At 36.8% G+C, this 72089-nt stretch overlaps 1 protein-coding gene across 1 annotated transcript; it reads right to left on the reverse strand.

Moving 5' to 3' along the window:
- Positions 1 to 11011: 11011 nt before the first annotated feature.
- Positions 11012 to 49767, reverse strand: LOC126945885 (ubiquitin-conjugating enzyme E2 variant 1). The gene is made up of 3 exons (XM_050775879.1): positions 49684 to 49767; positions 11605 to 11743; positions 11012 to 11172 (listed from the first exon to the last, which is right to left on the reverse strand). The coding sequence occupies exons 1-3, from the start codon at positions 49765 to 49767 to the stop codon at positions 11012 to 11014; spliced, it is 384 nt and encodes a 127-aa protein (XP_050631836.1).
- Positions 49768 to 72089: the final 22322 nt, after the last annotated feature.

The raw sequence follows: 72089 nt of genomic DNA on the forward strand, positions 1-72089 counted from the left end.
AAGTTCATTTATGATTTGGCTCTCTGCTTGTCTATTGTTGATGTAAAGGAATGCTTGTTATTTTTGCACATTGATTTTGTATCCTGAGACTTTGCTGAAGTTGCTTATCAGTTTAAGGAGTTTTGGGGCTGAGATGATGGGATTTTCTAAATATAAAATCATGTCATCTGCAAACAGAGACAACTTGACCCTCTCTCTTCCTATTTGAATACCTTTATTTCTTTCTCTTGTCTGATTTCCCTGGCTAGAACTTCTGAAACTATGTTGAACAGGAGTGGTGAGAGAGGGCATCCTTGTTGCATGCCAATTTCAAAGGAAATGCTTCCAGCTTTTGCCTATTCAATATGATATTGGCTGTGGGTTTGCCATAAATAGTTCTTATTATTTTGAGATATGTTCCATCAGTACCTAGTTTATTGAGAGTTTTTAACATGAAGGGATGTTGAATTTTATCAAAGGCCTTTTCTGTATTTATTGAGATAATCATGTGGTTTTTGTCTTTGGTTCTGTTTATGTAATGTATTACATTTATTGATTTGCATATGTTGAACCAGCCTTGCATCCCAGGGATGAAGCCATCTTGTTCATTGTGGACAAGTTTTTTGATGTGCTGCTGGATTCAGTTTGCCAGTATTTTATTGAGGATTTTTGCATCGATGTTCATCAGGGATATTGGCCTGAAATTTTCTTTTTTTGTTGTATCTCTTCCCATTTTTGGTATCAGGATGATGCTGTCTTCATAAAATGAGTTAGGGAGGAGTCCCTCATTTACAGTTGTTTGGAATAGTTTCTGAAGGAATGGTACCAGCTCCTCTTTGTATTTCTGGTAGAATTCAACTGTGAATCCATCTGGCCCTGGACTTTGTTTCTTGTTGTTGGTAGCCTATTGATTACTGCCTGAATTTCAGAGCTGGTTATTGGTCTATTCAGGGATTCAACTTCTTCCTGGTTTAGCCTTGGTAGGGTGTATGCATCCAGGAATGTATCCATTTCTTCTAGATTTTCTAGTTTATTTGTGTAGAGGTGTTTATAGTATTCTCTGATGGTAGTTTGTATTTCGGTGGGGTCAGTGGTGATATTCCCTTTATCAATTTTTTTTTTTTTTTTTTTTTTGAGACAGAGTCTTGCTCTGTCACCCAGGCTGGAGTGCAGTGGCATGATCTCGGCTCACTGACAAGCATCTCCCAGGTTCAAGCGATTCTCCTGCCTCAGCCTCCCGAGTAGCTGGGACTAGAGGTGCGTGCCACCATGCCCGGCTTATTTTTTGTATTTTAAGTAGAGACAGGGTTTCACCGTGTTAGCCAGGATGGTCTCGATCTCCTGACCTCCTGATCCACCCGCCTCAGCCTCCCAAAATGCTGGGATTACAGGCATGAGCCACTGCACTCGGCCACCTTTATCATTTTTTATTGTGTCTATTTGGTTGTTCTCTCTATTTCTTCTTGATTAGTCTAGCTAGCGGTTTATCTATTTTGTTAATTTTTTCAAAAAAAAAAAAAAAAAACAGCACAGCTCCTGGATTCGTTGAGTTTTTGGAGGGATTTTCATGTCTCTATCTCCTCTATTTCTTCTCTGATCTTAGTTATTTCTCGTCTTCTGTCAACTTTTGGATTAGTTTGCTCTTGCATCTCTAGTTCTTTTAATTGTGATATTAGAGTGTTGATTTGAGACCTTTCTTGCTTTCTGATGTGGGCATTCAGTGTTGTAATTTTCCCTGTTAATAATGCTTTAGCTGTCTCCCAGAGATTCTGTTACGTTGTCTCTTTTTTCTCATTGGTTTCAAGGAACTTTTTGATTTTTGCCTTATTTTTTTTTTGTTTTCCCAGACATCATTCAGGGCAGGTTGTTCAATTTCCATGTAGCTGTGTGGTTTTGAGTGAGTTTCTTAATCCTGAGTTCTGACTTCGTTGCACTGTGGTCTGAGAGACTGTTACAATTTCAGTTCTATTGAATTTGCTGAGGAGTGTTTTACTTCCATTTATGTTGTTGATTTTAGAATAAGTGTCATGTGGCACTGAGAAGAATGTATATTCTGTTGATTTGGGGTATAGAGTTCTGTATATGTCTACCAGGTCCACTTGATCCAGAGCTGAGTTCAAGTCCTGAATATCCTTGTTAATTTTCTGTCTCATTGATAGGTCTAATACTGACGGTGGGGTGTTAAAGTCTCCTACTATTATTGTGTGGGAGTTTAAGTCTTTTTGTAGATCTCTAAGAACTTGTTTTAGGAATCTGAGTGCTCCTGTATTGGGTGCATATATATTCAGAATAATTAGGTTTTTTGTTGAATTGTTTCCTTACCATTATGTAATGCCCTTTGTATTTTTTTTTTTTTTTTTTTTTTTTTTATCTTACTTGGATTAAAGTCTGTTTTGTCAGAGACTAGGATTGCAGTCTCTGAGTTTTTTTTTTTTTTTTTTTTTTTTTTTTCCATTTGCTTGGTAAATTTTCCTCCCTTTATTTTGAGCCTGTGTGTGTCTTTGCATGTAAGTTGGTTTTCCTGAATACAGCACACCACTGGACCTTGACTCCTTATCCAATTTGCCAGTCTGTGTCTTTTACTTGGGGCATTTAGCCCATTTACATTTAAGATAAGTATTGTTTTGTGTGAATTTAATCCTGTCATCATGATGCTATTTGGTTATTTTGCACACTAGTTGATGTAGTTTTTTCATAGTGTCATTGGTCCTTATGTTTTTGTGTGTTTTTGCAGTGGCTGGTACCAGTTTTTCTTTTCCATGTTTAGTGCTTCTTTCAGGAGTTCTTGAAGGGCAGGCCTGGTGATAACAAAATCCTTCAGCATTTGCTTGTCTAGAAGGGATTTTATTTCTCCTTCACTTATGAAGCTTAGTTTGGCTGGATATGAAATTCTGGGCTGGAAATACTTTTCTTAAAGAATACTGAATATTGTTCTCCAATCTCTTCTGGCTTGTAGAGTTTCTGCTGAGAGATCTCCTGTTAGTCTAATGGGCTTCCCTTTGTAGGTAACTGATCTTTTTCTCTGGCTGCCCTTAACAGTTTTTCCTTCATTTTGACCTTGGAGAATCTGATGATTATGTGTCTTGGGGTTGATATTCTTGTGGAGTATCTATGCAGTATTCTCTGTATTTCCTGAATTTACATGTTGGCCTGTCTTGCTAGGTTGGGGAAGTTTTCCTGGATAGTATCCTGAAGTGTGTTTTCTAGCTTGTTTCCATTCTCCCCGTCTCCTCCTGGTACTCCAATCTATTGTAGGTTCTGTCTCATATTTTTTGAAGGCTTTTTCATTCTTTTTTTTTCCCCATTTTTGTCAGCATGTCTTATTTTAGTAATTTGGTCTTCAAACTCTGATATCTTTTCTTTCACTTGGTCGATTCGGATTTTGATACTTGTGTATGCTCCACAAAGTTCTCGTGGTGTGTTTTTCAGCTCCATTAGTCATTTAGGTTCATCTCTTAACTGGTTATTCTAGTTAGCAGTTCCTCTAACCTTTTGTGAGGGCTCTTAGCTTCTTTGCAGTGGATTAGAACATGCTCTTTTAGCTCATTGTAGTTTTTTATTACCCATATTGTAAAGCCTACTTCTGTCAATTTGTCCATCTGATCCTCTGTCCAGTTCTGCATCCTTGATGGAGAGATATTGTGAACATTTGGAGGAGAAGAGGCATGCTGGCCTTTTGGGTTTTCATCATTTTTTCATTGATTCTTTCTTACCTTTGCGAGTTTGTCTAGTTTTGGTCTTTGAGGCTGCTGACCCTTGGATGGGGTTTTTGTGGGGGCCTTTTTGTTGTTGTTTTTGTTGATGTTGTTGCTGTTGCTTTTTGCTTGTTTTTCTTTCAATAGTCAGGTCCCTCTTCTATAGGTCTGCTGCAGTTTGCTGGGGGTTCACTTCAGGCCCTATTAATCTGATTAGCAATATACTTATTTGTGCAGAAAAAAAAAGGAATGCCACCAGTTACAAACTGAAGTAGACTACTCTTTTCATGGTTTTATTCTGACAATATTTGTCACACACATTTGCATATGCATTTACCTGTGCAGACTTTACAGTATGGTTGAATTGAGAGTATAGATGCACTTGAGTGTACATGGGTGGGCTTAATGTATATATGCATTTATGGGAGGGAATATATGTGTACTCAGTACCAGCATTACATTGTACTTGGAAATGATTAAATGTTGTGTTGCATAGTTTTAATTTTCCTTATTCATTAAAATTTTTTTCAGTCTCTTTTCCTATACATCCAGATGCCATCTATTTGACCACTTCCACTCCTCTTCCTAATGCCCTTCCCAATATGCTAATATTCTTATCATTTTGTATAACACTAAAGCATTTGCCATAAAAGAGACTGCCTGTCCTATTTTCCATGTACTAAATTTTATAAACTTCTGAAAGTAGCTGGCTTCCTGGTTGATTATTCTCACCAGCACAATGTCTTTCTACTGTGCTGGACTGATGCATAGAAAATACAGACTTTTAATACCTCCTCCTGCCTGCTAATGTAGTTATTCATCAGACTTGAAGATACTTTCTCTGTTTATCAGGATGCCAAGTGGGGTCCAGACAGAAATCTAATAAGCATTTCCACTGTCTTGGAATTTATACATGACAATGAAACTCTAAGTCCAAATGAAAATTGAGGCATCCATGATAATTACATGTAAGATAGTTTCCCCTGACCCCATTAGTACAAAGATAACATGTCAAAGTTCCGCCAACCCAAGGAAACATCAGATTATTTTAAGCGACTTAAAACAAGGATAGAAATTTTCTTTTTACCTTGGCCGTTACTGACTTATTTAATCTGTATGTTTTGTTTTTTCTAAATAATGTAGCTACATTGTAACAGAGGGATTCAATGTTTTTGCTTGTTTTATTTGTTCCTAAGCCCTTCAAGATTCATGGGACCACGATGAACTGTTAGAGTTTCTTACCGCTCCCTCAAGTAATACCACTTAGGATTGGATACATCTAGGTGGAATAACAGTAGTAAAGTTTAGTGATAAAATGCCAAAAGTGAGTGTTAGGCATCTTGAGTTATTGTTTCATTAACATAAAGTCCTGTCATTCAAAGAAAAATACGTCCTTGTGTGCAAAATGTCAAGATTAGCCTAGACTAGAGACACCATGTATAGTTTTAGCATTCATATTTATATACATACATAATACATAAATATTTATATATATAAATATATATAAACAAGTATACCATATTTATATGTGTCATATTTGTATAAATATATAAAATGTGCTAACCAAGACACACTGCACTCAATCAATGAGTCTGCCCTATTAAACATCAAAATCAGCGAAGATAATGTAAATCATTATCCTTCTACATATTTCTTCCATTTTCCTCCCCCCAGTCTTCCTCCCATACTCCTTTAATCAAACATTTACACACCACTTTCTGTGTAACAGGCACTGCGCTAACTGCTACTTATAGGGGTTACTATGAAAAGTATATTCCTTGTACTCAAAGAGCTCACAGTCTACATCCATGCACCTCCTCACTACAGATGTTAACTGATTGTTGGGAAATTTTATTATAGCATCAAACACAGGTTGGTAAAAGGGTGCAGAGAAGTAACACTTAGCCCAAATTAAAAATATAACTGAAAAGTCAAAAAACAATTTGATCTTTTTTGTCTCTCTGTAAAGTTAAGCCATCACTCATAGTTGAGGTACTGATTTAAGCTTAATATAGTTAAGGACTTTCTCCTGCACAGTTTTCTGAAAACAGAATGAACTAACTTGTATGGCTGTGATTCTCTATCACTTTGTATAATCAAGCACTTTGTATGATCAGCCATCCCTGGGACTCACGACTGCCTAACAAGCTAAGCTCCCTGGGCAGGGGAAGGGCAGCATCCGTTTTTATAGCTCCAGACTGCACTTTGTCTTTGCTGGAGCCTGGGAGGATGGAAGGCTTGGTCCCAAGACTTGTCCCCACAGCCCAACACACCAGCTGTGGCAGTCTGCAGCCAAAGTGCCTCTTCAGGTCTAACCCTGACCCATCCTTCCCCAGTGGGCAGGGCTTCCCTGCAGGATTTCCAATAACTCCAGCCAGAGGCTCAGGGGCAGAATTTGGTTCTCCCTGGGCCTGAGCCCCTAGAGGGAGGGGTGGCCAGAGTCTCTTAAGACCAGCAGACTTAGCCTCTCCTCTTGGTAACTGTGAGGAATCCGGGCAGCCCAGATGTCTGGGTTTCCCCCCAGCAAAACACACCCTCTCCACCAAGGGACAAAGTGCTTCATTAAACGGGTCCTGACCCCTGTGCTATCCAACTGGGTGAGACCCTTCAACAGTGGTTGTCAGAAACAACATACGGGGGTGATTCTACCGGCATCAGGTTAGTGCCCCTTGAGGTCAGAGGTCCCAGAAGAAGGAGCAGGCACCCATCTCTGCTGCTGTCCAGCCTCCTTGAGTGACGTCTCAAGGCATGGGTGTATTCCAATAACACTTTCACATATTAACTCATTTTATCCTCACAGCAATCCTATGAAATAGGTACCATTATTCTGATTCTCCATTTAAGAGATGAGCAAACATCATCATCATCAACATCCTCATATTTCAGTTACTGTGATATCAGCTCTTGAGATATTTAGGATATGATTGGGATCTTCCCTGGGAAAGAGGCCTACTCAACAGAGAGAGAATGGATGGACCCAGCCATTAGCTGACCTTGTGTCTTCTTGCCTTTCACAGTTACTAGTTGATTTTTTATCAAGTATTCCCAAACCTCAACCTTCGCTTTTTCCTTTAGTAACATAAAACCTGCTTACTTTTAGCCTCTTCTTTTACTCCTTTCAGAGTTCAGAGTATATGGGAAAATGTTCTCTCTTCTATTTTCCTGTTGAGGTTGCTGTAGCATACTTTTATTTTCTTTTGCATATTGAAGCACCTAAATTAAGGAATTTCACAGCAGGTTAACCTATTCTTCTACTCGGCACATCACTGACTGTCACCTTAGCAAGCAGTCCTTGTTTGTAAAGTCCCATAGGTTTTAAGAAGGTAGTGAACCACCTTAACTACAATGACCTTATTAAGACAAAAGATGGCCTTTTAGATTTTGGACTGAAATAAGCCATTCATCCTATGTTACAGCTGAAACACTGTAGAGAAGGAAAGGTGCCTATAGCAGCCCAAATTTGAAAAAAGGCTGTATCTGATGCCTTTACCTTGACTTTAAGAACTGACAGATCATTGGAAAAAATAAGAAAACCCTTCCAAACTTGTGCAACCTGAAAATACTCAGTTTGAAATGCATAATAATGAAGTATATATGAATCATAGGGCTTGGTTGAACCAAAGCTTTTCTGGATTGAGAAGGAATTTGGAAATCATGCAGTCCAATGGCTTCCATTTCCTTACTTGTATAATAGAAGAAAGAAATGGACCATGTCTAGTTTATCTTTGTCACTTTAACAACACCTGACATAATGTCTGGCACAGTTGGTGTTCAATACATGTCTGTGGAATTGTTTTATACTGAGAATTATGAGTGACCTGTTCAAGAGTACACAGCTAGTAATGGAGGAGAAGACTGTATTAGAACCCTCCTCTGATATCTTCTACCTGTGCTTCTTGCAGTTTACAACAGGAAAGGGCCAATTATTATTATTTTGTTGTTGTTGTTGAAATGGGGTCTCACTATGTTTCCCAGGCTGGTCTTGAACTCCTAAGTTTGAGTAATCCTCCCACCTCAGCCTTCCGTGTAGCTGGGATTACAGGCACATGCCACCATGCCCGGCTAGGACAGGGACTATTTTGAAAGTCACATTTTGAACCCCTGGAACGTTAGCCTATACAAAAGCCTCCTCAACTCTAGATAGATGTTAAGGTGAACCTTAGTCATGCCCTTCGAAACCGCATGCTAATAGAATTTGGAGTATTTACTTCTTGGCACTCCTTTTAACCTTTGTTTGTTTTCAAAATGGAAAAGCCATGTGACTCTCCAATTCATAGCTGTGAAACTCAATTTATTTTTTTCAGGGATACACAGCTTAAAATTTTTTAAATATAAGCAAATTCATCCAGAGAGGGCAATGTCCTCATATTTCCATTTTCCAGTAGTTCAGGCTACAAAAATACAATTCTTCACTTTACCCATAATTAATTACTTTGAGAGCATTAACTATTTCACCTACGGGACCACAAAGAAAGCACAGAAAGCAGGCCAAGTTATAACAAAGCATCCTTCCCAGCATATTGCAAGCAGCAAGTGACATTTAAGGGAATAGCCACACAGCCTCAGTCAAACAGTGCATTCTCACAGGTTCATATTATTGGAATTATTAACCTCTGAAATGCTTCTAGGAGGATCTACTTTGCACATGACAGGACTCCTGTGGTTAATTGAAAAAAAACAAAAACAAAAACAGTAAATTACTTAGCAGCACACATAATTAAGGAGTAGAGTAGGAAAGGAAAAGGGTTGAGGTGTTTTTGAATGTGCAGTCACCACAGAGAAAAATTAAGCAATATAATAAGGTAACGAAAATCCAGGTATGCCAGTCTTTGTCTGCCCCAATCCCAGTCAGCTGCAGTTCTGAGAATTTTCCACCAATAACAGTATTAGAAGTGCCCAGTCCTTGAGCCAATTCTGACAAAAGCAGCCAGAAGGTCATTAATAACAGTGAGAGCCTTAGGTGCCAGGCATTGCTCAATACTCTTGAACAGATTATTTTAATTTTTAAAATAGCCCTATGAGGTAAGGATTATTAACCATTTTATAGGAGTAAACTGACACACAAAGATGTTAAATAACTTGCTCACATGTCTTAGTTAAGACGATTCTGCTATATGTCCCCCAAATTTCAGTGGTTTAACAGAATAGTTATTTCTTGCACACAAAATTTGACACAGCTTGTAAATGGCAAAGTACGTTGCTCAGTGTCACTTGCTTCATAATTAAAATTGAATTAATTTTCCAAGTCACCACTATTTATTTATTTATTTATTTATTTATTTATTTATTTATTTTTTTTAATTTATTTATTATTATTATACTTTAAGTTGTAGGGTACAGGTGCATAACGTGCAGGTTTGTTACATATGTATACTTGTGCCATGTTGCTGTGCTGCACCCATCAACTCGTCATTTACATCAGGTATAACTCCCAATGCAATCCCTCCCCCCTCCCCCCTCCCCATGATAGCCCCCGGCGTGTGATGTTCCCCTTCCTGAGTCCGAGTGATCTCATTGTTCAGTTCCCACCTATGAGTGAGAACATGCGGTGTTTGGTTTTCTGTTCTTGTGATAGTTTGCTAAGAATGATGGATTCCAGCTGCATCCAAGTCCCTACAAAGGACTCAAACTCATCCTTTTTTATGGCTGCATAGTATTCCATGGTGTATATGTGCCACATTTTCTTAATCCAATCTGTCACTGATGGACATTTGGGTTGATTCCAAGTCTTTGCTATTGTGAATAGTGCTGCAATAAACATACGTGTGCATGTGTCTTTATAGCAGCATAATTTATAATCCTTTGGGTATATACCCAGTAATGGGATGGCTGGGTCATATGGTACATCTAGTTCTAGATCCTTGAGGAATCGCCATACTGTTTTCCATAATGGTTGAACTAGTTTACAATCCCACCAACAGTGTAAAAGTGTTCCTATTTCTCCACATCCTCTCCCACAATGAATTACTTTTATTTCTGTACTCGTCCATATTTCAGCATTTAGTAGTCCTAAACAGCAAGTGGAGAAATACAACAATTTGCCAGGAAGTCAAACCTACCAACAGTGACCTGCTGTGCACACCAAGTTATTTGTTAAACCCCTGCTGAGGATTTCGTGAAGCAGCAGCACCCAAACCAAAGAAGTATGTACCAAATTTAAAGTTCTTTTTGTTCAAGTTGTCAGATTCCAGACTAGGCCACAATGGACTGCAAGGATGACCAAAAGAAAGCCCTGTTTAATACTTATTCAATTTTTAGAAGCAAAAACAATTACAGAAAAAGAAAATAATTAAGAGGGATCATGTGTGCTTACACATATCTTCATGTGGTCTTTTTCCAAGTTTAACCGCCAAGGACTCTGACAGCTGAGAGTTCTGAATAAACTTGGTGACTGTTATTTTCACCTTATCAAAACCTGAGCTAAAAAACCCATCAGCTGATGATGACAGCAGAGGGTGGTAGAGCTGAGGACCCAATATTCATTTCTTAGGCTGATGGAGAGTGAATAAATGCAGTTCCAAAACTTAACCAGAACAGTTAAAGAGTCTTTCCATCATTTTCTGATGGCTTCTGGTCAAAGCAAGGAAGTGTCATAGAAAGCAATGGGTTGTGATGGTACAGGAAGGAACTTGAGGAAGTGGGAGAAAAAAGCAGCAACCCTCCATAAAGGTGGGGAAGAGAAAATATGGGGAAAGCACTAAATTACTCACTGAAGGCCAATCTCAGAGGAGATCAGAGGGGTTACAATCTATGCTTTGGCCGAGAGTGGAAGTGAAGGAATGTAGGGACAGGACATGGAAGGGGCATTATTTAAGCCTTAAAGGAAGAAACCAGGGACATCTAAAGCACCCCACATACCCACCATTAGTCCCACAGGCTGTGACCTGAAATCTTCACATCTAATCTAACAAGGCCGCAGGCTAGAGGGCTGTTGCAGGGATGGTGAGGGCTAGCAAGAAAAGGCAGAGATCTCAGGTCATGTAATTAACAACAAAATGATTGTGTAATATGTCTTTTCACAGTTAAGTTAGATGTGTCCCGCTAGTTATGGCGGGAACAATTCAAATATATTGTATTCATTCCAGAAGTTCAACTACGTGGACAGTAGTTACACTTGACGAGATGATTTGTTATAGCACAACTTACGTATTTTAAATGGACAAAAATTTAGTGTCAGTTATAGTATCTTTAAGTAAATTTCCTTTGAATAGGAATTCCCTTTCATGAACTTTGAGGTCTACAAGACATATCTAGAAAATTTACTGCTGTGGAAAATGAAGACTTCTTTAATTGAATGGTGGGGTGAAGGAGGAAGGCCTGTGTTCTTTTACTTTTGATTAATTGCTATAACACTGACCTTCAGTCGGCTGAGGGAGTTTCATAATTTTTTTAGACATCATTAGGTGCCATGGCTCTTGCAGGAAAACTTTAATACGACATGAATTTTGCCATTTTGATAGCATTGATATGGCTCTTGGGTTCACTACTCCATTAGAACGATTGATTGTGATATATCTATCTATGTATCTATCTATGTATCTATCTATCTATCTATCTATCTATCTATCTATCTATATATCTCAGTCATGAAAAGAACAAAATAATAGCATTTGCAGCAACCTCGATGGAATTGGAGACCATTATTCTAAGTGAAGTGACTCAGAAATGGAAAATCAAACATCGTATGTTGTCACTCATAAGTGGGAGCTAAGCTATGAGGATCAAAGGCAAAAGAATAATACAATGGATTTTGGGGACTTCGATGAAAGGGTGGGAGCGAGGTGAGGGATAAAAGATTACATATTGGGTACAGTGTACACTGCTCAGGTGATGGGTGCACCAAAATCTCAGAAATCACCACTAAAGAACTTATTCATGTAACCAACCACCACCTGTTTTGCAAAAACCTATTGCAATTTAAAAAAAGAACTATTGACTCCATTCATATTAAATTTTGTTACAACTTTTACAAAAGGGAATGATTTAGGTCCATATTTTATTTTAAGGCTGTATATTTGGTTTTCATAAATAGTCTGAGCCCGTGGTGGCTGCCATCTTGCATTGCTGTCCTAATTCACCATTATTATCGCAAAATAGATACAGACATATGCTGCATAACGAGGCTTCAATGACAGATGGCATATACCACAGTGATCCCATTAGGATTATGATGGAGCTTAAAAATTCTTATTGCCTAGTGATGTCAGTCATAGTTGTCTTAAAGCTGTAGCACAACGCATTACTCACAAGTGGTGATGATGGTGTAAACAAACCTACCATGCTGCCAGTTGTATGAAAATAGAGCACATATTATACAAGTATGTATAGTACATAATATTAATACTTGATAATGATAATAAATAATTATGTTACTGGTTTATGTATTTACTATATTTTGTTTTTTTTGTTTTTTTTTTTGAGACAGAGTCTTGCTCTGTCACCCAGGCTGGAGTGCAGTGGTTCAATCTCTGCTCACTGAAAAGTTTGAACCTGTTCACCTCCCAGGTTCAAATGATTCTTCTGCCTCAGCCTCCGAAGTAGCTGGGACTACAGGTATTAGCTACCACGCCCAGCTAATTTTTGCACTTTTTGTAGAGATGGGGTTTTTCCATGTTGCCTAGGCTAGTCTCGAACTCCTGACCTCAAGTGATCCGCCTGCCTTGGCCTCCCAAAGTGCTGGGATTACAGGCGTCAGCCACAGTGCCCAGCCTGCATTTACTATAATTTTAAACATTATTTTAGAGTGTACTCCTTCTACTTATTAAAAAAAAAAAAAAAAAAAAAGAGTTAACTGTAAAACAGCCTCAGGCAGGCCCTTCAGGAGTTATTCCAGAAGAAAGCACTGCTGTCATAGGAGATGACAGCTCCATGTGTGTTATGGCCCTTGAAGACCTTCCAGTGGGACAAGATGTGGAGGTGGAAGACAGTAATACTGATGATCCTGACTCTGTATAGGCCTTGGCTAATGTGTGTTTATGTCTTACTTTTTAACAAAAATTTTAGAAAATTAAAAAAAAAAACTAAAAATAGAAAAAGCTTATAAAATAAGATTAATGAAAGAAAATATTTTGTACAGGTGTATAATGTGTTTGTATTTTGGTTAATTGTTAATATAAAAGAGTTTAAAAGTTTATAGGCTGGGCACAGTGGCTCATACCTCTTATCCCAGCATTTTGGGAGGCTGAGGCAGGCGAATGGCTTGAGTTCAGGAGTTCGAGACCAGCCTGGGAAACATAGTGAAACCTTGTCTCCACAAAAAAATTAAAAATTAGCTGATCATGGTGGTTTGGGACTGTAGTTTCAGCTACTCTTGTGGGTGAGGCAGGAGGATCACTTGAATCTGGGAAGTAGAGGCTGCTGTAAGCCACGATCACACTACTGCACTCCAGCCTGGATGACAGGGTAAACCTTGTCTCAAAAGTATGTTTATAAGGGGAAAAAGTTACAATTAACCTAAGATTGGAGGAAGAAAAATATTCTTTTATAGATTTAGTGTAGCCTAAGTGTACAGTGTAGGCCTTCACAAATTCACTAACCACTCAACGACTCACCTAGAGCAGCTACCAATCCTGCAAGCTCTATTATACAGTAAGTGCTCTATACAGGTGTACTTTTTAAAACTTTTATTGCATATTTTTCTGTACTTTTCTATGTTTAGATGTTTTTAAATACACAAACACTCAGTATTGCTTTATAATTGCCTACCATATTCAGAACAGTAACATGTACTCTTTTATAGCCTAGGAGCAATTGGCTATATTATATAGCCTAGGTATGGAGTAGGCTATACCATCTAGGTTGTAAAATTTATTCTGATATTTGCACAACAACCAAATTGCCTAAGGAAAGATATCTCAGAACATATCCCCATCATTAAGTGGTATATGACTGTACTTTAACAGTACATATTTTACCCATATTTGGGCAAAAGCTAGTCATGTCCCTATATAAGGATGAACGTATTACCTCTATGGTTGTGCTAATTATGAGGTAGCAAATGTGTTTAAATTGGTAATATAACTATCTATCGACTTAAGTATTAGTTTTGGAATAATAAATAAGATGTGCCGTAATAGTAGAATTTAAAAATAGAATTTTAAACATGCCAGTCATATCAAAGTGCTTTATATATACTCTCACTTAATTCTTACAACTTCCTCCCTTAAGGTAGTACCATTAATATTGCCACTTCAAAAATGTTGTGAATACATTTCTCTCTGTAAATAAGTTATTTGTAATATGTTATTGCAAAATGAAATGAATTATGAAAATGCACTGAAGGTATATATAGCATAGTGACTTATTATAAGTCAAACTCCTGTGTACTCAACCCAAGTTAGGAAACAGAATCATACCACCAACCCCATAAGTCCTTCCAATTTTGCTGTCCATTCAAAAACTCCCCTCTCTCTCTAGAATAACACGTATCTTAGTTTTATAGTAGTAGCTTCCTTTTATTTATTTAGAGTTATGAATTTTTATGAAACATTTTTATAAATTTTGTTTAATCAGTATGTTTTTCCTCTAAATCTTGGCTTTTATTAAAACTTATTTTGTGGAGAATCCAAAGAATATATTGTATACTCATGATGTAATTAAGCACATTTTTCTGTCTTCAGTCTTTTCTGCAAATTGGAGGCTGGACTTGAAGTGTAGCTCAGGTTAGACTCAGTTTTGATCTTCTTAGCAAAACCATAGGTGGTGTTGTGTTTTTAAATCATAAAGAACATGATATTTGGTTCTCTATTTGTGATGTTAACAGCTACTAATGCAGACTGTCTAGACTGAGTAATTCACTACGATTGAAAATGGCAAAAGTTCTAATTCTACTATCACTTGTTTACTTATAAATAGATGCATCAGTTCATCTCCTAATTGATTATGGAGGGGTAAAATTCATATAGAAGTGGCAGGATAAATGCTTCATCTTTTCCTTTATTTACCTATTTCAACATAAAATAAGAGTGAAGCTCCAAAGTTGAACAATTCACTTATCTTTGAATATAAATATGTACTCATGGATTTAATGCATGTAGTCATTTTAATTCATTGTAATATTTGTTTTAAATTTTCAGTTGTGACATCTTAAGTTATGTAATTTTAATCATTTTATGTGTACAATTCAATTCAGTGGCACTAATTATATTCACAATGCTGCATAACCATCATCACTACCCACATCCTAGTTTATGTGTGCTTTTTGTCTTGATAGTATATTGGATTGCATCAAATGCCTTTTGTGCACCAAGGAGGAGATCATTTTTTTAAATCTTTTGTTCTATTAATGTAGTATATTACATTGATTGATTTACTTATGTTGAACCACCCTTGTATTCCTGTGTTAAATCCCATTTGGTAATGGTATATAATCCTTTAAATATGATGTTGGAATCCGTTTGTTAGTAGTTTCTTAATAATTTTTGCATTTAACCTCATAAGAAATATTTGTCTGTAAATTTATTTTGTTCTGATATCTTTTTCTGGCTTTGGAATCAAGGCAAGCCTAGTCTCATATAATGACTTAGGACATGGTTTCTGCTCTGTATTTTGCAAGAGTTTGAGAAGAATTTGTGTTATTTGTTTTTTAAATTTTTCACAGATGTTTTATTACTGATTCAATATACATATTGTTAAAGACCTGTTGAGTTTTTCTGCTTTTTATTGAGCCAGTTTAGGTAAGCTCTGCATTTCTAAGTTTTCTATTTCATCTAGTCTACTTAATTTTTGGTGTACAATTGTTCATATTATTCTCTAATAATTATTTTATTTCATATAGTTGGTAATATATCTAATTTTAGTTATGTGTGTTATTGCTGATATATTAAAAATGATTCTAAAGACCCAATAAATGAGGAGATATACTTTATTCATTAACTCAAAGACTCATTGTGATGAAGATGTAAACTCTCCTCTAAATAAATCTATAGAGTCAAGTTAATGTCAATCAAACTCCCTACAGGATCTCTGCTTAAAAAATTTAAAAATTACTAACTCTACAATTCATATGAAAAGGCAAAGGTACTAGAATAGCCAAAAAATTTTGAACAATAAGTAATTTCAAAACTTTTTCTAAAGCTGAAGTAATCAAAACAGTGTGGCATTGATTTAAAAAAAAAAATGATCAATGGAACAGAACAGAGATTAGAATTAGACCCACAGAGATATGACCATTTGATTTCTGACAAGGGTACAAAGGCAGTTAAATGGAGAAACAATAATATTTTAAAGAGAATAGGCTGAAACAATTAAACATTTCCATTCAAAAAAAGAAAAAAAGGAACCTTAACATAAATCTCATGTCTTATGCAAAATTAAAATTGGACTATAGCCCTAATAGTAAAATAGAATACAATAAATCTTATGGAAGAAAATACAGGAACGAATGTATTTGAAGTTTGGGTTTGGCTGCATATTTTTTTTAATAGGGCACCAAATTGATAAGTACAGAAAAGCTGCTGAATAAAATGTAGAATATTCTGTTAAATTTGAACTTCAGATAAATTATTTAAAATAGTATAAGTATTCTCAAAAACATGTATTTTTATTTGTTAAATTTGGTAACACTCAGGATAGAAAACAGACCAATGATTGCTAGGGTCTGGGAGTGGGGGGATGGGGATAGAATACAAATGGGTATGGGGGAATTTAAAGGATAAAATAAAGTTCTATTTCTTGATTGTGGTGGGTATGATACAACTGAAAGTGTTTGACAAAGCTGGCATAACTAATGCCAAAAAGGATACATTTTACTATATTTAAAATATACCTTAAGTTTGAAAATTAAAGAAGTAATAGTAAAATGGTGATTGTATAATTTAGGCAGATATACAATTGTGCACTGCAAAATTCTTTAATCTTTTCTGATTACTTGAATTCTTTCATAATACAATAGTGAGGATAAAGTTAAAGAAGATCGTAGAGCAAACAAACAAAATGGGAAATAAAAACAGTTCTACAGGTTAGGGATGTTATCTACTATGTCAAGAAACAGCTATTCTAGGGAGATACCAAATGATTTATATTTGTTGTGGCCATATTTGTCCTTAAAGTTCTTGGTGTAGCTCTTTCTAATAAGGTTCTGTAAGGCTAAAAAGGTCCCAGCAACATGTCCTGCATCTTATAAAATACCAAAACTCACATCCTCTTATTATTGGAGTTATTAGTGGTTTTTCCAAGATCAGAATAATGCTTGTGATCCCACACTGTTTTTTCAGGGCAAAGGTTTGAGTAGATGAAACCTCAATTTTTATTTCAAAGATAAATTTCTTGTTATTTGTGCCATCTATGAAGCATATTTGCCCAATTTTCACAGCAGATTTGTGTGTACTTTAGTTAATGTGTTCTGTTTTGGGGCAACAACATAGAACGGTGAAAGGTAATGGTTTGAAAATATACTTTTTTGTTAAAATGTGTATCTTCTTATGCCATTATTTTAAGAAGGGAGTAAAAATCAGGTTGGTATATCTGGAAGAGTAACCCAATTTTATTTGCTTGAATATATTAGGATGTTTTATGCATATTCAAATCCAAAATTTTACTAGTTCGTGTCTACATACAGGCCTAATTTTCTATTAATTCATCCAGAACAAAAGTTGACATTTTTCTTCCTATTCTTAAGCATTGTTTCCTTAGATCCAGAGAATTTTATTTCTGATATTTAGTTATTCATTTCAAATGGTTTTGTTCCCTCTTTAGGACACCTAAACTTTATAGTTTCAATTTCCGTTTTCCATGCTTATTTACTAATTTATACTTTGTTTTGTTTTATACTCATTCTTAATTTTGAAGAATGCAGGGTAAAGACACAATATTAGATTTTCTTCATATCACATATTTATGTCAGTTTTTGTTTGTTTGGATTTCTGTTCTTTTTAACCATTGGTGCATTTGCATCTCCTTGTATTGTTTTTGTTATCTATATCTTTCTGTTTCTCTGTTTTTAAATTATACTGAAACATTTTTTTTAAGAGACAGGGTCTCAGTGTGTCGTCCAGGCTGGAGTGCAGTGGCTATTCACAAGCACAGTCATAGGAGACTACAGCCTCAAACTCCTGGGCTCAGGTGATGCTTCTACCTCAGTTTCCTAAGTAGCCAGCCCTACAGGTATATGCCACCATGCCTGGCTCATTAAATGTTTTTTTTCTGTGAGGCCATAAGCTTGAGCCTAAAAGACTGTTTCTTCTTAAAATTGTATTGAAGAATCAAAGCATAGAGAATTTTTAGCACTTTTCCATGGGCTCCTTGTAAATGTTTTCTCTTTTCTCTCCTTGGACCTACTTACTGGCCACTGGGAGAAGACTGCCAGATAGTCTGAATCATAAATACCAATAAACAAAACTGAAACTCTCTTCTAAAAGAGCCAATACCTGGTTCAGAAGCAGTTACTACAATTGAGAGATAGGTATACCACTTCATAGAACCATTTCACAATATTTTCTCATTTTTATAGTAGTTAAAATAAACAAACTAATGCACATGAAAGAAAAAAGCATGGCATCCCTATCCTTGGACTTTAAACCAGGAGAAAGATTTGTGTGGTTGTTTCCTAACTCAACTTCTGAAGTAACAGATATATTTACACTGTGCAGCTCTGCAACTTTCTACTACTTATCTTCTGACACTGGGATAGGAAAAACACAAACATAAAAATGAAAAATTGTATCTACAAGTCTTCACTACTACCCGTGCTCTTCACATTTCTGATTTGATGCACATCATTGTAGTTTTGAAAACCATACTGCCAAGGGAGGTACTAGGTGTGTGGCCTGTGTATCATATTTTGCCTTACTCAAGATTGGTACTTGAGTAGTAGAGGACTAGATATAAATATCCTAACAGACCTCGGATATTTGTTTCAGTGCCTATAGTGTAACTCAAAGCACCTTATCAACTTTAAGCCCGAGTTTGCTGTTTTAAGTAGAAACCCATGTTTCAGCCCCTGTTTGTTAACTTTAGTTCAATTCCTTGGATCTTTTATTTAGTAGACCTTCCTTCCAAATTCCAATATTCATTTTCAGTGTTTTTTCATTATTATGAATTTTTTAACTTTTTCTATATATTCATAGAAAATTTAATAAGAAAGTAGGAAAGAATAAGGTATAAACTTGGTTACACATACATCATTTTGAAGTGCTTTCCTGAATGTTCTCAAATGTGGACTTGAACTTTCTGACCCTTGGCTTACTTGTCATTTCTATCATACACTCTTATTTATCTTCTACTGTCTATTGTCTGTCTATCTATCTTTCTATCTATCTATCTATGTGTCTATCTATTACGTATCAATCTATCTGTCTATGTATCTTTAAATTTTTATTTTGGTAGAATACATATAACATAAAATCTACCATTTTAACTGTTTTCAAATGTACAATTTGGTGATATTAAGAACATTTACATTGTTGTGTGACTGTCACCACTATCCATCTCCAGAATCGTCATTACCCCAAACTGAAAATCTGTACCCATTAAATAATTCCCTATTCCCCACTATCAACAATTGCTGGTAACCACTATTCTCCTTTGTGTCTCTGTGAATTGAATATTCTAGGAAACTCATATTGTAGAAGGACGAGCCATGGACAAAACCCCTCAGACACCGAGACAGTGAAGGCAGTGGCATTCGTCAGCTGGGAGCATCGGCAGGATAGCGTCTTAAAATCTGAGCTCTTCAGGTGCTCAACTTCTGTCCCTTTTAAGGGCTCACAACTCTAAGGGGATCCACGTGAGTGGGTCGTGATCGATTGAGCAAGCCAGGGGGTACGTGACAGGGGCTGTGAGCAGTGGTGGTCAGAGTGAAACAGAACAGAATGAGAGGTTTCACAATGTCCTTCGATACAATGTATGGAATCTATAGATAACATCAGTTGTTAGGTCAGGGGTCGAATTTTAACTACCAGGCTTAGGTCAGGCAGGCCCAGTCCTGGTTTCGGGTCTGGTTCCTAGGAACCGGGCTACCTGCCTTTAGTTTCGCTTCTCTTTCCTTTTCTGAATATAAAACAGTATAAGAGGGTCTCTCTCTTCCCTTGGTATAAGTGGAATTATACAATATTTGTCTTTTTGTGCCTGCCTAATTTCATTTAACATAATGTGTTGAAGGTTTACCCATATTGTAGTATATATTATAATTTATTTTTTAGACAAAATAATATTATATTGTGTGTATATGCCACATTTAAAAAAATATATTCATCCATCAATAGATACTCAGGCTGTTTCCAGATTTTGGCTACTGTGAATAATGCTGCTATGAACATGAACATTGGTGTATAAATATTTGTCCAAGTCTCTGCTTTTAAATCTTTTGTATATACACCTAAATGTAGAGTCACTGGATCATAAGATAATTCTATGCTTAATTTTTTGAGGAACCATCATAATGTTTCCCACAGTAGCTGCACAATTGCACATTCCCATCAACAATGCACAAGAGTTTCAGTTTTTTGACATCCTGCCAATATTTGACATTTTTTGTTTTGTTTTGGGTAATAACCACTCTAATAGGTATGAACTTGTATTACATTTTGGTTTTGATTTGCATTTTAATAATGATTCGTGTTCTTGGGCATCTTTTCATGTCCTTATTGGCCAGTCATATATCTTCTTTGGAGAAATGTCTACTCAAATAATTTGCCCATTTTTGAATAGAGAATTGTTGTTGTTGTTGTGTTGTTGTTGAGTTGTAGTGTATTCTGCTGGAGGAATCCCTTTGGTATTTCTTTTAGAGTTTTTCTAGTGGTATGAAGTTACTTCAAGCTTTTAAAATCAGGGAAAGTCTTCATTTCTCTTTTGTTTTTGAAGGATAGTTTTGACAGTTATAGAATTCTTGGTTGACAGTTGTTTTTTGGGGCTTCCACAGTTTTACATGAGAAATATGGTGCTTATCATCATATGGTAATCCCTCGTATGTGATGTTTCACTTCTCTCCTGCTGTATTTATGATTCTCTCTTTATCTCTGCCTTTCACCAGTTTGATTATAATATGGCAATGTGGGTCTCTTTGAGCTCACACTACTTGAAGTTTATTTACCTTAACTTTATAGATTCATATCTTTATGAAATTTGGGAAATTTTTAGCTGCTATTTATGCATAATATTATTTATTCCTGTCTTTCTCTCTTCTCCTTCTGGAACTTCTAAAATGTATGTGTTGCCCCACTTGATGGTGTTCCACAGGAGTCTTTAAGCTTGTTTCACATTACTTTGTTATCCTTCTCATTGGAGTCAATAATTTTAATTGTACTATCATCAAGTTCACTTATTCTTTCTTCTGTCTGCTCCAGTTTGCTGTTGAACCATTCTCATGAAATTTAGTTTTTACAATTTTTGGCTCCAGATTTTTTTTTCATAATTTCTATCCTTTTATTATATTTTCACTTTGTTTATATATTGTTTCCCCTATTTTCTTTAGTTCTTTGCCCATGTTTCCTTTAGCTCTTTGACTATATTTAAGACAGCTGTTTTAAAGCAATTTTCTAGTAAGTTCAATGTCTAGACGCCTTAGGTATAGTTTCTTCATTTTATTTCTTTAAATAGGCCATACTTTGCTGTCTGTTTGTATACCTTTGGTTTTATTTTGGGGGGGTTGGGGGTTAAACACTGAACATTTGAATATTATAATGTGGTAAGTCTGGAAATCAGATTATCCCCCGTCACCCAGGGTTTACTGTTTTGTTTTGTTGTTGTTGTGGAAGGCTAGCAGTTCTTTTGTTCAGTGACTTTCCCAAACTATTTTGTAAATTCTATATTCATTGCTATGTGTAAGTTACTTCCTTATGTATGTGTTTCCTTAATATTTGACAGATAGTTCCTTGAATGCCAAGAGCTAAAAAGATCCAAAGAACAAGAAACAGACTAAAAAGACTCACTTATATTAGTCTTTGTAGATTTGCTTTGTACAAAAGCACTCCTTCCATATTTAACCACAATAGAACTGACCTTAAGGATCAGTCTTAGTTGATAGCATAGCATCATCTCAGGTCTTTTCTCAGCATGCATGTGGCTTTCTAAATTTCCCTGTATATGTGGGTTATTTATGTATATGTTTTTTAATTTTGAATTTTTCTTTATAGATTTAGTGGCGATAAGAGTGGTTTCGTTACATGGATATATTCCCTAATGGCGAAGTCTGGGCTTTTACTACATTCATTATCCAAATAGTGTACATTGTATCCATTAAGTAACTTCTCAACCCTCATTTTCTTAACATCCTCCCACTCTTCCAAGTTTCCCATGTCTATTATTCCACTTTCTATACATGTTTATACACATTATTTAGCCTCTACTCATAAATGAGAACATGCGGTATTTTCCTTTGTGTTCCTGAGTTATTTCACTTAAAATAATGACCTTTGGTTCCATCCATGTTGCTGCAAAAGACATATCACCCTTTTTTATGGTTGAGTAGTATTTCATTATATATATATCACATTTTCTTTATCCAACCATTAATTAATGATCAATTAGATCGGTTCTATATTTTTACTATCATGAATAGTGCTGCAATAAACATTAAACAGTCCATATATTTAATATATAATGATTTTTTTTTCTTTTGAGTGGATATCCAGTAGTGGGATTATTGTTTGGAAGGAGTGCTTCTGCACAAAGCAAATCTACAAAAATGAAGAGAAGTGGGTCTTTTTAGTAGTGAGATCAAATGGTAGTTCAATTCTTAGTTCTTTGAGAAATTTCCATACTGTTTTCCATAGAGTTTGTACTAATTTACATTCCCAACAATAGAATATAAAGGTTCCCTTTCCTCTGTATCCTCACCAACATCTGTTATTTTTTAGCTTTTCAATAACAGTCATACTGAATAGTAGAAGGTGGCATTTCATTGTGGTTTTAATTTACACTTCTCTGATGAATAGTGATGTTGAGCACTATTTCATATGCTTCTTGGCCATTTGTATTTCTTCTTATGAAAAATGTCTGTGCATGTCCTTTGCCCTCTTTTTAATCGGGTTCCTTGGGTGTTTTTGTTGTTGTTGTTGAGATATTTTGAGCTCCCTGTAGATTCTGGGTATTAGTGCTTTGATGGGTGCATGGTTTACAAATATTTTCTCTAATTCTGCAACTTGTCTGTTCACTCTGTGGATGATTTCCTTTGCTGTGCAGAAGCTTTTTAGTTTAATTAAATTACCTTTGCCTATTTTTGTTTTGTTTCATTTGCTTTTGAGGTCTTAATCATGAATTATTTGCCAAGCTTAATGTCCAGAAGAGTATTACCTAGGTTTTCTTCTAATATTTTTATAGTTCCAGGTACTATATTTAAGTCTTTAATCCACCTTGGGTTCATTTTTGTATATGGTAAAAAGATGGGGGGGCAGTTTCATTTTTCTGAATGTGTCAATACAATTTTCCTGGCATCATTTTTTGAATGGGGTGTCTTTTCCTCAGTGTATGTTTTTGTAGACTTTGTCAAATATCAGTTGGCTGTAGGTATGTGGCTTTATTTCTGGGTTGTCTACTTTGTTTCATAGATTTATGTGTCCATTTTTATATCAGTGCCACATCATTTTGGTGACTATAGCCTTATAGTATAATTTGAAATCAGGTAATGTGATGCCTTCAGCTTTGTTCTTTGTGCTTAGGATTGTTTGGGCTATTCGAGCTCTTTTTTGATTCCATATAAATTTCAGAATTGTTTTCCTAATTCTTTGAAAAATGTTGTTATTTTGATAGCAATCACATTGAATCTATAGATTTTTGGGTGGCAGTATGGTCTTTCTAATGATGTTGATTCTTCTGATTATACAGGTCCTTTTAAATGTACTGATTCCCCAAAAGTCTCTCCTCTTTTGGGTGGAATATACTTAGGTGGACTATTTTATGTTTTTTCCATAATATTTTGCTCCAGATTTCTCCTGGATATTTCAGCTTGCAGAATGTTTTTGCAAAGCCTGCCACTTTTTCAGACTGACCTCTAAGTTGAGGGAATCAGGGATGATTATCTTGTGTCTCTCTTTCAAGTATTCTCCAGGAAGGTTAGAACAGGCGTATACAATAACTTGTGAATGAAGTCTGTTCTGCTCCCTTTATATCCTGGAATCAGTCTCCCATACTGGGAATGCAGGCTTCCTTCTTCAAGATTATTACCATACTAGAGAGAGCATGCCAAGGGCTACTAAAAAATTCCTCAAAGTTTTGTGTTGTTAAATTGCCCTTTTCTTGATTCACTGTTTTCCTAGTTGTTCTAAATCTTTGACTGTTTTCCAGAGTTCTGACAAGGTTAGATCTGATAAATTCCACTTTTTAAATTTTTTAAAAATATTTTTTTGTGGGGGAATGAGAGCTTGGAACTACTGCCAATAATGACATTTTGCTGTCATAATGCCCCTACTATAATCCTTTTTAAGGCTCACTTTCCCATACTTGTTTAATAAATTTGGCTTCAAATTAGTCTGTGAGTTCTTTTAACGCGACCCTAATAGTTTTTGGTAGCATACTCACTATTTTATATGATAATATGTGCCTGACCTGGAATCAGCCAATTCTTTAAAATGCTTTTCTTTTGATGGAACATGGTATTTCAAGTCCACAATGTGAATGTTAGAGTGCTTATTGCTTCTTGTTTAATGTTTCTAGTGATTTCCATGGATACAGCTGGAGGAGATAGTTAGATATGTAGCTAGACAGAGATAATACCCCATGAGTTAATATGTATACTTTTAATTCCAATTCAGGGCTACATTGTTTTTACTTAACATCATCTATATCATATCTTTATCTACTTTCTTCTATTCCCAACCAGTTTCAGCTGCTATTCTCAGTTCAAGTCAGCTGTATTTCTAGCAAACTTTTTTTTTTCCTATGTGTTCTTAGGTTAATCAAATGCCCTGTTGTTTATTCTGAACAATTCTTGACATCATACTGTTCTTAACATGTTGATATTAATCATGCTTATCTGCTTGTATTTTGGGATTGTGGTAATATCTTGTTACCTACTTTGTTGCAAGTGTTAGGCATGAGTTTTAAATTTGATATCTAGCTGTTATGTTTACTTCTGAGAATTTAGAGATTCAAAACCTGTGCTGCTGTTGTCATCATGTTCCCAAATCCTTTCCTGTAATTATCATTTTGTGTTTAAGCAAATTGACACACAGAGAGATTAAATGACTTGCTCAGTGTTACAGTGACTTGCTCAGTGTTACAGAGTAATTATCAAGGCCAGGATTCAAGCCCTAACAATTTAACTAGAGATATAAGTTTGACTTCTATTCTGCTGCCTCATCAACAAAGTACATCTTTATAATTACCTGGGAGCAGGACTGTTTTTCATCTTTCTTGTGCCTATGACTTCATATAAAGGGGATTTTGTTTCTCTTTGATTGAGGAAGGGAGCTACAGAGAGGAGTCTAGGGGAGAATATTTCCAGTTTATCTCTCCATTCCTACACTCTACTTCTCAAGGATTGTGTTTTAACCAAAAAATAAAATAAAATAAAATAAAATAAAATAAATGTGTAGAAAAAACAAGGTAAGCTTATCTAAAGCTCTTTGATCTCTCTCTCTTCTTTTTTCTGTCTTGGACTGTCAGTCCTGGTGGCTTCCTTCTGCAAGCCCAGCTAATATTTTGTCATTTTTCTAATTTATTCACCTGAACAAATAAAGTATGTCTACCTTTTACTAGAAGCCAGTTATCTCAAAAATTGGTTTGTAGTGAGGGAGTAGGAGGCCAAATTTTAGCTTTAGAAACAAATCTAGTTTTTAAATCTAGACTTATCACAGATAAAGCTGATTATTTATAACCCCATTTAGCTTCTTGTGCCCTTACTCAATCCAGCAAAGGGATACATATTTGTCATGTGAAACATCACCATTACCAAATACAGCATCATAGAATCTTAGTTGTTGAGAGGAAGTTTTACTCTTGTCTTTAACCAATTGTTTGATAATCCACAGCCAGTACACCATGTACAGAAGGCCAAGTGTTCAAAATTGCCTCTTTTGAACACTTGTAATTACATGATTCTCTTAAGTAAAAATGGCTGGTTTTACCTTTCCAAGTATTTCTTCATTTTCCTATTTTTAATAAGTGCAGAAACAGTACAATGTAATGGTTAAGAGATGGAACATTGTATCAGACACATTTATAGCCTTGGGACCTTGGATGAGCTACCTCTAGATTCTGTTAACCTCATGTCTTTATCATTAAAAAGGGGCTAATCGTAGCTTTCTAATAATGTTCTCATGAGATTTAAATTAGATCGTATATGGAAATCCCATAGTAGTTCCCAAAGTAAGGGATGAAAAATAATTTTTTCCCTCTATTTTCTTACTAGACACTTTCACTTGGTTGGCTTATTTCATATATAAAACCCCATATGTTAGGCATTAATCTTACTATGGACCAGCATCATTACCTAGGAGTATGTGGCTATGATATGCTGCCTTACTCTTTAAGGAGACACTAATCTTCAATAGAAGAAACTGTATCTGTGGAACAGTAAAAAGGCCAGATACTGTTCAAGATATGTAACACAAAAGGGAAGCTGGTAGGGAAGAAACAAGCTGGAATAAGGTCAAAATTTAGAAGCATGTTCAGACAAAAGAGTAATGTAGACTTCATTGCCAAAAGGGTGATGGAAGTACCATGGACCTAGAGGAGGAATCAGCAGCAGCTCCAGGTTCAGGCTAGATCAGAACACAAGTAGAGCAAGAACAGAAAGATATCAAGTTACCCAGAGCAACTGGGGACCCTGCTGCATTAAGAGGCACCTGAATATCTCACCTGGAAATTGAGTACCTCAACTATAAATTCCTCAGAAGCTCCAGGAAAATGCAGTGGCTGTTTTGTGCTTGTATACTCATTTTCCTTCTCATTGTGGCCATGGGACTTACCATCAAGCATCAAAGCACAGAAGAGGAAAGACATCTTGTAAAGTAAGAAACTGCAGGACAGAATTGTGGAGGGCCTAGACCTAACAGAATGCTCACTGTCACCCTACTCCTTGGTTCCCAGGTGGAAGGAAAATAAAGTTTTATAGATGTATATTTCTTGAAACAAGTAGGGAGGGCATCACTAAAGTCTTGGAAATCTTTGTTAAATGGAAATTTACATCACAACCATTCAAGCTATGGTTACTGTGACACAAGAGCTAGGCTACACTTTTGGTGAAGGGCAGCAATAACATATGGGGCCTACAGGCTACTTTAATAAAATCATAGTAGGCTGTGGTGTTTCAGTCTGCAATTGTAAATGTTTGCACAGGTCAGGCTTTCATATAGTCCAAGTAGGTAGTTCCATACATAGCGAACTTGGAAGTACCCTGGTACCAAACAGATTCCTTTTCCATCTGCATGCTGAAAACAAAATTATTTAGCTAGTGATAAAGCATCTTGTTCCTTAAAAAGAGAAATGCCATGAAACAAACAACAAATAAGAAAGGGAGAAAAGGAGAATAGGAGAGGATAAAGTCAGAAAGCCCATGGTGTGGGTATTAATTGATGGACAAGAGATTGAGTGTTATAATTCAGTTGAAAGAAGGAGGAGGCCTAAGGGGTGTACACTCTCTCTCTCTCTCTCTCTCTCTCTCTCTCTTTATCTTTTGTCCTTGAGTTGAACCTATCTGTTATTTTTCCATTTGTATGGCAAGGCAGAGTCCACTGCCTATCAATAACCTAGTATTGGGCACCTGCTTAGACAAGACCTGTAGTACAAATGTTCTCTAACCTTCAAACAGAAGGTATTTACTCTTGCAGACAAACAGCCTGGCATACAACTTATGTTTCAACAGTTTAAGTGGTATTTAGCTTTCCAGGCCAGTCTTCCAGAGCCCATTTGGTTGCTGAGCAGTAAAACGAATACCATAAGCTTGAGAGCTGAAATCCAAAGCCAGTGGACAATTTAGAGAGGAAGAGAGGAAATCCAGGAAGAAGAAAAAGTAGGCAAAAGAGTACAGAATGTGGAGAAGAAAAGGTGATTGAAAGGGCAGAGTCAGAAGTCATTTCCAGAGCTCATGAGTCTCCTGCCTATATAAACTCTGGCCTCTCATTCTTTTCAGGCCATTCTCTTCCTTCTTTCTGGAGTGTTAGAAGAAAGTTATAAATAAAACCATCATGCTCTACGGCTTACAAGTTGTATCATTGGAATAAAAATCTAGAGCTTGCAAAATCCAATGTGATTTGGATTCTATGTACATACTTAATGTAATGATTCTTTTACTCTTCCTAAGAAATCTTGTTTTCTTTCAGATCCTGGAAGATGCCAAGTTTCTACCTACAGTAGTCTTATTCTAATCAAACAAGAATAGGGATTGGAGAAAGTGATATTCATACAAACTGCTATCCACCCTTCAGGTCTTAGCTTAAATGTTTTTAATCAATATTGTTTTTATTGATACTAATCTGTAGCCAGAATTAAAACAGTAACAGCACTGATTATTCACTGTTGTATTCTCAGCACCTAACCTAGTGACTGGTTCAAAACTATATTGAAAAAATGAATGCATGCATGAAGAAATGCATGGTCCAAATAAGAGGTTTTTTTAACTTCATATATGCTGTGTATGAACCATGAAGTTTCTAGTAAAACTTTAAAATAGGCACTAGAAGCCTATCATGCTCCAAACAATCCTCTCTCCCAATATCCCAAGTGCCCTTATGCTGCTTGAAACCCTAAGTTTTTCCTTCTTTCAATTCAACCCTACTAACTAACTGCTCAATATTCTGAAGTTTTTCCAGCATTTCACTCTTTGTTCCACTTATTGAGATCACATGTCCCCTTAAAAAACCCCACATTACAATTTTTAAAATTATAGTTTAAGTTCTGGGATACATGTGCAGAATGTACAGGTTTGTTACACAGGTATAGACGTGCCATGGTGGTTTGCTGCACCCATTAACCCATCACCTACATTAGGTATTTCTCCTACTGCTATCTCTCTCCTAGCCCCCGACTCCCGAACAGGCCCAGGTATGTGATATTCCCCTCCCTGTGTCCATGTGCTCTCATTGTTCAACTCCTTACTTATGAGTGAGAACATGTGGTGCTTGATTTTCTGTTCTTGTATTAGTTTGTTGATAATGATGGTTTCCAGCTTCATCCATGACCCTGCAAAGAACATGAACTCATCCTTTTTTTACAGCTCCATAGTATATTCCATGGTGTACATGTGCCATATTTTCTTTATCCAGTCTATCATTCGTGGGCATTTGGGTTGGTTCCAAGTCTTTGCTATTGTGAATAGTGCCGCAATAAATATACGTGTGCATGTATCTTTATAGTAGAATGATTTATAATCCTTTGAGTATATACCCAGTAATGGGATTGCTGGGTCAAATGGTAGTTCTGGTTCTAGATCCTTGAAGAATCGCCACACTGTCTTCCACAATTGTTGAACTAATTTACACTCCCACCAACAGTGTAAAAGCATTCCTATTTCTCTACATCCTCTCCAGCATCTGTTGTTTCCTGACTTTTTAATGATTGCCATTGTAACTGGCATGAGATGGTATCTCATTGTGGTTTTGATTTGCATTTCTTTAATGACCAGTGATGATGAGCTTTTTTTCATGTGTTTGTTGGCTGTGTAAATGTCTTCTTTTGAGAAGTGTCTGTTTATATCCTTCACCCACTTTTTGATGGCGTTGTTGTTTTTTTCTTGTAAATTTGTTTAGGTTCTTTGTAGATTCTAAATATTAGCCCTTTGTCAGATGGATAGATTGCAAAAATTTTCAGCCATTCTGTAGGTTGTTCACTCAGATGATAGTTTCTTCTACTGTGCAGAAGCTCTTTAGTTTAGTTAGATCCCATTTGTCAATTTTGGCTTTTGTTGCCTTTGCTTTTGGTGTTTTGGTCATGAAGTCTTTACCCATGCTTATGTCCTGAATGGTATCGCCTAGGTTTTCTTCTAGGGTTTTTATGGTTTTAGGTCTTACGTTTAAGTCTTTAATCCATCTTGAGTTAATTTTTGCATAAGGTACAAGGGAGGGGTCTAGTTTCAGTTTTCTGCATATATCTAGCCAGTTTTCCCAACACCATTTATTAAATAGAGAATCCTTTCCCCATTGCTTGTTTTTGTCAGGTTTATAAAAAATCAGACCGCTGTAGATTAAAAACTCCACATTACATTTTATGGGACGTCTTCTTTTTGGGTTCTTCAGTGAAGATGGAGAGCGAGCAACAGAAGGGTGGAGGAGAACAGAAGGCATCTGATGAACATTTGTTTATATTGGTTAATGTTGTCTTCATTTGTAGACTCCAAGACAGTTATTGCTGTAGACCAGGTATTGACTTTTTTTTTTTTTTTTTTGTAAATAGCCAGATAGCAAGCATGTTCAATTTTTTCAGGATATGCATTCTTATTTAAGCTACTAAATTTTGCTGTTGCAATGGAAAAGCAGCTACAGTTAATATATAAAGTGATAGGTGTGGCTGTGTTGCAATAAAATGTTATTTACAAAAATAAACGGCAGGTTGGTTTTGTCCCAAAAGCCATAATATATCCACTCCTGCATGTAGAGAGCTATTGACCAGAGCAGGTGCTTTGCCTCATCACCTTGTACCTGATTTAGACATGCCTTAGATGCAGGGGTATCCCCTGAGGAATAATTCCTTAACAGCAAGGTCAGATAGAACGTAGGACACTGAGAACACAGCTATCAGGCCTTTATTTCTCTCTGACACAAACCTTATAAATGAGTAGTGTATGAGTGGAGGATTGGTCAATCTATTGTACCATTTCAAACCCTGACCTTTCTACAGCAAGCATAATTACAGGTAAAACTACTCGATTAATATATCAAGGGATCTGATCTTTTGTATCTTATTTTTATGTATGTGAATTGGATTTCTAGAGAACTGAACAGTACTTGAAGTCCTCCAGGTATATCACAAGCTTGGGAACAAATACATGCAACTTACTGCTGTGGTTTTTTTCCCTTGAAGAATCAAAGAAGAGAGGAAAGAATATGGAATTGATTAGTTATGTAGGAGCTCTGTGAGACAACAAAGGCCATGCTAGGGAAGATTACAGAAAATGAACCAGTTCAGATGATGTTGGTGAGTTAATCTAGGGCCGTGTGGCATAAATTTATATAATTGAGTCCAGAATATTACCTTGGGCTCTGAGCCAGATGTTGCTCCTTCAAAACAGGCACCAGATGCTGCAGGAGATATCCCTCTGCCAGATGGCATTATCCATGAACAAAATCCTCTCTACCCTGTTTGATGGGCATTGGAGTATCTTCTCATGGAGTGTTAGGAAAAAAACCAATACAATAAATTTAAAGTATGAACACAACTTCCTAATTGGGCATTTACATCCTAGTTGAATGAAGGTCTAGGGGCATCCTGCCTTTGAATACCAAAATCGAGCTAATATATTTACAATACTCTTCTGTTTGAATATGTAATAAAGCTTTAAAAAGTAGACCCTGGAATCACACAGCCTAAGTTCAAATCCTGGTTACTCACTTACTATGGGACCTTAAACATATTACTTAAGCCCTCTGGATCTTGGTTTATAAAACTTTAAAATTAGTTAAGTTGAAATAATGCATGGGAAGTGCTTAGTTCACTACCTGGCACACAGCTTTCAAGATGTTAGCTATTCATATTATTGTTTTACTTTTTACCTTCCTGAGTTATTGTGAAGGTGAGAGTGTGTGGAATAGTATGAAGAAAGTGGTTTTGAAATCAGACAAATCTAAATTTAAATACTGTTTCAAAAATGCATTAGCTGTGTGACTATGGGCAGGTTACATACATTAGCTTATTTCTCAATACATCATTCTGTTTTCTCTTTTATAAAACAGGAATAATTTTATGAACATATTATGAATAGAAATAATAATAAATAGGAGGATCCAATCTAACTAAATGTTAATTCTTGCCTTAAATCTGGCTGGACTTTGAAATAACTTATTTTTTAAATTTTAAAATATTTGTATTTTAATAGCTTTTGGGGTACAAGTTTTATTTGTTGTTGCATGAATGAATTATGGAGTGGTGAATTCTGGTATTTTAGTGCACCCATCACCCGAGAAGTGTACATTGTACCTAACTGGTAGTTTTTTTCCAGAGTCCCACTCTTACCCTCCTCCTTCTGGGTCTCTAAAGTCCATTATATCATTATTATGTCTTTGTGTTCGATAGCTTAACTCCCATTTAAAAGTGAGAACATATGGTTTTAGATTTTCACTCCTGTTACTTCATTTAGAATAATAGCTTTCAAGTCCATCCAAGTTGCTGCAAGATACATGATTTTGTTCCTTTTTATGGCTGAGTAGTATTCCACATTTTCTTTATCTACTTATTAGTTTATGGGCATTTAGTTTGGTTCCACATTGTTAAAATGATGAACTGTGCTGCTATAGACATACATGTACAAATGTCTTCTTCGTATAATGACTTATTTTCCTTTGGGTAGATATCCAGTAGTGGGATTTCTAGATTGAATAATAGAACTACTTTTATCTCTTTAAGAAATATCCATACTGTTTTTCGTAGAAGTTGTACTAATTTACGTCCTATCCAGCAGTGTAAAACATTCCCTTTCCACCACATTCCCAACAACATCTACTATATTTCTATTTATTGGTTATGGGCATTCTTGCAGGAGTAAGGTGGTATCCCATTGTGGTTTTGATTTGCATTTCCCCAATCATTACTAATGATAAGCATTTTTTTCTTATGTTTGTTGGCCATTTGCATATCTTCTTTTGAGAATTGTCTATTCATGGCTTTTGTCCACTTTCTTCTTAATTGCTTTTTTAAATTTTTATTTTTTATTTCAATAGGTTTTTGTGGGACAAGTGGTGTTTGGTTACATGGATAAGTTCTTTAGTGGTGATTTCTGAGATTTTGATGCATCCATCACATGAGCAGAGTGCATTGTACCCAATACATAGTCTTTTATCCTTCACGCCCCTCCCACCCTTCCCCCGAATCCCCAAAGTTCATTGTAACATTCTTATGCTTTTGCATCCTCATAGTTTAGCTCCCACTTATGAGTGAGAACATTCAGTGTTTGGTTTTCCATTCCATACTTCACTTAGAATAATGGTCTCCAATTCCATCCAGGTTGCTGCTACTGCCATTATTTCATTCCATTTTATGGCTGAATAGTATTTCATGGTATACCATGTGATATATATGTGATATAGATATCTCACATATATATCACATGGTATACCATAAAATATATATATATATGTAAAACATTATATTTATCCACTCATTGATTGATTGGAATCTGGACTGGTTTCATATTGTTGCAATTGTGAATTGTGCTGCCACAAACATGCATGTGCAAATGTCTTTTTCATATAAAGACTTCTTTTCCTCTGGGTAGGTACCCAGTAGTGGAATTGCTGAATCAAATGATATATCTACTTTTAGTTATTTAAGGAATTTCCACACCATTCTCCATTGTGGGTGTACTAGTTTACATTTTCACCAACAGTGTAAAAGTGTTTCTTTTTCACCATATCCATGTCAACATTATTATTATTATTCTTTTTTATTATGGCCATTCTTGCAGGAGTAAGGTGGTATCTCACTGAGGTTTTGATTTATATTTCACTGATCATTAGCGATGTTGAGCCTTGTTTTAATATGTTTGTTGGCCATCTGTATATCTTCTTTTGAGAATTGTCTATTCATGTCCTTAGCCCACTTTTTGATGGGATTGTTTATTTTTTTTCTTGCTGATTTGAGTTCCTTATAGATCCTGGATATTAGTTATTTGTTGGTTGCATAGTTTGCAAAGATTTTCTCCTATTCTGTGGGTTGTCTGTTAACTCTGCTGACTATTTCTTTTGCTGTGCAGAAGCTTTTTAGTTTAAATTCTATCTATTTATCTTTGTTTTTGTTGCAATTGCTTTTGGGTTCTTGGTCATGAAGTATTTGCCTAAGACAGTGTCTACAAGGGTTTTTCTGATGTTATCTTCTAGAATTTTTATGGTTTCAGATCCTGGATTTAAGTCTTTGACCCATCTTGAGTTGATTTTTCTGTAAGGTGAGAGATGAGGATTCAGTTTCATTCTTGTATATTTGGTTTGCCAATTAACCCAGCGCCATTTATTGAGTAGAGTGTCCTTTCCCCAGTCTATGTTTTTGTTTGCTTTGTTGAAGATCACTTGACTGTAAGTATTTGGCTTTATTTCTGTATCCTGTATTCTGTTCCATTGGTCTGTGTGCCTATTTTTATACCACTACCATGCTTTGCCCACGTTTTGATGGGATTATTACTGTTATTATTATTTGCTAATAAGTCTGAGTTCTTTGTAGATTCTAGATACTAGCTCTTTGTTAGATGAATAGTTTGCAGATATTTCCTTCCACATTGTAGGTTGTCTGTTTACTGATTGTTATTGCTATTATTTTTGCTGTGAAGAAACTTTTTAGTTTAATTAGGTCCCATTTATTTATTTTTGTTCTTGTTGCATTTGCTTTTGGGGTTTTAGTCATGAATTCTTTGCCTAGGCCAATGTCTAGAAGTTTTTCCAACGTTGTCTTCTAAAATTTTTATAGTTTCATGTCCTATATATAAGTCTTAATCCATCTCAAGTTGATTTTTGTTTAAAGTGGGAGACAGGGATCCAGTTTTATTTTTCTACAAGTGGCTTGCCAGTTTTCCCAGCATAATTTATTAAATAAGTTAATATTTTTGTATGCTTTGTTGAAAATCAGTTGGGTGTACGCACCTGGCTTTATTTCTGGGTTCTTTATTCTGTTCCATTGGTCTATGTGTCTACTTTTATTTTTATTTTTATTTTTTTTAAATTTATTTATTATTATTATACTTTAAGTTGTAGGGTACATGTGCATAACGTGCAGGTTTGTTACATATGTATACTTGTGCCATGTTGGTGTGCTGCACCCATCAACTTGTCATTTACATCAGGTATAACTCCCAATGCAATCCCTCCCCCCTCCCTCCTCCCCATGATAGGCCCTGGTGTGTGATGTTCCCCTTCCTGAGTCCAAGTGATCTCATTGTTCAGTTCCCACCTATGAGTGAGAACATGCAGTGTTTGGTTTTCTGTTCTTGTGATAGTTTGCTAAGAATGATGGTTTCCAGCTGCATCCATGTCCCTACAAAGGACACAAACTCATCCTTTTTGATGGCTGCATAGTATTCCATGGTGTATATGTGCCACATTTTCTTAATCCAATCTGTCACTGATGGACATTTGGGTTGATTCCAAGTCTTTGCTATTGTGAATAGTGCCGCAATAAACACACGTGTGCATGTGTCTTTATAGCAGCATAATTTATAATCCTTTGGGTATATACACAGTAATGGGATGGCTGGGTCATATGGTACATCTAGTTCTAGATCCTTGAGGAATCGCCATACTGTTTTCCATAACGGTTGAACTAGTTTACAATCCCACCAACAGTGTAAAAGTGTTCCTATTTCTCCACATCCTCTCCAGCACCTGTTGTTTCCTGACTTTTTAATGATCGCCATTCTAACTGGTGTGAGATGGTATCTCATTGTGGTTTTGATTTGCATTTCTCTGATGGCCAGTGATGATGAGCATTTTTTCATGTGTCTGTTGGCTGTATGAATGTCTTCTTCTGAGAAATGTCTGTTCATATCCTTAGCCCACTTTTTGATGGGGTTGTTTGTTTTTTTCTTGTAAATTTGTTTGAGTTCTTTGTAGGTTCTGGATATTAGCCCTTTGTCAGATGAGTAGATACTACTACCATGCTGTTTTGATAGCTACAGTCTTGTAATGGAATTTGAGGTTAGGTAATGTGATGCCTTTTGATTTGTCACTTTGCTGAGGATTGCTTTGGTTATTCAGGCTCTTTTTAAATTACATATGAATATAAGGATTTTTTTTCTAATTCTGTGAAATATGATGTTGATATTTTGATGGGAATTGCATTAAATCTGTAGATTGTTTTGGGCAGTATGGTCATGTTTGCATATTGATTCTTTCAATCCATAAGCATGGAATGTGTTTCCATTTGTTTGTGTCATGTATGATTTCTCTCTGCAGTTTATTGGAGTTTTCCTTGTAGAGATCTTTCACCTCCTTAGTGAGATTCCTAGGTATATTCCTAGATATTTTCCCTTTTTTGCGTTTCTTGTAAAAGGAAATGAGTTCTTGATTTGATTCTCGGTTTGGTTGTTGTTGGTGTATACCAGTGCTGCTGATTTGTGTACACTGATTTGGTAACCTGATACTTTACTGAATTTGTTTATAAAGTTCAGGAGTCTTTTGGAGGAGTCTTTAGGATTTTCAAGGAATATGATCATAGCATCTGCAAACAGCAATAATTTGACTTTCTCTTTTCAATTTGGATGCCCTTTATTTCTTTCTCTTGCTTAATTTCTCTGGCTAGGACTTCCAGAACTAAGTTGAATAGGAGTGGTGAAAGCAGGCACCCTTGTCTTTTTTCTGTTTTCAGGGGAAATGCTTTCAACTTTTCCCCGTTCAGTATGATATTGGCTATGGGTTTGTTATATACAGTTTTTATTAATTTGAGGTAAGTACCTTTTATGCCTAGTTTGAGGGTTTTTATCATAAAGGAATTCCAGATTTTGTTGAATGCTTTTTCTGCATCTACTGAGATAATATTTTTTTTGTTTTTAATTCTGCTTATGTGGTGCATCACATTGATTGAATTATGTATGTTAAACTATCTCTGCATCCCTTGGATGAAACTGACTTGATCATGATGTATTATCTTTTTGATATGCTGTTGGATTCAGTTAGCTAGTATTTTGTTGAAGATTTTTGCATCTATGTTCATCAGAGAAATTGGTCTGTAGTTTGTTGTGCCCTTTCCTGGTTTTAGTATCAGGGTGATACTAGCTTCATATAATGATGTAGGGAGGAGTCCCTCTTTCTCAATCTTTGAATAGTTTCAGTAGGATTAGTACCAATCCTTCTTTGAATGTCTAGTAGAATTCATCTGTGAATCCATCTGGTCCTGGGTTTTTTATTTGTTTGCAATTTTTAAATTACTGATTCAATCTCGCTGCCTGTTATTGGTGTATTCAGGGATTCTATGTATTCCTGATTTAATCTAGGAAGGTTATGTGTTACAAGGAATGTATCCATTTCCTCTTGTGTATCTAGTTTGTACACATAAAGGTGTTCATAGTAGTCTTGAATGATGTTTTGTATTTCTGTGGTGTCAGTTGTAATGTCTCCAGTTTCATTTCCAATAGAGGCTATTTGGATCTTCTTTGTTCTTCTTTTTGTTTTTTCTTTGAGAAGGTTCTTGCTTGGTCACCCAGGCTGGAGTGCAGGGCCCAGTCTCAGCTCACTGCAGCCTCGACTTCCCAGGCTCAAGCAATCCTTCCACCTTAGCTTCTCACGTAGCTGGGGCTGCTGGCACAAACCTACCACACGTGGTTAATTTTTTCATTTTTTTGTAGAGATGAGGTTTTGCCATGTTGCCCATGCTGGTCTCAAACTCCTGAGTTCAAGTGATCTGCCACCTTTGGCCTCCCAAAGTGCTGGGATTACAGGTGTGAGACACTGCACTGGGCCTTCTCTCTACTTTATTTGGTTAGTCTAGCTAATGGTCTATTTTATTTAGCTTTTTTTTAAACCAGATTTTTATTTCATTGATCTCATGTAATTTTCTAATTTAAATTTCCTTTAGTTCTGCTCTGACCTGTTATTTTTTTTCTTCTGTTAGTTGTACATTTGTTTTGTTTTTGTTTCTCTAGTTCCTCGAGGTATGACATTAGATTTTCAATTTTGCTCTTTCAGACTTTTTGATGTAGGCTTTTTGCACTATAAACTTTCCTTTTAGCAGTTCTTTTGCTGTATCCCAGAGGTTTTGATAAGTTGTGTCACTATAATTGAATTTGAAGAACTTTTAAATCTCCATCTGGATTTCATTGTTAAGCTAGATGTCTTTCAGGAACCAATTATTTGATTTCCATATATTTGCACAGCTTTGAATGTTCCTTTTAGGGTTGACTTCTAATATTATTCTGCTGTGGTCTGATAAGATATTGATACAATTTTAATTTTTTAAAATTTATTGAGACTTGTTTTGTTGCCTATTGTATGGTCTATCTTGGAGAATGCTCCATGTGCTGATGAGAAGAATGTATATTCTGCAGTTCTTGGGTAAAATGTTCTATAAATATCTGTTAAGCCCATTTGTTCTAGCACGTCATTTAAGTCCATTGATTCTTTGTTGACTATCTGTCTTGAAGATCTGTCAGTAGTGTATTGATCTGTCTAGTGCTGTCAGTAGTGTATTGAAGATTCCCACTGTTATTGTGTTGCTTTCTATCTCACTTCTTAGGTCTAGTAGTAATTGTTTTATGAATCTGTGAGCTCCACTATTAGGTGCACATAAATTTAGGATTGTAATGCCTTCTTATTGGATTGATTCTTTTTTTTTTTCTATTTTTTAAATTTACTTTAAGTTCCAGGATACATGCGCAGAACATGCAGGTTTTACATAGGTATACATATTTCATGGTGGTTTGCTGCATCTGTCAACCCATCATCTAGGTTATAAGCCTCATATGCATTTGCTATTTGTCCTAATACTCTCCCTCCCCTAGCTCCTTAAAACCTGACAGGCCCCAGTGTGTGTTGCTCCCCTACCTCTATCCATGTGTTTTCATTGTTCAACTCTTACTTGTGAGTGAGAATATGCAGTATTTAGTTTTCTGTTCCTGTGCTAGTTTGCTGAGGATGATGGCTTCCAGCTTCATCCATGTCCCTGCAAAGGATATTATCTCATTCTTTTTATGGCTGCATAGCATTGCATGGTGTATATGGACAACATTTTCTTTATCCAGTATAACATTGGTGGGCATTTAGGTTGCTTCCATGTCTTTTCTATTGTAAATAGTGCTGCAATAAACATACATGTGCATGTGTCTTTATAGTAAAATAATTTATACTAATTTTGGTATATAACCAGTAATGGGATTGCTGGGTCAAATGGTATTTCTAGTTCTAGATCCTAGAAGAATCGTCTTCCACAATGGTTGAACTAATTTACATTCCCATCAACCATATGAAAGCATTCCTATTTCTCCACAGCCTTGCCAGCATCTATTGTTTCCTGACTTTTTAGGAATCACCATTCTGACTGGTGTGAGATTGTATCTCATTGTGGTTCTGATTTGTGTTTTTTTTTTAATTTTAATTAAAAAATTTTTTTATTATTATACTTTAAGTTCTAGTGTACATGTGCACAACGTGCAGGTTTGTTACATATGTATACATGTGCCACGTTGGTGTGCTGCACCCATTAACTCATCATTTACATTAGGTATATCTCCTAATGCTATCCCTCCACCCTCCTCCCTCCCCACAATAGGACCTGGTGTGTGATGTTCCCCTTCCTGTGTCCAAGTGATCTCATTGTTCAATTCCCACCTATGAGTGAGAACGTGCGGTATTTGGTTTTCTGTTCTTGTGATAGTTTGCTGAGAATGATGGTTTCCACCTGCATCCATGATCCTACAAAGGACACAAACTCATCCTTTTTTATGGCTGCATAGTATTCCATGGTGTACATGTGCCACATTTTCTTAATCCAGTCTGTCACTGATGGACATTTGAGTTGATTCCAAATCTTTGCTATTGTGAATAGTGCTCTGATAAACATATGTGTGCATGTGTCTTTATAGCAGCATGATTTATAATCCTTTGGGTATATACCCAGTAATGGGATGGCTGGATCAAATGGTATTTCTAGTTCTAGATCCTTGAGGAATCGCCATACGGTTTTCCACAATGGTTGAACTAGTTTACAGTCCCACCAACAGTGTAAAAGTGTTCCTATTTTTCCACATCCTGTCCAGCACCTGTTGTTTCCTGATTTTTTGATGATTGCATTTCTAACTGGTGTGAGATGGTATCTCATTGTGGTTTTGATTTGCATTTCTCTGATAGCAAGTGATGATGAGCATTTTTTCATGTGTCTGTTGGCTGTATGAATGTCTTCTTTTGAGAAGTGTCTGTTCATATCCTTTGCCCACTTTTTGATGGGGTTGTTTTTTCTTGTAAATTTGTTTGAGTTCTTTGTAGGTTCTGGATATTAGCCCTTTGTCAGATGAGTAGATTGCAAAAATTTTCTCCCCTTCTGTAGGTTGTCTGTTCACTCTGATGGTAGTTTCTTTTGTTGTGCAGAAGCTCTTTAGTTTAGTTAGATCCCATTTGTCAATTTTGGCTTTTGTTGCCGTTGTTTTTGGTGTTTTAGACATGAAGTCTTTGCCCCTGCCTATGTCCGGAATGTTATTACCTAGGTTTTCTTCTAGGGTTTTTATGGTTTTAGGCCTAACATTTAAGTCTCTAATCCATCTTGAATAAATTTTTGTATAAGGAGTAAGGAAAGGATCCAGTTTCAGCTTTCTACTTATGACTAGCCAATTTTCCCAGTACCGTTTCTTAAATAGGGAATCCTTTCCCCATTTCTTGTTTTTGTCAGGTTTGTCAAAGATCAGATGGCTGTAGATGTGTGGTATTATTCCCGAGGGCTCTGTTCTGTTCCATTGGTCTATATCTCTGTTTTGGTACCAGTATCATGCTGTTTTGGTTACTGTAGCCTTGTAGTATAGTTTGAAGTCAGGTGGCATGATGCCTCCAGCTTTGTTCTTTTGGCTTAGGATTGTGTTTGCAATGCGGGCTCTTTTTTGGTTCCATGTGAACTTTAAAGCAGTTTTTTCTAATTCTGTGAAGAAACTCATTGGTAGCTTAATGGGGATGGCATTGAATCTATAAATTACCTTGGGCAGTATGGCCATTTTCACAATATTGATTCTTCCTATCCATGAGCATGGTATATTCTTCCATTTGTTTGTGTCCTCTTTTATTTCACTGAGCAGTGGTTTGTAGTTCTCCTTGAAGAGGTCCTTTACATCCCTTGTAAGTTGGATTCCTCGGTATTTTATTCTTTTGAAGCTATTGTGAATGGGAGTTCATTCATGATTTGGCTCTCTGTTTGTCTGTTACTGGTGTATATGAATGGGAGTTCATTCATGATTTGGCTCTCTGTTTGTCTGTTACTGGTGTATAAGAATGCTTGTGATTTTTGCACATTGATTTTGTATCCTGAGACTTTGCTGAAGTTGCTTATCAGCTTAAGGAGATTTTGGGCTGAGACAATGGGGTTTTCTAAATATACAATCATGTCATCTGCAAAGAGGGACAATTTGACTTCTTCTTTTCCTAACTGAATACCCTTTACTTCTTTCTCTTGCCTGATTGCCCTAGCCAGAACTTCCAACACTATGTTGAATAGGAGTGGTGAGAGAGGGCATCCCTGTCTTGTGCCAGTTTTCAAAGGGAATTTTTCCAGTTTTTGCCCATTCAGCATGATATTGGCTGTGGGTTTGTCATAAATAGCTCTTATTATTTTGAGATATGTTCCATCAATACCAAATTTATTGAGAGTAAAGTGCAGTATTAGGGTGGGAGTTACCTGATTTTCCATGTGTTGTGTGTCTCAGTTTCCCTTGGCTAGGAAAAGGAATTCCCTTCCCCCTTGTGCTTCCCAGGTGAGGCAATGCCTCGCTCTTTTTCAGCTCTCGCTGGTCAGGCTGGACCCATGGACCAGCATCAACTGTATGACACACCGCAGTGAGATGAACCCAGTACCTCAATTGAAAATGCAGAAATCACCCGTCTTCTGTGTCACTCACACTGTGAGCTTGAGGCTGGAGCTGTTCCTATTCGGCCATCTTGGGTGCCCTGATTTGTATTTTTCTAATATTGAGTTTTCTTCAAAAAGTCTGTCAGCTGCATAAATGTCTTCTTTTGAGAAGTGTCTGTTCATATCCTTTGCCCACTTTTCGATAGGGTCTTTTTTTTTTTTTCTTTTTGTAAATTTGTTTAAGTTTCTTGCAAATTCTGGATATTAGACCTTTGTCAGATAAATAGATTGCAAAAATTTTCTCCCATTCTATAGGTTGCCTTTCACTCTGATGATAGTTTCTTTTGCTGTGCAGAAGCTCTTTAGCATAATTAGATCCCATTTGTCAATTTTAGCTTTTGTTGCAATTGCTTTTGGCATTTTCATCATGAAATCTTTGCCTAAGCCTATGTCCTCAATGGCATTGCCTAAGTTTTATTCTAGGGTTTTTATGGTTTTGAGTTTTACATTTTAGTCTTTAGTCCACCTTGAATTAATTTTTGTTTAAGGTGTAAGGAAGGGGTCCAGGTTCATTTTTCTGCATATGGCTAGCCAATTTTTCCAGAACCATTTATTAAAGAGAGACTCCTTTCCCCATTGCTTGTTTTTGTCAGGTTTGTTGAAGATCAGATGGTTGTAGATGTGTGGTATTATTTCTGACATCTGTGTTCTGTTTTATTGGTCTGTATGTCTGTTTTGGGACCAGTACCATGCTGTTTTCGTTACTGTAGATTTGTAGTATAGTTTGAAGTCAGGTAGCATAATGCCTCCAGCTTTTTTTTTTTTTTTCCCCTTAAGATTGTCTTGGTTATATGTGCTCTTTTTTTTCATTCCATATGAAATTTAAAGCAGTTTTTTTTTTTAATTCTTTGAAGAATGTCGATGATAGTTTGATGGGAATCGCATTGAATCTACAAATTACTTTGGGCAGTATGGCCATTTTCACAATACTAATTCTTCCTTTCCATGAGGATGGGATTTTTTTTTTTTTCATTTGTTTATGTCCTCTTTTATTTTCTTTTTTTTTTTTTTTTTTTTTTTTTTTTTTTGAGACGGAGTCTCGCTTTGTCGCCCAGGCTGGAGTGCAGTGGCCGGATCTCAGCTCACTGCAAGCTCCACCTCCCGGGTTTACGCCATTCTCCTGCCTCAGCCTCCCGAGTAGCTGGGACTACAGGTGTCCGCCACCTCGCCCAGCTAAGTTTTTTCTTATTTTTTAGTAGAGACGGGGTTTCACCGTGTCAGCCAGGATGGTCTCGATCTCCTGACCTCGTGATCCGCCCGTCTCGGCCTCCCAAAGTGCTGGGATTACAGGCTTGAGCCACCGCGCCCGGCATCCTCTTTTATTTTCTTGAGCAGTGGATTATAGTTCTCTTTGAAGAGGTTCTTCACATCCTTAGTTATCTGTGTTTCTGGGTATTGTATTCTTTTTGTAGCAATTGTGAATTAAGGTTCATTTATGATTTTGCTTTCTGCTTGCCTATTGTTGGTGTGTAAGAATGCTTGTGATTTTAGTACAGTGATTTCATATCCTGAGACTTTGCTGAAGTTGCTTATCAGCTTAAAGAGTTTGAGGCTGAGACGAGGGGGTTTTCTAAATATAGAATCACATCATCTGCAAGCAGAGACAATTTGACTTTCTCTCTTAGTATTTGAGTACTCTTTATTTTTTTTTTGTCTTGCCTGATTGCCTTGGCCAGAACTTCCAATACTAAGTTGAATAGGAGTGGTGAGAGAGGGCATCCTTGTCTTGTGCTGGTTTTCAAAGCGAATGCTTCCAGCTTTTGTCCATTCAGTATGACATCCACTGTCAGTTAGTCATAAATAGCTCTTATTATTTTGAGGTATGTTTCATCAATATCTAGTTTATTGAGAGATTTTAATATGAAGGGATGTTGAATTTTATCAAAGGCTTTTTCTGTATCTGCTGAGATAATCATGTGGTTTTTGTCATTTGTTCTGTTTATGTAATGTATTAAATTTACTGATTTGCGTATGTTGAACCAGCCTTGAATCCCAAAGAAGAAGCTGGCATGATTGTGGTGGATCAACATTTTGATGTGCTGCTGGATTCAGTTTACCAGTATTTGATTGAGGATTTTCACATCCATGTTCATCAGGGATATTGGTGTGAAGTTTTCTTTGTTGTGTATCTGCAGGATTTGATATAAAGATGATACTGGCCTCATAAAATGAGTTAAGGAGGAGTCCTTCCTTTTTAATTTTCAGAATAGCTTTAGAAGGAATGGTACCAGCTCCTCTTTGTACCTCTGGTAGAATTCAGCTGTAAATCCATCTGGTACTGGGCTTTTTCGGTTGGTAGGCTATTAATTACTGCCTCAATTTCAGAACTTGATATTAATCTATTCAGGGATTTGACTTCTTCCTGGTTTAGTCTTGGGAGGGTGTTTGTCTCCAGGAATTTATCCATGTCTTCTAGATTTTTCAGTTTATTTGTGTAGAGGTGTTTATAGTATTCTCTGACGGTAGTTTGTATTTCTGTGAGGTCAGTGGTGATGTCCCTTTTATCATTTTTTGTTTTGTCTATTTGATTTTGTTCTCTTTTATTCTTTAGTAGTCTAGCTAGCAGTCTATTTTGTTATTTTTTTCTCAAAAAACAAACAAACAAACAAACTCATGTATTCATTGATTTTTGAAGGTTTTTTTCGTGTCTCTATCTCCTTTAGTTCTGCTCTGATCCTAGTTATGTCTTGTCTTTGCTAGCTTTTGGATTTGTTTGCTCTTGCTTCTCCAGTTATTTTAATTGTGATGTTAGGGTGTTGATTTGAGATCTTTCTAGCTTTCTGATATAAGCATTTAATGTTATAAATTTCCCTCTTAATCCTGCTTTAGTTGTATCCTAGAGATTTTGGTACATTGTCTCTTTGCTCTCATTGGTTTCAAATAACTTCTTGATATCTTCCATAATTTCATTATTTACCCAGACATCATTCAGAAGCAGGTTGTTCAATTTCCATGTAGTTGTGTGGCTTTGAGTGGGTTTCTTAATCCTGAGTTTTAGTGTGATTGCACTGTGGTCTCAGAGACTATTATGATTTCAGTTCTTTTGCATTTGCTGAGTAGCTTTTCACTTTCAATTATGTGGTCAATTTTAGAATAAGTGCCATGTGGTGCCAAGAAGAATGTATGTTCTGTTGATTTGGGGTGGAGTGTTCTGTAGATGCTTATTATGTCTACTTGATCCAGAATTCAGTTCAAGTCCTGAATATCCTTCTTAATTTTCTGTCTTGTTAATCTGTTTAATATTGACAGTAGTGTGTTAAAGTCTCCCACTATTATTGTGTGGGAGTCTAAGTCTCTTTGTAGGTCTCTGAGAACTTGTATTATGAATCTGGGTGCTCCTGTATTGGGTGCATAGGTATTTAGGATAGCTAGCTCTTCTTGTTGAATGGATCCCTTTACCATTATGTAATACCTTTCTTTGTCTTTTTTGATCTTTGTTGGTTTAAAGTACGTTTTGTCAGAAATTAGGATTGCAACCCTTGTTTTTTTTTTCTTTTTTTTTGTTTGTTTTTTTGGTTTGTTTGTTTGTTTGTTTCTGCTTTCCAATTGCTTGGTAAATTTGCCTCCATCCCTTTATTTTGAGCATATGTGTGTGCTTGCACATGAGATGGGTCTCCTGAGTACAGCACAACACTGGGTCTTGACTCTTTATCCAATTTGTCATTCTGTGTCTTTTTTTTTTTTTTTTTTTTTTTTTTTTTGAGACGGAGTCTCGCGCTGTCACCCAGGCTGGAGTGCAGTGGCCGGATCTCAGCTCACTGCAAGCACCGCCTCCCGGGTTCACGCCATTCTCCTGCCTCCGCCTCCCAAGTAGCTGGGACTACAGGCGTCCGCCACCTCGGCCAGCTAGTTTTTTGTATTTTTTAGTAGAGACGGGGTTTCACCGTGTTAACCAGGATGGTCTCGATCTCCTGACCTCGTGATCCGCCCGTCTCGGCCTCCCAAAGTGCTGGGATTACAGGCTTGAGCCACCGCGCCCGGCCCATTCTGTGTCTTTTAATTGGGGCATTTAGTGCATTTACATTTAAGGTTAATACTGTTATGTGTGAATTCGATTGTGTCATCATGATGTTATCTGGTTATTTTGCCCACTAGTTGATGCAGTTTCTTCAAAGTGTCTTTGGTCTTCATATTTTAGTGTATTTTTGCAGTGGTTGGTACCAGTTTTTCCTTTCCATATTTAGTGCTTACTCCAGGAACTCTTGCAAGGCAGGCCTAGCAGTGATGAAATCCCTTGACATTTGCTTGTCTGCAAAGGATTTCATTTCTTCTTCTCTTATGAAGCTTAGTTTGGTTGGATATGACATTTTGGGTTGAAAATTCTTTTCTTAAGAATGTCAAATATTGGTTCCCACTCTCTTCTGGCTTGTATTGTTTCTGCTGAGAGATCTGTGCTTAGTCTGATGGGCTTTCCTTTGTAGGTGACCTGGACTTTCTCTCTGACTGCCCTTAATATTTTTTTCCTTTATTTCAACCTTTGATAATCTGGTGATTGTATGTCCCGCAGTTGATCTTCTCATGGGGTATCTTACTGATATTCTCTTTATTTCCTGAATTTGAATGTTGGCCTGTCTTTCTAGGTTGGGGAAATTCTCCGGGATAATATCCCAAAGTGTGTTTTCCAACTTGATTCTGTTCTCCCTGTCTCTTTCAGATATTGCAATCAATTGTAGGTTCAGTCTTTTTACATAGTCCCATATTTCTCTTAGGCTTTGTTTGTTACTTTTCATTTGTTTTTCTCTAATCTTGTTTGCCTGCCTTATTTCAGCAAGATGGTCTTCAAACTCTGATATTCTTTCTTCTCCTTGATCAATTTAGTTATTGATACTTGTGTGTGCTTCGAGAAGTTCTAGTGCTGTGTTTTTCAGCTCCATCAAGTCATTTATGTTCTTCTCTACACTGGTTATTCTAGTTAGCAGCTCCTGTAACCTTTTATCAAGGTTCTTACCTTCTTTGCATTGGGTTAAAACATGATTTTTAGCTCAGCAGAGTTTGTTATTACCTACCTTCTGAAGCTTACTTCTTTCAATTTGTCCATCTTATCCTCCTTCCAGTTTTGCACCCTTGCTGGAGAGGTGTTGTGATCATTTGGATGAGAAGAGGCACTCTGGCCTTTTGAGTTTTCAGTGGTTTTTCTTCGTTGTTGTTGATTCTTTCTCATCTTCATGAGTTTGTCCATTTTTGATCATTGAGGCTGCTAACCCTTGGATGAGGTTTTTATGGGGACTTTTTTAGTTGATGCTGTTGTTGTTGCTTTCTGTTTCTTGTTTGCTTGTTTGTTTGTTTGTTTGTTTTTAATGGTAAGGTCCCTCTTCTGTAGGGCTGCTGTGGTTTGTTGGGGTTTCCCTTCAGGCCCTATTCGTCTGGTTCACTCCTGCACCTGGAGATGTCACTTGAGGAGATTGGAGAACAGCAAAGATGGGTGTCTGTTTCTTCTTCTGGGATCTCTGACCTCTAAGGGAACCAACCTGATGCCAGTAGGAATGTTCCTTTATAGGATGTCTGACAACCCTTGTTGGAGAGTCTGACCCATTTGGGTGGTACAGGGAACAGGACCAATTTAATGAAGCATTTTGGATCCCCCTTGGTGGAGGGGACGTGCTGCCAAAATTTCTCAGAACTAGAGGGAGAAACGACTAAGTCTGCTGGTCTGTGGAGACTATGACCATCCCTCCTCCTAGGGGCTCAGACCCAGGGAGATCAGAGTTCTGTCCCTGAGCCCCTGTCTGGAGTTGGCATTCCTGCAAGGAAGCACTCCCCAGTGAGGAGGGATGGGTCAGGGTCAGGCCTAAAGAGGCACTGTGGCCACAGCTGCCATAGCTGATATGTTGGGCTATGGGGAATACCCCTTGGGACCAAGCCGTCCAACCTCCTTGGCTCTAGCAGGGGAAATGCATGGCCTGGAGCTATGGAGATGGTTGCCATCCTCCTCTCACCCCGGGAGCTTAGTAAGTTATGCAGCTAGCAGTCCCAGTGTTGGCTGCTGTCCCTCTCCCAAGGAGCTTAGGTGGCTTAGACAGCAGGCAGTTGCCTCTTTTCTAGGGAACTCAGCAGGCTTAAGCAGATTCTAGCTGAGTGGCTATTGAGCATCTGCACAGCTCTGTGGTTGAAACCCTAGGACCCCATGGAATGGGCTCATGAGTGGGACCTTCTGATCCATGGGTTGCACAGTTCTGAGGAAAAAGCATAGTTTCCCAGGCTGGGTAGCATCCTTACTCACTGCCTTCCTTGGTTGGGGGTTGGGGGCTCCTCTGCCCTGTATGACTCTCAGGTGGGCTGCTGCACCACACTGCTCTTCCTTCCTCTCCATGGACCACATCAGCTGCCTTGCCAGTCCTGATGACAGAACCTGGATACCTTGGATGCCTGCGCTGGATTTGCACACTCTTTTTGTTCTTTTTGATGGGAACCTCTGATCGCTGTTCCTTCTAGTTGGCCATCTTGGCCAAGCCTCTTCAACATTGATTCTTTTATTGTTATATAGTGACCATCATTGTCTTTTTTTACTGTTGTTGCTTTGAGGTCTGTTTTTGTCTGACATAAGAAAAGTTACTACTGTTCAATTTTGGTTTCCATTTGTGTGGAATATCTCCCCCCTCCCAAGTTTTACCTTGAGTTTATAGGAATCTTTCCAATTTGGAGAGTCTCTTGAAGACATCAGATATTTGGCTGGCAGTTTTTTTATCTATTCTGTGATTCTACATCTTTAAAGTGAAGTAGTTCAGCCATTTAGGTTCAATGTTAGTGTTGAGATGTGAAGTACTGTTCTCTTTATCATGTTAATTGTTACTCAGATGTTTTTTAAATTGTATTTTTGTTTTTTATGCCTTGCGAGTTTTAATTTCAAGAGGTTCTATTTTGGTGCATATCAGGCTTTTGTTTCAAGATCTAGAACTCTTCTTACCATATCTTGTAGTGCTGATCTGGTAGTGACAAATTCCCTCAGCATTTGTCTGAAAATACATTTATTTCTCTTTCATTTATGAAACTTAATTTTTGGTGGATACAAAATTCTTGGCTGACAGTCGTTCAGTTTAAAAAGGTTGAAAATAGAACGCAATCCCTTCCGACTTGTAAAGTTTCTGCTGAGAAGACTTTTGTTATTCTCATAGGTTTTACTTTGTAGGTTACCTGATGATTTTGGCTTACTTCTTTTAGCATTATTTTCTTCATGTTGACTTTAGATAGCCTCATGAATATATGCCTTGGTTAAAATCTTTTTGCAATAAATTTCTCAGGAGTTATTTGAGCTTCTTAAATTTGGATATCTAGGTCTCTATCCAGACCAGGAAAGCTTTCCTCAATTATTTCCTCAAATAAATTTTTCAGACTGTTTCCCTTCTCCCTCAGGAGCACCAATTATTCTTAGATTTGACTGTTTTACATAATTCCATGTTTATTGGAGACTTTGCTCATTGATTTTGATTTTTTTTAAATTTTTGTCTGATTGGGTTAATTCAATAGCCTTTTCTTTGAGCTCTGAAATTATTTTTTCTACTTGTTCTAGTCTATTGTTAAAACTTTCCACTGCATTTTGTAATTCCATAAGTGTGTGTTTTATTTCCAGAAATTCTGACTGTTTTTTCTTTATTATATCTATCACTCTGGGAAGATTTTATTCATATCTTGAACTGCTTTTTAAATTTTCTTATCATGATTTTCATCTTCTTCTTATATCTCATTGAGTAGCTTAATAATCAACCTTCTGAATTCCTAATCTGATATTTCAAATATTTCATCTTGTTTTGAATTCATTGCTGGATAGCTACTGTGATCTTTTGAGAGCATTATAGAACCCTGTTTTGTCCCATTAACAGAGTTACTTTTCTGGTTCCTTCTTAGTTGGGTAAGCTATTACTTCTAAATATTCTGGAATTTATGTTTGATTGGATTGTTTCTTTTTTATTTTTTAATTTTTTTTTTCCCCTTAAGAGTGTGGCTTTAATGCTTATAGTTAATTATAGCTTAATTCAGTTCTTGGTACTTTCAAGGGTGAAGACTCTGTAAGAGTTCCTTGGTTATAGAGAGTCTTTTTATGGTGGTGATATAGTTTGAATCTGTGTTCCTACCTGAATCTCATGTTCAGTTGTAAAACTCAAGGTTGGAGATGGAGCCTGGTGGGAGGCGACTGGATCATGGGGGCAGTTTCTCATGATTTAATACCATCTTCCTTTGTGCTGCCATTGTGATAGTGAGTTCTCATGGGATCTGGTTGTTTAAAAGTTTGTGGCATCTCCCCCCTCCCTCTTCCTCCTTCTCCAGCCATGTGACACAGCATGCTCCTCATTTGCTTTCTGCCATGATTGGAGGCTTCTTGAGACCTCCCCAGAAGTAGAAGCCACTATGTGTTCTGTACAGCCGGCAGCACTGTGAGCCAATTAAACCTTTTTTCTTTATAAATTACCAGTCTCAAGTGTTTATAGGAGTGCAAGAATACACTAATACAGGTGGTTTTCTCATATTCCGGTTGTTGTAGCAATGTGCTCATTACGTGAACAAGTTTACTGCTTCATATGGGGTTGAGATGGTAAAGGGCTCTTGAAGAATGTCTCATTCCTCTGTGGTGTGCACTATTAATTAATTAATTTATTTATTTATTTATATTTCCCTAGTATTTCATTTAATGATTTGATGGTTCAGGCTTCAGGCCAGTAGGGTAGGTGTCCCTGGTTAGAAATTGGTTGTGGCTAAAGCTAGTGGGTAAGTGCAATACCCAATTGTGGGCAGAGGTCCTAGCCTTGACAGAAGTGGCTGGAAAAGCTCTCAGTGAGTCACAGTGTGGTTTTATTAGGAGCAAAGGTTGGAGTCACCTCAGTTCCCCTGCCAGGTAAACAGGAAAGTCACCCACTAGTCAGACACACTCTGGTCCTAGTGCTCCAGCTATTCAGATCAGTTACCTCTTTTCATCTGCATGAATGTTGATGTTTTAAGTAGAGAGGAGTTGTGACTCTGTCTCTCATTCAAGCCTGAACTTGGAGGATGTTCCTCGTGAAGGGATGCAGTCACCCTGATGTGTTCCAGAAAAGCTGTCTATAGTTGTACCCATGCCAAGCTTTCATGGGAGAAGCCCCAAATGTGCTTGCAGTGTTGGACAAGGTGGAAAGCATGTCTCCTCCAAGACCCTTCATGTGCACCAGAGTTGTCTGACTATTGATTTAGACCTGAAATCTTTCCTTGCTGAGCCCAGCACTGCAATTATTATGACTCTATGGAAAGATACTTCCCACCAGCGGAAAGAGTGCTCAAGGCCTGCCATTCAGATTCTTTTGTCCCACGGGGTGTTCTTTTGATGTGGCACACTCCCACTTTTCCTAGGAGTGGGAGTCCCTGGGAGCAAGACTAGTGTGAATGTTATTGCTCCTTTGGGTCTAACTGCCCAGTGAAGTTTCCATACTTCACGGTGGTGCTGGGAAATGTCTGCAGTGGATCCAGTGATGTGATCTGTCCTCACGTCTTCCAGTAATGGGTAGCAGCACCAGCTCTAATGAGAGTGGCAGAGGAGTAATGTAGACTCTGAGATTACTTAGCTATTGAAACCCTTAGTGTGTTGGCTTTCATAATGGCCAGTTATAGTAGTAATAAACTGGTCATGTGGACAGACTCAGGAGCTTCTGATTAGCCAGTGATGCAGGAAGTGGTGATAGCTGAGAATGTGCAGCCGTTTTCTCCTTCCTGGGAGCAGTATTATTCTACCAGGAGATGTTGTAATGGACTGTGTTGGTTGGCCTCCAGCCAGGAGGTGGTACTTGCAAAAGAGCATTGGCTGCAGTAGTAGTAGTGGGAGTTTTGCTTGCCTTATGTTGCCCAGGGTGGACACTCTGGTTTCTCGGACAATGGGCAGGGCCTTATATAGTTCTCTCATATAGCTTCTAAGAGTTTCTGTCCTTTGTGTTAAGCTACCAGGGCAGATGACAGGGCAAAATTAGGTAAGGGCTTAGTCAGGTATGTCTGTGCTCTGAGTCTCCATGTGCAGGGCAAGCAGTAGCCCTTGTGGATGTCAGGTGGTAGAAGTAGTTCTCAGGTCACTCAGTTGATGTTCCAGAAGGGAGTGTTGCTGCCTCTGCTGTGCAGAAGAGTTCACACAGGGAATAGGGAGTAGCAGGCGGTGGTAAGCTACACACAAATTCCACACACTTGGAAAATTACATCCACTCCTGCAGTGTTCCACTGGTAGCAGTGGGCTAAGTTCCAGACATCTTGCACCTAGAACTCACAACTGCTCTGAGTCATAACCTTCTCCACAGCATAGCAACCACAGCCTTCAGGCCATGCCTTTCCCTGTTCACTACAAAGCCAGGTGCCTGACTCCTGCACTTGTGGCTCCTGTATTCACAGAGGCAGCCTGCTTTTCACTCTCTCTCACCCCGGCCCTGGCCAAAGGAGTTTATCATCCCCACCCAAGATTATATCGTAAAACCCACTTGGGAGCTTCTTTCAACCCTTGACCACTGCCTAAACTATTTGGCTGTCCTCCACAGGGTTCCCTATGAGAAACAGTAAGGAATGGTTTCCCTCAGTCCATGCTGGAAACTGGGAGTGCATGCAAGGGTCTTCCTGCCACTGTTTCTACTTATATTCCAAGATAGTTCACAAGTCTATTACTGTGCTGGAGAGAATTAAGGCCTTTCCTGTGGCTTGGACTTTTAAGATCCTCAGTGGGAGCATGTGTCTCAGAGGCAGTGCCTCTCCCCTCATACTCTGAGGACTCAGCCTTTTGCCTAACTCACTGTGTAGGTTGCAGCCTCCTACTTCCTTCAAAGGATCTGTAGATTCCTTTGGTTTTCCTGTTCAGTTCCTGTGTCACTTTTTGAAAAAAATTCACAGTGTGAATCTCTAGACACTGTTTTGTCCTTCTAAGTGGGAGAGATATGTTAGCAATGCCTGTAATCTACCATCTTGGAAACAAAAAACAAATGAAATAGTTTTAAAAGTAGAATCTATTTTGTCTCTGTTTTCTGAGTTTTTCATAAGACCCTGCATATTGCAATGTCTCCCTTTCCCTTTGAATTCGTACTAATGGTTTCCTAACTTAATTTCTCCATTCACAAAATTCTGGGTTTCATAACTCTTGAGACTGGGACCCTAAGGAAACAGAATCCAAGAAAGATGAAGTACTCTAATCTTGGAGTATGCAGCTAGGATAAGGAAACTGAAGGAAATCAAGGTAATAAATAGAGCTAGAGAATGTATCCACTCTGACTTAGGGCTGAACCACTATCTTCTTTGGGGATTCTAAGGAGAACACACAGTTCTACATCCCTCATGTCCAACACAAGAAACACTCTCCTTTTTCAAAGCTGTACACCTGTTGGCACGTTCTTCTTCAAGTTTTTCCAATACCCTATCACCGTTTTCTCCATAATGTTCTAGAGTACCAGCTTATAAGAAATTATATTATTTAGCCACCTCGGATTCAAGGCTGCTAGTATTACTATGTGTGCACACACAATCTGGTAAGGATTAGTGTTTCTATAAATGACCCTGAGACTACCTGTAAGACCTTGAAACCCCTCTGAACTGCCAAAGATATACTGGAATTAACTGAAAGAGAATTTAAGTACATGATTGTTGAATCTTAAACTGTATCAAGTGATTTGAATTGTGCTCAAATTTTTTAAATGCTGCTAAACCCTCCATGTTTCCATGGTAAATGTGTAGAATACTCAACCAAAACATTCATTCTGGTGCCTGCTGAAAGACCAAGGATGGGCGGTATTAGATTTGTCTACTGCAACAATCTGTCACTAAATAATATTGGGCTTGATAGCAACTTGCTGTTACAGTATATACTAAACAGAGGAATGCCTTTCTTGGAACAGAAGGTAGGCCACTATTACATGTACTATTACAAAGGTACATTTACTCAGTGACTTTTAATATCTCTGTGGGTAAACTTAGGTTTTCAAATAATGTTCTACTGAAGCTGCCCTTAGAAAAGAAGTCTGCTACATAAGTATATGCACAAGCACCTCTTGTGTATTGGGCCATAGCTAATCTTTGCCCTCCACACAATTATCTTCTTATCCCATCCTGATTATCCAGCTTAATTTCCCACAGCTACCCAACAAAAAGTTTTGATTTCATTCAGGTTTACTATTGCCAATATTTTTGTGTCCATACCTATTTTTCACTCATAGTGTTCTTTCTGCCTGTGATGCCCTTGCTTTTTCTTCTCTCTATCCAGCCAAATCATAGTCATTTTTCACAGGCCTTTCAAGACGTCTCTTACAAGAAGTCCTCCCTAACTTCTATTGCCCTCACATATATTATTCCCTCTCAGTGAAACATGCTTTTTTTTTTTTTTCAATCCTTATTCTCTGATTTGCATGTCTTAGCATACATTTTTCACCTCAAGGAGACCCTCTCTGCCATATTAGAAATCAGTTTTTCTTAAAAGTGGAGCAATGGGTTATTTTGGAGTAAAGTATTTAATATACAGACATGTGTGGACTTCTACAGCTATTATTTTATTATTAAATTATACTTTAATGTCACCGTCAGTGAACATGTTCAGTAGGATTTTAATCATTTAAAATTTGTTGAGACTTGCTTTATGGCCCACCATGTAGTCTACTTTGGAGGTATTCCATCTGCACTTGGAAATAATGTGTATGCGATAGTTTTTCAATTTGGTGTTCTAGAAATGTCAATTAGGTCATTTTTGTTAATTGTTACGGCAGATGCTGCTACTACCTCATCCATATTCTTGACACTATCACATGCTCTGCTTTATTGGTAACTTGAAATAACTCTGTACCTGAGGGCTTTTAATAGAAAGATGGAAGTTTATGCTATCCGTGTTCACATGGCAGATCAGAAGTGCTGGAGAATTTATACCTTTAGGGAACAGCCCTTAACTGATTTATACACCTCTTGGAAGCAGGTGGATAAATATTCTATGTCTATTAGCCTTTGTCCCTCCCTTGGTTGGTATAATACTGAGAAAGTTGTGGAGTGTGTGGTTTTTTTTTTTTTTTTCCATTTTCTAAGAGGTCATTCACAAAATAAGCTCTTTTGCCCACAGCAGCACACAGCAGTAACTGACTTGTCTTTTCTTTAAAAATTTCTCAGTCACCTACTGATATTCCCTGGATCTCCCAAATCAATTACTACTATTTAAATTCTTGCCTCCAGATCTGCTTCTGAAAAAGCAGGAAAGCCCAAACTAAAAACAATTTCTTTATAACTTTCGCATTCTCATGAGTCTTTCTGTCTGCTTGTTTTGTCACTTACTGAGAGAGGTCTGTTAAAATGTCCCCCAATCTGATTATGAGTTTGTATATTTCTCCTTTTCTGCCAATGTGTGCATTATATATTTTTAAACTATATTATTAAGTGCATGCAGATTTAGAATTATTTCTTCCTGTTGAGCTAACCTTTTATCATTAAATTTGCCTCTTTGTCTCCTTCCAGCTCTATTTTCTTACCTTAAATTCTCCGATATTTAGTATGGTTAGATTAGCTTCCTTTGGGTTAGTCGTACGCGTGATGTATTTTGTCCACCCTGTTAATGTCAAGTTTTATATTTCCCTATATTTAAGTATGTCACTGGTACACAGCATATATTTGGCTTTTATTTTTATATTTAGCTGACAATATTTGTCTTTTATTTGGAGTCTTTAGTCATTTTTGTTTAATGTAGTTACTGATATTTGTGGGTTTATATCTACTTTCTTTTGGAATAGGTTGTTTATATTCTCTTTTTCTTTGCATTCTTTTGGATTAATCAAATGTTTTTGATTCTATTATTTATTTTGTTGCCTTTTTGGTAATAAATCATTTTCATGTTGTTTCATGATTACCCTGAAGATTACAACATGCATTTTTTTCTCATTAAAATGTAATATACATTAGTGTCTTTACTACTCTCCAAATAATGCATGAATTTCCAATACTTTACTTCACCTTCCTCTTATGTTTTGTGCTATTGTTGCCAAGAATTTTGATTCTACACATATTTAAAGTCATGCAATTCAACATTATTATTGCCTTAAATGGTTACTATCCATTTAAATTTATCCTTTCAAGAGTTATTCATTATTTTTTCATTACTGTAGTTCTACTTTGAATTATTTTACTCTCATAAATATCTTTTTGTGGTATGCCTTTTACTGTAGATTATATAGTAATTAAATAGTTCAGCTTTTATTTATCTAAAGATGTTTTATTTTGTTTGCATGTATGAAGGATATTTTCACTGTAAATTGAATGATGAGTTTACATTAATTTGCTTTCAGTCCTTTAAGTCACATTTTATTCTTTCTTCAGTCCTTTCTATGGAAAAAATCAGCTGTTAGCCTTATCAGTGTTCTTTTAAAGTTTATGAGTCATTTATTATTCATTCGACTGATTTTAATGTTTTCTTTGGTTTTCAGAAGATTTACCATGATGTACTTTGTGTGTGTGCGCATACATGTATGTGTGCATGCATGTGCTCACACACATAGATGGTTTCTTATCTACGGTCGATGGAATTAATCAATTTTGGAAAATTATTGGCTGATATTATTCCAAATAGTCTTCTGATATATTCTCTTATCTTTTTCATGGACTCCAGTTACAAATATAATAGGCCGTTTATATTTTTCATCCTTTTCTTCTCTAAGCTTAACTCTCTACATTTTCTACTGACTTATCCTCCACTTGACTATTGATCTATTCTATGCTGTCTGCTCTGTTGTTAAACCAATCAAATCCTTAATTTGACTTATTTTATTTTTTAATTTTAGGATTTTCATTTAATTATTTTGATCATTGATTCCATTATCCATATTTTAGTCTATATTCTTGAAGATATTCCATATAGTTATTTATATGTCTGTGTCTGATAACTTTAATATCTTTACCACCAATAGGTCTGTTTCTATTGGCTGAGCTTTCTCTTAGGTTTCCGTCAGTTTGTCTCATTTCATACCATTCCTGTCAGTTATTTATTATTTATTGATATGGACATCATGCACAAACAATTGTAAAGTCTCTTATTTTTATTTGGATCTTATTATTTTTATTTGGAGAAGAGTTACTTTTCTTCTTGCAGGAGGATAAAATATGGTCAAATCACTTGGATCTTATTGAGGTTGGTCTGTTTACATTTTGTCCTTTCTCTTAGATGTGTCCCTTTCAGGGTCTTACCAGCAGGCCTTTGTCATTTACCAGGGTATTTCTTCCTTTGTAGGTTCTGAACTCTAATTTTTGTCTTCTCCACACCATGGCACTGATGAAGTCTCTGCTTAGCCTTTTATCTATTACAGGTACATTTAGCTTGGTTTCCCAAAATAATCCTCCATACCAGTGCAGCTTGGAACTAATAAAAATGCTTCAGCAGAAAATTGTGTGCAGAATGTTGGCCTTGCTTCTCTTTGGTTCCCTTGTCTCTGGAGTTCTGGCCCTTAAATAATAGCGTTTTTGGTAGCCCTAAACTCTAATATTTGTATTTTAAGCCCAGTGAGACTACTGCAAGCTCAAGAAATCTGCAATCTGTTAGTTTTCATGTTCCTTGCCAGAATTGACAAATGTTTTAAGAGGGAAAATATCCATGATTTAAGGGTTGCTCTAATGTGTCATTCTCTCTTTGAGAATAACGTGTGAGGTACTGGATGACTTAAGTATTCTCTGACGTCTTTAGCCAGGTCTCTTTGTGTTTTATACAGTCCAAAATTCCTCCATGTTCTCTTTGAACTTGACCCCTGAAGTCTTGGCTCCCTTGGGGGTTTTCTTACTTTATATCATTATAATTGTTTTGGTAGAAAGTGTCATCTAATACCTGCTACTTAACTTAAATGAGAAATAGACTTTTGATGCTTTTATTATGAAGGCTCTTCTTATTGCTTATAGAAGTATAGGTTAACAACTATTTTTTAGAACTTCAAACATATCATTACATTTTTCTATTGTTAAATTATTAATAGTCATATTGTTGCTTCTTTGATGCTAATGCTTTTTCTCTACTGGATTTAATATTTTCCTGTTTTTCAATAGTTCCCTTATGATGTGTCTTGATGTTGTTTTATTTGTATTCATATTCTTGGGGTTTACAGTTCTTGAATCTGTGGTTCAATGTATTTTATCAGTTTTGGAAAATTTCAGCAACTACATCTTTAATACTATTTCTGCCCAATTTTCTTTCACTTCTCCAATCAAATTTAATATTTGGTTATGTTATTTTTTTGTATTTACATTTCTAACACCACTATTGTGGATACAAGTGCAAAGGCAAGAAATTCAGCAGATATGGCACCTTCATCCTATCAGGAGGCCCAACAAATGCCCAAGAATATACAGATTCTGTTTGTCTTTCATTCAAATAGAGCACCTACAGCTGCCAGATGAGAGTCAAGATGTGTGTGGATCACTTTGAAACAAAGATATCTTAGCTTTAGTTTTTCATCATTGAATATTATTCTGTTCATGTAGGCCCAAGCCCTAGTTGCCAACTCACAACTTCTCCAACCCAAGTGCAGTCTCACAGAGCAAACAAGGCAGATACAGACACATTTACATAAATCTCTAATTTCCAAGGCTTAGGCTCAGTGTTAAGCCTTTATTCACATTAATCTATTTTTGTTTCTCTATGCTTTAAGATGAATAGTATTTTCTGATTAATCTCTAATTAACTAATTCTTTTTTTCATTTGCATCCACTTTGCTGTTGAACCTATATTTTTGAGTATTTACTTTTCATTAGCTTATTTCCAAATTCTGGAATTTAACATATGATTCTTAATTTTTAGTCTCTAGTCCTCTACCTATGTTTTTCTTTAATTTCTTTACCGCAATAGTTACAGCTATTCTACAGTACTTGTTTGATAATTCCAGTATATGAATCTATTTTTAGTGTATTTTTTCTTTATTTTGTTAACTCTTTTTTTGTATATAGTTGGTTATATTTTATTAAAAACTAAAGAGTTACATATAAAATGTAGATAAGTTTGAGGTTCTAGATGATGTTATCTTTCTTCAGAATTGATTTAACTTTGAATCCAGTAAACAGCTAGATGAGGGCACTCACAATTCCAGATTTCCTTAATTGAGTGAGGGTTTGAGTGTCCTTACAAGCATTCATCTACTGAAGTTTGTTGTTAATCTGGAGTGTAGCCCTTTAGCCTCTCAAATGAAAGTCTGAGTTGTTTAAGAAGAATCTTCATTTTTTATGAACTCTGAACTCTAATTTGTAGTTTTGCAGTGTGCGTGCGTGTGTGTGTGTGTGTAGAAAGAGAGACATATATGTGTGTAGTGTATATTACATTGCATTTGTAGTGTTACAATGCTATTTTTATATTTTATCTATATATTCTAGGTGTCTTCAATAGATGGATTGTTCTGAAAGTAACTAGTCATTTCTACCAAAGACCAATAAAGTGAAACTACATAGAGGTTTCAGACAAATCTGAACTGCAAATTGAATTCAGGATGAATAAAAAATATATTTCACAAAACCTACTTATATCACGGAGTTATTATAAAATAGTCAAATACTTATAAATATGTTATTATGTGAAGGTGTTTATATTTTGAAAATATTGGTTGATGAATGATATGTCCTACTTAAAACACTATTTTAATGTTTCCATTTGACTATTTTCACATAATGACCCTTTTTTAAGTGCATGTGTGAGTGAGAAAATATGCTTATCCATTAGTCAATTATGGGGCAACTTTTATATTCAAAACGCATTGCTAGATATGCCTCTAAATTTACTATTGCTATAGGACATCCAGCCATTTGGAATATGATCCTAAAGGATAGGAACAATTAAAATAAGTGGCTAAGTATCTAGAAGAAAATAAACAGATTTACAAGTACTAATTTTATAAAATTCAATTCAAAAAGTAATAGCAAGTGACATAGCTGATCAAAGATTAGGGTATCATTTTATTTTCATGTAGTAGTTCAAAGCTGGCCCACCTGAGGATTTTCCTCTTTACTACAGCCTTATTAGACCAGTGCTATGCCAGCTAGCACATTCAAATATGCTACTTGTAACTCCATTGAGAATTGGAAGCAGAAAATTCAATGAAGAGGAGACAGTCTCCCTGACATCAGTACTTTATTTGTTCAACATATGCATATTGAGTACCTATTATGACCCAGGATTTCTTTGATGTGCTATGGGTAGAAACACATGACCCCGCTTCCATGTTATCAAAATACAACAAAATAGTAAAAAATATAAGAATAGACAAGATTTTCATAGGGTACAGACTGGGTAAAAAAGAAGGTGAGGCTAAGAGTAGTTTGATTATCTGGCAGAAACATGGGGGTCAACAAACAGAAAGCAATTATGAGACTAAAGAAAATTGGTTAGATGGAAATGATGGTACAAAAGCTGGAACAAAAGGCATTTTTGGTGTATGAGTGATACTAGAGTTTTTGTTTTGAAGAAGTAGAATAGTTTCTGATAAATCATTTGGTAGCCAAGAAATAGCCGTGGGAATGAATGTCTTAATGTATTGATTGTGATTTTATGGGGTCAAGAAAGTTTCAGGCCAAAGTGTTGAATGCTTCAACAAATTCAAATATTGGGGTTCTATGGTCTTCAGCTGAAACATGTGGTAGTGACTGTGATACTGATAGGAGAGGACAGATGAAGATTACAGAGCAAATAGTCACAAAGGGACAAGAGTGTTAACACAAAGTTGAATAAGTAATTATCTGGAAATGGCAATACTAACAATGGACTTTCAGAAGATAGCAGCTGATTTCTGTCATATTTCCACTATATAATATCCACTTTAATATCATGTTTAATAGAGCAGAATAAATCAAAAGACCACAATTTTAATCTCGTGTCTGCCATCTATCACTGTGACAATTGGAGTGACCATAAAATTTGTAATCAAAACTGGGTAACATTGGAGAATGAAACATGATGCTGTTGAAAATTATACTGAGAAAGCAGATGTAACTTGGGACTGGCCAGGGCAAAAAAGAAAATATATGGTTACCATATGGGCAATTCATATTTTTTCATCTGTAAAGTGTGGAGAATATTCACTTTAAGACAACTATGTGAAAGTACCTAAGCCATTAGTTAGTGTTGAATTAATGTACACCAGTTGGAGTACTTTTTATATTGTCTTAGTCCAGAAGCTATAATCTCATTGAACTCAAGGGACACATCAATTTTTCTTTGTAGTCTTGCAATAATTAATACAAAAATGATTCCAGTCGAAATCTAGTATATGTAACTTTTGTTCTGCCTTTGCAGTTTTCTTTGTAGCAGATGCAGTTTCATCTTATACCTTGATTATTTTGAAATGAAACTTATCCTTAATACAGATAGAGAAATAGAGAAAATTAGCAAACCCAAGTAAACTGGGTTACATGAGCAATAATTTTGGAAATGAAATCCAGGTTTGCATTAGTGCCTCAGGATGAGAAATGCAGCCAATTCTTTTCCATTCAATTTTGTGAAGGGCTGTTCTGCCCTGTGGGCACTAAAACTGGTTGGTCTCAAACAAATGGAAATGCTATGGATATGACTATGGCTTCCATTTTTGCCAGCTCCTGGTGCTACTTAACCCAGATGCAAAGGGTCAAAGATAAGACTTAAGATTTCTGTATTGGATAATACAGAAACATGGAAGAGGACTAATTTAGGGTTAAAACATGGCACTAATCTTATCTGGATACTTGGCATTTCAATCACCCTTGTGACTTAAAAAAAATTTTCTTGAAACACAGAAGAGTAGGCATATTGTTCATCATTCATTTGGTAAACATGTAAGAATTAATTTAATGCTTGAATTACTTCACCATCCTCAGTGACTGTTTCTCATTCAGTTCTAAAATGATCTTGCTTCATCCATGGCTGATCTCTTATCCAAGGCTGCTTCAAAAGTGACTTGGCAGCTTACATCACTTGTGACATTAACCTCAGATTAATTTTGGTTTCTCTTCTGCCCTATGGCTCTCATTTTGTTCTTTCAAACTTTCTTCTATTACTTTTTTGATAGTGAATGTAAGATTTTCAAGCATATGTTGGTTGTCTGACTTAAAACATTCTATGCTCCTAATAGAATCATATGTATTAAAAACAGAATTGGAAAAGACTCTGAAGTCCACATAATTGAAATCTCTTCTCCTCTATCAAAAATTTGAATCCTTTCTGCAACATTCCTAATACATCATATACTGACTGTTTCCCATTACTTGGAGGATTTTTACCAAAATCTACTTCTTGATCTATCTTATTTCACCTTCAGGCAAGTATGACTGTAAGGTTTTTTTTTCTTCTTGTATTGAAGCAAAATCTATCTACCTATGACTTTATTTGTTGATCCTTGTAAGCACTTGGGCTTATCCTGAAGAAAATAACAGCAGTCTTTAAATGTACACAAAAAATGTATCATACCTTCTCCAAAATCTTCCATAAATTTCATGTTTATACTTGGGTTCCACCCTGTGATATCTCATTATGTACATGCTAATATTCCAAAATCTGAATGATTAAAAAATCTGAAACACTTTGGTCTGGAACATTTTAAATATGGGATATGCAATTTGCACTAGCTTTCTGATCTCTGTAGGCACTGGATATAGAAAAGCCTTATCTAAGTCTATCTGTTTGAACTATTGCTGTTTTCCATATCTTCTATTTCAAAAATATGCGTTTTAAAATTATTCTTAGCAAAACCAAAAAGGGCATTGCATAGTTCTACTTTGTGTAACTATAAAAAAATACCTAAAGCTGGGAGATTTATAAAGAAAATAGGTTTAATTGGTTCTGTAAGGTGTATAGGATGCATAGTGCTGGTATCTTCTTGGCTTCTGTTGAAACCTCAGGTAACTCAACTCATGGAAAATGATGAAGTGGGAGCAACACATCGCATGGTGAGAGCAGGAGCAAGATAGAGCATGGAGGTTCCACTGTCTATTAAACAACTATATCTCATGTGAACTCAGTGAGAGTTCACTCATTATCATGAGGACAGCACCAAGCTATTTATGAGAGATCTACCCCCATGAACCAAACACCTCCCACCTGCAACACTGTGGATTACATTTCAACATGAGATTTAGAGGGGACACACATCCAAACCATATAAGGCACAGCAATTCCTTTTCCTGGAGATTTCTATCATCTTTTTGATAAGAAAAGAAGTTATCAGAATTGAGACAGTTATATAATAAGTGTTTTAGATTGATTGCATTAATAACCCCAATTTTTCATGTCTGCCTGTATCAATATTCTTTGTAAGTATCTTTTTATATTAACTCTATGCCTTACCACAAAATTCGCTTTGGCAAACAAATTTTCTTTTTAAAAGATGCAATCAGAGGCTTTAAAAAATATTTAGTGTTTTTACTTCTTTTCTTGTTTTTCTGGCTTCGCCATGAAAAAAATGCCCAGGCTAGCCTGCTAGGTGGGGTAAGAGATATGGCCCAGTCATGGCTATTATCCTGGTTGACAGCCAGACAACCACTAGATGTGTGTATGAGACCAACTAAAACCAGAAGAATGGCCCAGATAAGTCTATTCTAAATTATTAGCTCACAGGCTTATGAGCTAAATAAATACCTAATGTTCTACATCACTTAGTTGGATTTGTTTTGTTACATAGCATTATTGTAGTAATAGATAACAAATATACAAAAGTTTAATTTTGAAAGCTGAATGCCACTCTAGTAGAAACCTAAAACATGTGTTATTGACTTTTATAAAGGCAGTGCGTAAAGAGTGGTAAAAGAGATTGGAAACAGTAGAGACTGGAAAAGTGGTGAGGAAACTGTTATAGCAGCCTGAATAAATGGCAAACAGTGTTATCTAGTGGTGAAACATTTGGCAAAAACATGTGGTAACATTGAATATGGAAAATATATCAAATTAACATTTATACTGGAACAAAGATATCTCTAGGCAAAATATTGAAAATGTCAACTGGATCTTACTGGCAGTGTATGATAAGATACAACAGAAAAGAAATGAGCTAAGTAAATAACTAGCCAGTTTGTGAGTAACATTTAGAGAGTCCCATAATTCACTGGATTGGAAAATTACTTTTTCTCCTCTTTATCTTCTCAAGCTAGTAAAAAATCAAATCCAGGGAGCTGCCAGAAACATGTTCTTAGTACTAAAGACCAAGATAATTTTGTAAGACTCTTTGTTTAGATATTTGAAGTAATTAAGGAGATGTTATATAGACGCTCTCAACTACAGAAAAGTGTTTCTAAGAATATTAAGAGCATTGTCTTATAGCAACCTAAGAGACCTAAAGAAACACTATGAAGTCTAGAGGCAGAAGGCCATCTCAAAAAGAATTATGTCTGTGGCTTTTTTGCAATGGAGTGAGTTTGAACTGCATTTATGTGAAGCCCAAAAAGTTTTAAAGATGTTGCATGGGAAATAGTGCCACCAGCCTTGATTAAAAGAGAATGAGGCTATAAATTCTGAAAAGCACTGGTATTTCAATATTCTATGCACAGGAAGCAGGCTAAGAAGTTGCTCAAAAATCATATTTTTAAATGCCTTCTTCAAAAGTGACTGAGCAGAATGTCAAAAGAATTATATTTCAGACAACAAAGGTAAAGACCATGAAGAACAATGGACAGGTAAGCGAATCCAAGGAAGTGTAACGATGTAATTAAGGAGCATTCTTCAATCCTGTGTGGAGTCTTAGCCACACTTGCCCAGCAATAATTACTATACAACAGTGCTATGTGCTTCCTTTTTATTTTTATTTTTATTTTTTGTTTCTGAACAAGAGTGTTTATATAGTCATCCAATTCCTGTATCATCACTGAATGTTGAGTGGCCAATAAATTGTTATTGGTCTTTTGATTAGGATAATTGTTATCTGAACCATAGCAGCACCTGATAATAGATTTTGGGATCCTAGATTCGGGGCCTGATGACCTGACTGAATAAGACTGTTGAGATCCTAGTTTGGGGGTAAGCATATTTTGCATGTGTGAAGGATGTGAATTATTGTGACAAGAGTGGAATATGATTTATGGAGTGTGTTAATGGCACTCTGTAACAATCCTTCCTATATCATTACTCATTGTAGACTCTGGGCTTGACCTTGTGACTTGCTTTGGCTAATTGGGTATTTTTTTTTTTTTTTTTTTTTTTTTTTTTTTTTTTTTTTTTTTTTTTTTTTGAGACGGAGTCTCGCTCTGTCACCCAGGCTGGAGTGCGGTGGCCGGATCTCAGCTCACTGCAAGCTCCGCCTCCCGGGTTCAAAAAACTCGATGCAAGCAAAGGATTTAAAAAGTACTTATGTATTTCTGTTTCTTTTCTTGCTACTCTGCCTTCAACATGAGAGCATTCCTAATTTAAACTGCTCATGATAAAATACATGTGGCTCCTATAACCAGACTATCAACCACCAACTACCAAACATATGAATGAGCCCATCTAAGACCAGAAGAACCCATATGAGTGCAGCATAAACTGCCAACCCACAGACTCCTGACTTAAAGGCTTATTGTTTTAAAGCTCTTTCATTCTCTAGTATTTTGTTACACAGTGTTGTTGTATCAGTAAGTAACTTCTTTAAAAAAAAGTTGGTGTATATTCAAGGGAGGAAGGTAGGGAGAAATCTATCATTTGGCAATTGAATCCCATAGACCCCTTTCTCTGAGCTACTCTATCTCATTTGAATATACTTCAATAACCTGACAATGGGAAAATAAAGCAAACTATGGCTTAGATTTTATTAAAATAAGTGTCTAATTCAGTTTATTTGACAAAAATAGATAAATTGGCACACCAATATTAGCCCTGAGTTATAAATTAGAATTTCATAAATCTGCCTACTCTAATATTTCTGAAGAGGGTTTTAGAAAATAATATTTTTACTATTTAAATCAAATTTAAACTTAATTTATGCCAATGTGTACTTCATAAGATGAGATGGTTGAAGAAGGCATCAGCACCAAAACGCTTCAAGTTGCTAAGACACTTAAGTATGCACTAAGTCTTAGGAATATAGGAACTCACGTTCTCTCTCTATGACTATCTTTCTGAGCTTTAGATTTCTCATCTAGTAAAAAGTAATGATGCTATGTAACTAGAAGGGCTGTCCTAAAAATAAGTAAGATATATAAAGTACATAACATGTAATAGGCAAAAATAAATTATTAATGTCTTCTCAGTACGTTTTTTTCTTAAAACCCTGAAAGCGGGGACAATATGGCTGAACAGGAACAGCTTCAGTCTGCAGCTTCCAGTGAGACCAACGCAGAAGGTGGATGATTTCTGCATTTCCAACTGAGGTACCTGATTCACCTCATTGGGACTGGTTAGACAGTGGGTGCAGCCCATGGAGGGCCAGCAGAAGCAGGGTGGAGCATTGCCTCACTCAGGAAGCACAAGGGGTCAGGGAACTCCCTCTCCTAGTCAAGGGAAGTCCTGAGGGACCATGCTTTGAAGGATGGTGCTATCCGACCCAGATACTATGCTTTTCCCATGGTCTTTGCAACCCACAGACCAGGAGATCCCCTCGGTTGCCTATACCACAAGGGCCCTGGGTTTTGAGCACAAAACTGGGCGGCCATTTGGGCAGACACCGAGCTAGCTGAAGGAGTTTTTTTTCATACCCCAGTGGAGCCTGGAATGCTAGCGAGACAGAACCATTCACTCCCCTAGAAAGGGGGCTGAAGCCAGGGAGCCAAGTGGTCTTGCTCAGCAGATCCCACCTCCATGGAGCCCAGCAAGCTAAGATCCACTGGCTTGAAATTCTCACTGCCAGCACAGCAGTCTGAAGCGGACCTGGGACACTCTATCTTGGTGGGGGGAGGGGCGTCCGCGATTACTGAGGTTTGAGTAGGTGGTTTTCCCCTCACAGTGTAAACAAAGCTGCCAGGAAGTGCAAACTGGGCGGAGCCCACCTCAGTTCTGCAAAGCCTCTGTAGCCAGACTGGCTTTCTAGATTTCTCCTCTCTGGGCAGGGCATCTCTGAAAGAATGGCAGCAGCCCCAGTCAGGGGCTTATAGATAAAACTCCCATCTTCCTGGGACAGAGCACCTGGGGGAAGGGGTGGCTGTGGGCGCAGCTTCAGCAGACTTAAACGTTCCTGCCTGCCAGCTCTGAAAAGAGCAGTGGATCTCCCAGCACAGTGCTCAAGCTCTGCTAAGGAACAGACTGCCTCCTCAAGTGGGTCGCTGACCTCCGAGCCTCCTGACAGAGAGATATTTCTCAGCAGGGGTTGACAGACACCTCATGCAGGAGAGCTTCAGCTGGCATCTGGCAGGTGCACCTCTGGGACAAAGCTTCCAGAGGAAGGAGCAGGAAGCAATCTTTGCTGTCCTGCAGCCTACACTGGTGATACCCAGGCAAACAGGGTCTGGAGTAAACCCCAAATAAACTCCAGCAGACCTGCAGAAGAGGGACCTGACCATTAGAAGGAAAACTAACAAACAGAAAGCAATAGCATCAACATCAAAAAAAAAAGAAAAAAAAAAAAAAAGAGCTAACTATCCTAAATGTATATGCACCCAATACAGGAGCACCCAGATTCATAAAGCAAGTTCTTAGAGACCTACAAAGAGAGTGGGGGCCAATATTCAATATTCTTAAAAGAATTTTTGACCCACAATATTATATCCAGCCAAAATAAGCTTCGTAAATGAAGGAGAAATAAAATCCTTTACAGACGAGCAAATGTTAAGAGATTTTGTCACCACCAGGCCTGCTTTACAAGAGCTCCTGAAGGAAGCACTAAATATGGAAAGGAAAAACCAGTACCAGCCACTGCAAAAATAAAGCAAAAGGTAAAGACCATCGACACTATGAAGAAACTGCATCAACTAATGGGCAAAATAACCAGCTAGCATCATAATGACAGGATTAAATTGATACATAACAGTACTAACCTTAAATGTAAATGGGCTAAATGCCCCAATTAAAAGGTACAGACTGGCAAACTGGATAACAATTCAAGACCCATCAGTATGCTGTATTCAGGAGACCCATCGTACATACAAAGACACACATAGGCTCAAAATAAAGGAATGGAGGAATATTTACCAAGCAAATGTAAAGAAAGAAAATAAAAAGCAGGGGTTGCAATCCTAGTCTCTGATAAAACAGATTTTAAAACAACAAACATCAAAAAACACAAAGAATAGCAACACATAATGGTAAAGGAATCAATGCAACAAGAAGAGCTAACTATCCTAAATATATATGCACCCAATAAGGGAGCACCCAGATTCATAAAGGAAGTTCTTAGAGACCTACAAAGAGACTTAGACTCCCACACAATAACAGTGGGAGACTTTAATACCCCACTGTCATTATTAGACAGATTAACAAGACAGAAAATTAACAAGGATATTCAGGACTTGAACTCAGCTCTGGATCAAATGGACCTAATAGACATCTACAGGACTCTCCACCACAGATCAACAGAATATACATTCTTCTCAGCTCCACGTCACACTTATTCTAAAATTGACCACATAATTGGAAATAAAACACTCCTCAGCAAATGCAAAAGAACGGAAATCATAACAAACAGTCTCTCAGACCACAGTGAAATCAAATTAGAATTCAGGAATAAGAAACTCACTCAAAACCACACAACTACATGGAAACTGAACAACCTGCTCCTGAATGACTACAGTGTAAATAATGAAATTAATGCAGAAATAAATAAGTTCTTGGAAACCAGTGAGTACAAAGACACAATGTACCAGAATCTCTGGGACACAGCTAAAGCAGTGTGTAGAAGGAAATTTATAGCACTAAATGCCCACAGGAGAAAGCAGGAAAGATCTAAAATCAACACTTCTGACATAACGATTAAAAGAACTAGAGAAGCAAGAGCAAACAAATGCAAAAGCTAGCAGAAGAGAAGAAATAACTAAGATCAGAGCAGAACTGAAGGAGATAGAGACATGAAAGACCCTTCAAAAAATCAATGAATCCAGAAGTTTGTTTTTGAAAATATTAACAGAACAGATAGACTGATAGCTAGTCTAATAAAGAAGAAAAGAGAGAAGAATCAAATAGACACAGTAAAAAAATGATAAAGGGGAGATCACCACTTATCTCACAAAAATACAAACTACCATCAGAGAATACTATAAACACCTCTATGGAAATAAACTAGAAAATCTAGAAGAAATGGATAAATTCCTGGACACATACACCCCTCTCCAAGACTAAACCAGGAAGAAGTTGAATTCCTGAATAGACCAATAACAAGTTCTGAAATTGAGGCAGTAATTAATAGCCTACGAACCAAAAAAAGCCCAGGACTAGTCAGATTCACAACCTAATTGTTTGGAATTCTAAAGCTATTCCAAACAATTAAAAAGGAGAGACTCCTCCCTAACTCATTTTATGAGGCCAGTATCATCTTTATATCAAATCCTGCAGATACACAACAAAGAAAGAAAACTTTACACCAATATCCCTGATGAACATTGATGCGAAAATCCTCAATAATATACTGGTAAATCGAATCCAGCAGCACATCAAAAAGCTTATCCACCACAATCAAGTCAGCTTCATCTTTGGGATTCAAGGCTGGTTCAACATATGCAAATCAATAAATGTAATACATTACATAAACAGAACAAATGACAAAAACCACATGATTATCTCAATAGATGCGGAAAAGGCCTTTGATAAAATTTAACATCCCTTCATGTTAAAATCTCTCAATAAACTAGATATTGATGAAACATGCCTCAAAATAATAAGAGCTATTTATGACTAACTTAACAGTGAATGTCATACCGAATGGACAAAAGCTGGAAGCATTCCCTTTGAAAACCAGCACAAGACAAGGATGCCCTCTCTCACAACTCCTATTAAACATAGTAGGGGAAGTTCTGGCTAGGGCAACCAGGAAACACAAAAAATAAAGGGTACTTGAATACTAACAGAGAAAGTCAAATTGTCTCTGCAGATGACATGATTCTATATTTAGAAATCCCCATCGTCTCAGCCTCAAACTCCTGAAGCTGATAAGCAAATTCATCAGTCTCAGGATACAAAATCAATGTGCAAAACCCACAACCATTCCTATACACCAATAATAGATAAACAGAGAGCCAAATCATGAGCAAACTGCCATTCACAATTGCTACAAAGAGAATAAAATACCTAGAAATACAACTTAAAGGGATGTGAAGGACCTCTTCAAGGAGAACAAGCCACTGCTCCAGGAAATAAGAGAGGACACACAAAAAAATGAAAAAAAAAAAAAAAAAAAAACATTCCATGGTCATGGATAGAAAGAATCAATGCTATTCCCATCAAGGTACCATTGACTTTCTTCACAGAATTATTAAAAACTACTTTAAATTTCATATGGAACCGAAAAAGAGGCCATATAGCCAAGACATTCCTAAGCAAAAAGAACAAAGCTGGAGGCACCATGCTACCTGACTTCAAACTATACTACAAGGCTACCAAGGCTACAGTAAAAAACACAGTATGGTACTGGTACCAAAACAGAGATATAGACCAATGGAACAGAACAGCAGCCTCAGAAATAATACCACACATCTACAACCATCTGATCCTTGACAAACCTGACAAAAACAAGCAGTTGGGAAAGCATTCCCTATTTAATAAATGGTGTTCCAAAAACTGGCTAGCCATATACAGAAAACTGAAACTGGACCCCTTCATTACACCTTATACAAAAATTAACTCAAGATGGATTAAAGACTTAAACATAAAACCTAAAACCATCAAAACCCTAGAAGAAAATCTAGGAAATACCATTCAGGACATAGGCATGGACAAAGACTTCATGATCAAAACACCAAAAGCAATGGCAACAAAAGCCAAAATTGACAAATGGGATCTAATTAAACTAAGGAGCTTCTGCACAGCAAAAGAAACTATCATCAGAGTAAACAGGCAACCTACAGGATGGGAGAAAATTTTTGCAATCTATTCATCTGACAAAAGGCTGATGTCCTGAATCTACAAGGAACTTAAACAAATTTACAAGAAAAAAAATCATCCCATCAAAAAGTGGGTGAAGTATATAAACAGACACTTCTAAAAAGAAGACATTTATGCTGCCAACAAACATATGAATAAAAGCTCATTGTCACTGGTCATTAGAGAAATGCAAATCAAAACCACAATGAGATACCATCTCATGCCAGTTAGAATGGTGATCATTAAAAAGTCAGGAAACAACAGATGCTGGAGAGGATGTGGAGAAATAGGAACACTTTTACACTGTTGGTGGGAGTGTAAATTAGTTCAACCATTGGTGAAGGCAGTGTGGTGATTCCTCAAGGATCTAGAACTAGAAATACCAGTTGACCCAGCAATCCCATTTCTAGTTATATACTCAAAGGATTATAAATCATTCTACTATAAAGACACATGCACACATATGTTTATTGCAGCACTAGTCACAATAGCAAAGACTTGGAACCAACCCAAATGCCCATCAATGATAGACTGGATAAAGAAAGTGTGGCACATGTACACCATGGAATACTATGCAGCCATAAAAAAGGATGAGTTCACATCCTTTGTAGGGACATGAATGAAGCTGGAAGCCATCATCTTCATCAAACTAACACAGGAACAGAAAACCAAACACTGCATGTTCTCATAAGTAGGAGTTCAACAATGAGAACATATGGACACAGGAAGGGGAACATCACACACTGGGCCCTGTTGCAGGATCGTGGGCAAGGGGAGGGATGGCATTACAAGAAATACCTAATGTAGGTGATGAGTTGATGGGTGCAGCAAACCACCATTGCACATGTATACCTAAATAACAAACCTGCACATTCTGCACATGTATCCCAGAACTTAAATTATAATAAGAAAACACCAGAAAGCAAATGATATCTGTAGATAAAATATTTCATATGCAAAATATCAGGAGAAACTTATTTCCTTATCATAATTGAAGAGTTCAGCTTACTCACTTCAAGGGTCTACCACATTTTTACCTATTTTAAGGGTTAGGCTCCATCCCTGGATGGGAATCAAACAGTTTGGGGTTATGGAAAGAACAGACACTTTGGGTTAAAATTCCATTTTGTACAACTTATCGATTTGGTCACCATGGACAAATTACTTAACCTCTCTGAACTTCACTTTCTATTTTTATATAGAGAGTTTTGAAGATTGAGATATTCAATGTAAAGCTCTTAATGCAAAATTGAAAGCAATGCATGGTAGCTAATACTGATAATATCATTTGTCAATGCAATAAGAATATTTTATTATCATATGCTTTGTATGATATTTTCATCTTTGTTAGTATTGTATTAGCTGTGATGCAGTCTGTTTTCTTTTTTGGCTTTTTGAGAATTGGAGCTCCTACTGAGAAGTTTTCAAGCTTTCACAAATCTTTTCACTTTCTGAATCCTAGTTCCTGTGAGTGTTTCCAAAGGCAAAATGGCATTTCAGTAGCAATGATAAGTTTATTTCTAAAATAGAACACATGGCACGCAGTTTCTTAGGACAGAACAATATCCTGGTGAGAGCAGCTGGGCTGGTTAGGGAAACAAATGGTCAAATGCAATTCTCGAGGATGCTCTGTAAGGCTGAGGGCAATAAAAACCCCATGAGCTTTGCTCCTTGATATTTTCTTTTAGTTTCCCAAAGTGCTTTGCCCCTTTTTCCTGAAAGTGTAGTCTTTGTACTTAAGAGTGAAGTGAAGACAACTTGCCAGGATTATGAGCAATACTTTAATGATTAGTTAGCAGCACTAACTTACTCCTACTGTTTGGGGAGGATCTAAGAGCATCTTGAAGAGGTCCCAGAGAGGAGACATTCTCTCTCAGAGCTAACTCCTTTGTTCTTTTGTGAACTCACTATGCTTTATTTCTCTGTCAGCTTTAAATGCACGTGTTGCTCAGCAAAAG

The sequence above is a fragment of the Macaca thibetana genome, chromosome X (assembly GCF_024542745.1).
Source record: "Macaca thibetana thibetana isolate TM-01 chromosome X, ASM2454274v1, whole genome shotgun sequence".
In the NCBI taxonomy this organism is placed as follows: domain Eukaryota; kingdom Metazoa; phylum Chordata; class Mammalia; order Primates; family Cercopithecidae; genus Macaca; species Macaca thibetana.

Excerpts from the sequence above, each read along its gene's own strand:
- LOC126945885 (XM_050775879.1), bottom strand. The coding sequence starts at position 49,767 with ATGAGCACATTGCTACAACAACCGGAATATGAGAAAACCACCTGTATT. Across the intron at positions 11,744-49,683 it reads CCTATAAACACTTGAGACTG|GACAGCAATGCAAGATGGCA; the intron begins GTAATTTATAAA and ends ATGGTGAATTAG. Across the intron at positions 11,173-11,604 it reads TAATATGAATGGAGTCAATA|GTTCTAATGGAGTAGTGAAC; the intron begins GTTCTTTTTTTA and ends TCACAATCAATC.